At 50.8% G+C, this 72,089-nt stretch overlaps 2 protein-coding genes across 2 annotated transcripts; both read right to left on the reverse strand.

The window, feature by feature from the left end:
- Window positions 1-36,906: 36,906 nt before the first annotated feature.
- On the reverse strand, window positions 36,907-38,252 carry MIND_00806000 (Pumilio like protein; the record flags this gene model as incomplete). Its single annotated transcript, XM_037364737.1, has 7 exons — window positions 36,907-37,064; window positions 37,118-37,385; window positions 37,424-37,630; window positions 37,682-37,777; window positions 37,834-37,944; window positions 37,997-38,127; window positions 38,183-38,252. The coding sequence occupies 7 exons, from the start codon at window positions 38,250-38,252 to the stop codon at window positions 36,907-36,909; spliced, it is 1,041 nt and encodes a 346-aa protein (XP_037217979.1).
- A 15,102-nt stretch (window positions 38,253-53,354) lies between these two features.
- MIND_00806200 (Transcription elongation factor Spt6) lies at window positions 53,355-54,174 on the reverse strand (the record flags this gene model as incomplete). Its single annotated transcript, XM_037364738.1, has 2 exons — window positions 53,355-53,867; window positions 53,908-54,174. The coding sequence occupies 2 exons, from the start codon at window positions 54,172-54,174 to the stop codon at window positions 53,355-53,357; spliced, it is 780 nt and encodes a 259-aa protein (XP_037217980.1).
- Between the last annotated feature and the right edge of the window lie 17,915 nt (window positions 54,175-72,089).

Consider the following 72,089-nt stretch of genomic DNA (forward strand, 5'->3'; position numbering starts at 1 on the left):
CATCAAGACACGTCTCAGGCGGGACTAGAAAAGACTTGGGCATGGGAGCGTACTCTCACCATTCCAAACAAAACTGAATCAGAGTTGGTGGAATCAGGTAAGCTTTTGCTTTCTGCCATCGGCTACCTGTTCTTCATCTGTTCTAGGATGGCTCAGACTCAAAAGTGGCGACCTTATTGCGTCTCGCAGTTCTGCTGGAACTCAGCTCCCTCACAATGACGTTCCCATGGCTTGGGTCGTCGGCAAGTAAGTTTCAATCGCGCTTTGCTGTTTTACCCATTTAATTGACCTTGTCTACAGAGAGCTCATTCCTCTCGATATCAGCGACGCTACACTTATCCAACGTAACCATTTTCTGGGACCTAGCACCGAACGCACCTTGCAGCGCCCAGCGGTTCAAATTATCGATGGCCAACAGACACTTGTTGGCGGCATAGCTTTCGAACGAAGCCCGATTGCCAAGTCAGTCAATGACGCGTGCTTACACCCTCGGCACCTCGTATGAAGTCCAAACTAATGTGGTTGCGCCGACTGCCTCTGTCAAAGTCAGCAATCCGGATCAAGTTGTTGCGGCTCTCGAAAAACAAGATTATGTTAGGGTTCGTTTTCCTGTTATTGTGTTGGTCCAATGTACTCAGTCCATCAAGGCATTCACCTCAGCTGCCATGTACTCTCTGGAGCTTGGCCCCGATGTCGTAACCCAACCTTTGCGTCAAGCTGCCTTGCTGCTCAACGTCCCGTCATACGCAACAGAGGGCAACTACGCATTTGGTACAACCCAACTAAACGTGGCTGCTGCCCAACGCCCTGACGCAGAAAACAGTGCGATCATTTTCATACCTCGTTTTTGGTTGACCAAACATTGTATTAGATTCTTTAGCCGCAGACCTCAGTTTCTTTGGTGGAGCTCACATAGACGATAAGGACAGTGCTGGCCATTATACTCATATGATGGTGTTATCCGACATCCCTCCCAACTATACTCCCGGGTTCTTTTTTATTCTTGGCTTGGGCGTATTCGTTGTTGCGGAGCCCCAAATATCGATCGTTTTCTGTGGCCTTCGTCAACACGGAGGCACACCTCCTCTTTCACCTGTTGGGGAGGAGGTCGAGAACTCGGCAGTCCGGCTCACAACCATCACCTACCCACCGTGGGCGCAGATGAACGGCACGGGAAGACTGCGCGTCGGCAGTTGGCCTGATGGTTCGCCTCTGTATATCGCTCCTGAAGTCACGTATGCAGGGTACGAGAATGACATCGATACTTGATTTGTGTCTTACATCAGTGATGAATTATCTAGTATTTCGTTCTTCAATGCCCTCGGTCTCCCTGCGACCAGCCAAAGCAATCGGGCTACATTCTCAGCCGAAGGCAAATTACTATTCCCAAGGCTCGCGCTAATCACTTTCGTTATCCCGCTCTCTCATGCTGCTCGTCTATTGGTTTATTCGACAACTCGACGACGACATTGACTTTCATCCTGACCAATTTGAATGCGCCTTTTCCTTCAAAGTCGACGGTGTTCGACGCACTGTCGAACATTGGGACTTTGCCCCTGGGCGCCGCCAGACCTCTTCTCCAAGTAATGCCACACCATTCTCTATCGTCTCAGACGAGGAATGGGACAGTATGGAGGATATGGATCCGCAACGTTCGAAGGCTGCTAAGAACTGGTTCGACTATGTCGGTCACGTACGGAGCCACATCCCGTCTGTTGGCTCTTTGGGAGAGATGTCCTCGATGTTCGAGCGTCCAAAACCCAAGAAAGGCAAGATTTACTTCTTGACGCGCGCGTTTGTTCGATAACACAACCATAGCACCCAAGATCACCACAACTACCGCCAGCATTAAAAAAGCGCGGACAAGGAAAGGAACGGACGGTCGTCAGAAGGGCAAGTCTGCGAAAAGCGAACAAGGAAAGAGAAACCAGGCAAGGCAGGAGGGAACAAGGCCGCTATCGAACGCGCCCGAAGTAAACAAATGAAGAGCAAAAAGGCTCGTGGCAAGCAGCGCGATGACGATGACGACTACATGGATTCCGAGGATGATCAGTCAAATGGGGATGCAGGGCAATTGATCAATGACGATGAAGATTTGGAAATGACAGACGTTGAAGAAGAGGACCAGACACATCTGGGTACGTGTTAAATCCACCTTCATACCGAAATCTAAAACCGGACATGTACAGGCTGGAGGACGCAAACTCGAGGGGAAAAGCGTACAATGGCTACAGTCATCGCTCCTGTCCGCAGGGTTAAACGAATCCGTCGACTATTGCAAGGCATGTTAGCTGGCCAGCGTGTATTCACATAATCTGAATCAATGCCAAGATGATTGTCTCACGCAGGGCACTCCACCTCGTCACGCAGAAGCATCGAGACTGGATGTATGAGCTCCTTGAGGCGAATTCCGCCTCCAAAGACGAACCCACTATATCTACGACCGAAGGTATCTTATTTTGTGAAGAAATCGTTGCAAAATCAACTGAATAACTCGCAGATGCTATTCCCTTCATCAACTCTCTGAATCAAGAAAGCATCGCGGCCGATGTAGACGAAATGGAACAAGTCTCTGCTGCTATAGGCGCAGGGATGCCAATAACTTCAGATGTCCATCAACGCATTGCCCGAGTGCACGTGACTCTTGATCAGGATCCCAGCTCGCGGGGCGCAGCCGTCGCTCTTGCTACGGTCTGGAGCGATATCCAATTACTCGATGCCGCTCAGGCGGTCGATGCATTCGCAATTCGACTGATAAGAGAGAGTATAATGCTCTCGAACTACAGGGCTTGGAACTGGCTCTACAGCCATTGTCGGAGCTGTATTGTCGACTGGATGAGGGCGGAGAATGGGAGTGAGGGTGGTACCTGGATTGAAGAACTTGCCGCCGACGTTAAACGAGTCCTCGAAAATGGGACAACGGCTTACGATTTTCATTCTGACAAATACCACCTCGGTATCCCGGCGCGGTCATTTGTGTACAGCAACGGCGGTCATCAAAAGTATCCTCCAGGACCCGTTCTTGATAACGGAATCCTATACTGGTGCCTGCGAATCCTTGCAGACTGGTTCCACTATCCAAAGAATCGCGCATCACGTTGGCAAGCTTTCTTCGTATCCTCCGTTCTTGCCTCGATTGGCAATGGCGGTTTGCTTCTTAGCACTGTTTGGAACGCCTACCGACAGGTATTTTCTGCTGTTATTCGCAAGTCAAGGAGCACGAATCACGTCTTGCACCGATTCCAGTTGCTTGACCGGCAGCTCAGCGTCCACGCGCTTGCCAATCAGTCTTCTGTCGAATTCAAGACTCTTAACCGGCTTATTGATCTCGTTGAATCAATCCACAAGCCTGGCCCTGGCCCGTTTGTGTTGTCAATTAGTCCTACTTCTGTGGAGATCCACGAGAACCATCCTTTACCTTCGGTTGTTCAAACTTTCGATGTTCCGAATCCCCATCCTCTTCTTGATATCTGTGCCCCGACAATAATATCTTCTGCGCTTCAGCTCCATCTCGACAATTTTGTCTGCTTTATCAAAGAAGCTGCGGCGGAAGTCCTGTTCCAGAACAAGCAGGACTCCAAGTGGGCGACTGCCCTACGCAAATTCCCAGATTCGCTGTACCCATTCCGCCATCTTGCCCCGTCTTTAAAACGCGCATATCAGGCTGATGGACCGTACGCTCCAGCTCACGCGGTAGGAAGGGCAGGTTTCTACAGCGCACTTGTCTTTCGCGGCGTTGTGTTCAACTCAGAGTATTCGCGAAATGGCCGCCTACTATACACTGATTACGATGATTTCAAACGCGCGCAAGACGAGCTTCGAACAGAGTATGTGGCAGCTACTGGTCAGCAGCCCCCAAAGCGTTTTTTCTGCAACTCAGCTGCATATGGACCTGCCAACCGTCATCGTTCGCTCGATCTCGCACCAGTGTACGACTCTCGTCTAACAACACACAATCTGTCCTGCTTGCTTGATAATCGACAAGAAGGACAGTCGTCGATCAGCTTTACAAAATTCTGGGATTGGATGCAACAAACGACAATTGCCACGCGAAAAAAGAGCGGCAAGGTTTTTCCTGGCATTGGGCCATTGGCAAGCTATCTGTTGGCTGCCGACTACTCGTATACCAGTCCCCGTATAGTAGCCCCACCAACTGCCGAGGAACTTGGGGCCGCTATTGCCAAGATGAACAAAGGCGCTGTTCGCGGACTGGAACTCTTACGCATCTTGCCTGCGCGCGCAAGTCTAGGCCTGCTAAACACTCAGCGGAAGAGTGCACGCGCGCGGTCAAGATAGTCTACGCATATCTTCGGGGGAAGCTGTCCCCAAACATGCAGACGGCCATTGGACTAGACCTGGTTATGGTGGAACACGCGTTGTGCAAATATTCTCGAGCAGTGGTGCGAGGGTACTGGGTCATTCCCCAAACGTCTTAAATTAGACAAGTAGAGTTCAGATTATATCTAGTTGTCGCGCATCGGTTGATACGGGGCTACGATTCTCTTGATCAATGGAAATCATGTACACTCAGCTTGCCAGTTGTAAACATAAGGTACCAAGGTAGATAATTTACAAGCGTCAACCGAGCCAATGTGCGGCGAGCTGCGATTATAGGACAAGTAAGAGATGATGGTATTGAGCTATTGATATCCGTATGACGTGCAGTGAGAGGGAGAGAAACGACGACAGAAGTGCGGATTCTTTGGGAGGTGGGAGGTGGAGGTCGGAGCAAAGCAGTGCGGGTGAATATGCTCGGTGGGGAGAGGAGGATTGCGTTCCAAAGGACGATATTCTTCGGCGAGGAGTTATGAGATCGTCGCAAATGCGAACGGTGGTTGTAAAGAGGAGGTAGACAAAAGAAAATAATATCCCGAGAGAAAGCACATAGAATCGCGGCATAGGTAGATGAAAGTCTCGTCGATTTTCAGAACCTGGAAAAGATTGACATGGGTATTTCCCAAGCCCATTCTCATGACTTTCGTCGAGCTCCTTAGCCTTAGCCTTAGCTCTTGTAAAGCGTGTAGAACGTTTTGCTGATCAATAGCTTTGCGTGAGCTCCTGTGACAACTTGGGCGAAAGACGACCGCTCACCAAAACCTATCATATCTTCCCTACGTCGCGTAGTTTGTTGACGCAGAGCGCGGTCGACAAAACGCAAGACTTGCCGCGCCACCGATAGCGCAGAGCGCGCCCAACAGTGGCGGTGGTCTTGGGAAGAAAAGTGCGAATGTGGCTGACCTCGTGACCGCGGATCATATCATGCGCCGCCGCAAAGTCATTAGTCAACGTGACCGTCGGAATCAGGACCTTGGCTTGCTTACATCATTCACTACAATAGCCCGGAGTTGTGTCATGAATCATCGATCCTTTGATATATCGCTGCTGTTCGTCTGTGGTTAGTATTAGAAAGCGCGGGGCAGAAAGTAGCAAAACGCTGCTCGCACTCGTTCACCTCTATATATTCCAAGCCGCCACGCGAAGACGATGATCCAACGACCTATCATCAGTCACATCACATTTTTCTTCTTCACAAGGCCACCACCACTGCTGGGGCGCTCTGCGCCATCGGTAGTGGATGCCATTGTTGAGCGCTCTGCGTCAACAAACTTTGCTAGGTATCGAAGATATGATAGGCGGAGGTTTTGGTGAGTGGTCGTCTTCGCTTAAGTTGGAGCAGGAGCTCACACTCCTTTCGCACGCAGGAAACTCTACGTCTCATCCTCTCTCACCCTAATTTGGGCTCAATGCGCTGAAAAAGAATAGCCAGCTCACTCCAATCGTCGACAATGCAAACGGGCCACAATCATTGAAATACTAGCCAATCAACTGAAGGGGCATAACGCTTCCTGACAATAAATTCTGACCTACGCCATCGCACATCTGTTCATTTCGATGTTCTAGGCCAGCTTGATGGCATATTGACGACCTCCTCCTTTTCGCGATGTGATGGGACCAAACGGCAGATCGAGCTATATTCCTTATCTGCATCGCATGACGTGAACATGTTCTTTGTCGTTCATCTGGTTGCCCTCTCTTTGAGGTTTCTTTGAAGACAGGCGTCACTTGACCTGTCAGGACCAGAGCTGAACTTGCCTCCAGTGTCCACCCATATCTTTGGCGATGTATCCCTTTCCTCACTTGGACATCAATGCGACCGGAGTACGTTTCGGAGAAATTTACCGTCCTCTGTCTAACAACGCTTGTAGGTCATTTACCGACGGGTCAATGCTCTACAGTGGGGTACGCGACTGAATGGCGTAACAGCCAGTAAGGTGCTGACCCTCCGCGAATCCGATGCGCCCTACGCCCGGTGTGATCCTCAACTAGGCTCCAACTTTGCGGATCACTTGAGGCAACCGTACACGCCACGCTCTCCGCGTCGTTTTGAAGCACGGGAACAAAGAGGACAGCTTCATTATCTTTGTCAAACGCGGGCACGATTCTCTTCGCCGACCCAGCCTGACGCGCAACAAAAACCTCGATCTGTGGGGCGATCTTGTGGTAATGCGGCTCAGTGCGCGGCATAAGAACACTGTGGTCAACGTGCGAGGGAAGAAGGATGTTCCTCTGGCCAAATTTGTGGTTCAACAGTGCGTAGGCTATCTGTCTAACTCTGATCCGCTTTTGAACAACCTCATTTGCAGAAATCTTGCAACTCTCCAGTCATTTCAGCTACTTGGTGCTCGACCCCTCCGACGTCAAACGGTCTATCTTCATCGTCAGCAGGCTTTTCGTTAGATTCAATATGGCGTGGCAATGTATCTTACCTCTACTATGAACTTTCTTCAAAGAAAAGGGTCCTTGCGAATTAATCTTGACCTCGTGCCTTTGACAGGTCGTGATGGACTATGGACAAAGAGAAAGAGGGCTCCCTGCTCTTGCCTTTGCTCGTCCCACCCATGTTTACTTTTGCTGGACACCGCCGGCGACGCCCCAGTGCTGACAACAATAACGGCAAGGATAGTGAAGAGTCCAGGGCTGCTGGCCGCAATATCAAGGTTGTCCCTTCCAACGATGAGACCAATGTCCCTGTGAGCCATATATGTGGGCTGGTGTGCTGTTGATAACATTGCAGCAGGCGGCAACGGAGTTAGATAAACGTATAGCCGAAGCCGAAGGTCGCGCTCAAATTTACCAATCGCAATTGGACGCGGCAATAACTCAACTGGAAGACCTTGTCGGGACGAATAAACGCCTTACTTCAGTGCGCGGGTTCCTCCGTTCCTCTCGGTAGACGCGCCCTGACCTATTGCTAGGCCCTTGACACGCAGAAACAACAATACGAGGGGCTTCTAGACGCGATGCGAACAACTGCAACTCAGAACGAAGGCGAGAAACGCCAGTTGGAAACCATGGTCAGCCACCTCCAGAATGAGCTGGTACGCATTTAAATTTGGGTTGTTCGGTCGTTGAGCTGACAACGAGAAGAACGAGGCCCGCATCAGGACAGCGGAACTGACAAGGGACCTTGAAAAAGAAAAGAAACGCCACAGGGACGAGATGGCGAAAGAGAAGGCAAGCACAGACAACAAGTTGGCCGCGCTCGCCAGCAGAATTCCGCCGCAACGCAACGTTGTTTCGTTGGCAACCGCACGCCGCTATTACAACTATGCATCAAGCGGGCGTCGGTCAGAACGCAAATAACAGAGGCAGTTAGAGCATGGTGGACAATCGTCCGTCCTCATAGATTGTAGACCCTTATTCATATTCACACATCTTGGCTGTAAGATCAATCTTCGTAAAGCGCTGGGGCAACCGCGGACCTGAAAGGAGGGACAGAAGTTGTAAGCGCGGCAAGCCCGGCAATTCAAGTTCGAGATTCAAGGGAGGAGAGTTGCGCAGAGGAGAATCCTAGGGAGGTTCCTTGTTCGCATTCATATCAAGTACTTTGCAAGCCCTGCTCGACGAGTCGCCTATTCTGAAACTTGCCGTCGATCGAGAAATTGGATTAAGTCCTCTCGCAGGTGCTTCTACAGGAACTGGCGAATGTCGAACTATGCTTGCGTTTACGCCTCAAGATTTCTAGATTTTATCAATATATGATCTCATATCTGAGTCCTGACCGAAATCGCGGATCTGACGGCGCGCGAAATCTGCAAAGGGACAAAGATTTCCTTTCTTTCTAACCACCACATTCTCCTCCACCATTCTTGCTATGGCTTCACAAGTACACGCCGACGTGGAAATGACGCAGGTTCAGCTTCTTTCGGCGCAAGCAGAGGCAGTTCTAAACGTATGTTGACAACGCATTTTGGGGGTTGCTACTGACTCTTAACAAAGGGACCAAAGCAGGACGCAGCAGCTGCAGCTTGTCACGACCTGAAACGGAAACTTGACGGCCTGAGGAAAAAACTACGAGAGCGCCGGTCCCAGAAATTCAAGGAGCGTCTTGAATGCGCATTCTGCTTGTATCTCGAAAAGGAAAACGCGGGAAATATGGCTGGTTTAGTACCAGCCGAATTTTCCAAGGGGCTCTTAGGTGTCGGCGGCATGTCAGACGACGAGGAGGACGTGGCGGCGGTCGATGGCGCGGCGGCGAAAGACGTTCATATGGCGTTACAACTCATCTGGCGTCATCCCGAGATGGCGAAGCATCTCCATTGGCTTGACGAGCAAAGTTCAGAGCGGTTGACGGCGCAGTCCCAACTCAACGCCATGTTTGACGCAACTTGAGCTGTCCCAAAAATCCTTTGAGCTGCGCCAGTTTTTGGGTTCAAAATAGAAGTAGTAGAGATGTATGTAGGTATAGGACTCGGGAAACAACTGACGCGTATCTTACGCCCAATAATCGCTACGATAACTCGCTGTCAGGAATGTCAGATGTTATCGTTGTCTGGAATGTCATTCTCAGCACGTCAGTCGCGCTTCGACGTCTCGACCACCATCAGGTGTGTCGGCGGCCAAGTTACTCGCCGATCAGCCGCATCAGATCATTTTCTTGAGCTTGCTCAAGACTGCCGTTGGGCGCGCTCTGCGCCTTCGGTGTCCGGCCATTGTTCGGCAGCAACATCTTCACTGAGGCTTGTCCTAATCCCCGTGCTCTGACCATCGTGCTGCATTAATTCTGGAGCTTAACTCGCATCGGTACCAGCAGAAAGGCTTGGCGCTTTCAGTGCGGTTGCCTTTACACCGTAAAACTTTACATTCAATCTAGAGTTTATTGTGACCATCGCCCTTTCGATCTTCGTTTCTGGAAGGATACCCGTACTTAGAAAAATTAGCGCTGACTGCGCAGCGCAGACCGTTCTCTCTCTGCAACCATGTTGTCGCCTCACTTCGCGGACAAACGGCAGGCTCTTCCACTCCTTGAAGAGCAGTCAAGGATTGAAAGACGTAAGTGCATGATTCCTCCTCAACCACTTAGATTTCACTCCTGGCAAGGCGCTACTTTCGCCCATGAAATGCGAGCAAAGCGAGCTCTTGTTCGGAAGCTTTATGCAGCTGGGTGGACCTCTGGAGAGATTGTGCGTCGCGCCGACATATCCTCGGGGACGGTCAATCGTGCTTTAAAAAATGCCCGGGAGAAACAAGAGGGAAATAGGCGTTTCTTGCAACCCGGTCGAGACGACGTTCGGCGTGACGACGAATTCGTGGATCATGCGCTGCTAGCCCGTCTGACTGACACAAATCCCGCCTTTGAAGCAAGCGCTCAGGTTTGCATTCGCTATCGCCGCCCGGCTGGCTGCAAAACTAAACAGAAACCAGGCGACGCGTAAGAACTGCGACCAGGCGTCTTTTAGAGTTTCTTGCCAACGTACGGCCCGAAATCGACCTTTCAGATCGTCAAGACCTGTTTGTTCTACGAGGCGTGGACACTTTTTGCGAAATTACGGGCAATGAAGGACTGGGAAGACGTAGATCTTCGGGAGGGGGTGAAGGAACTGTTTCAGAATGATGAAAACCTGGTGGGAGTTGCCTTGCTCAACGATTACGAGGCCGTAGCGCTCAGACAAGCCATTAAAAAACTGTAAAGTCGACGACAGGCAGTCCGAATGCATCATGAACGCAACACCTACTCAAATCTACATACATACATGCTAATCGAAGCCTTTTTCTGAACCAACTGCCAGCGCCCGGGTGATGGTATATGGGACTGCGCGCCGCTGACTGGAACGCTGGGATATCGTATGCCAGCGTCTTATGAGCGCTGAACGATTGCGGACGCGTCCAAAATTCCTGAAGATGCCGCACTATTCTCCTCTGAAAACAGAATCCGATATGGTCGCTGATGGAGGAGGTCCTTCATACAGAAAATCCTGTGAAATACGTTATTCAATTTCGCGGAACGATCAGCCCGCAAACCGCTACGCTTGAAGCATTTGGAATCGATCAGCCCGAGCATTCCGCGAAATTGTCAGCCTCTCGGATAAGTGTGAATATGGGGGAGAGGGTTTCTGTGCCGAATAGTATAGTTGCCTGCGGTCGATGCGGCGGTCAGACAGGGTGCGGAATGAGACCCAGTTAGTTTATCCAGCCTGTTTTCACTCACAACACTAACCCAGTGTCAAAGTTTGAGAGCTGAGAATAGTATTTAACCCAACGGCCATTGGTAGCGATTATTGAGCGTAAGATATGCGTCATTTGTGTCCCGGGTCCTATTTCTACGATGTGCGCACACGTTTACTTCTATCCCAGACATGCAGTAACGAAGCGCAAAGCGCGCTCTCGTTCATCCCTGGCAGAGCGCACTGACGATCAGTGACGGCACTGACGATCAGTCACGTCACACCGATCCCGACTTCCTTCCTAAAAGACCTTTGCCACCGTTGGGCGCGCTCTGCGCCTTCGGTGGTAGGCCTTATTTCCGGTCACTGTTGGGCGCGCTCTGCGCCAACAAACCGCCGGCACACATCGTAATGTTGGCTCCTGGTGAGTCGTTCTTAATATTTTGCCGTTTTTGTTTTTCGCTGACGGGGCTTTGCGGGCCCAGCTCGATGAGTCGCCTATTCGCTTTACATAGTGCACAATTCTCCTCCTGGACCGATTCTTCCAACATCCACGAAATCTTGTTGGCAAGCCTTCTTCGTGTCCTCCATTCTTGCATCATTTGGGATGGCGTTTTTTGCTTCTCAGGCGGTTCGATCCGCTTAAAATCGTCCATCCTTGTGAAGGTCGAGGAGGAATAAATTAGGTATGTGCTTCAGTTTGAGCATGTCAAGGTCTGATAATCGATACTAGCGGTCTCACTCAGTCCCATTGACAGAAATCCAACCCATTGGCGTCGTGTCTTCCCCCCAAGTCTTCATTGACGGTCATCATCACTGGGTCAGCCAGACACCAGCAAACACAGCAGACGCAATGAATGACCAAGAACGCGACGAGCGTAGAAAAAAGCAACAACAAGCTGGTAGAAAGATGGCCCGTGCTCGTCCAGAACTCACACAGGCATAGATAGATGCAAGGTTTTTTCTATTCCACCTAGAGGTTCCTGTACATTTTCTCATGTCGACATAGTTCCTAGTCATGGCAAGAGATATATGATGTCTTCGGCGATGTGCATGACTACGATTATGCTTTGGAGGATGACGACGGTAACGAAGGCAAATACGGCAAAGCTGAAGCCGGTGTGCGCAAACTTGCATTTCCCAAAATTATCCATTATTAACTCTCGTTCAGGTCTTGAACCCTCGGCAATATCTTCCTAACAGAAGATGACGATCTTATTAAAGATGCTCCTGAGCGTTTACAACTCGCGTGTTCTACCAACCACACTCCACTTCCGACGAACTTCTCCAAGAAGAAAGCCTTGGACTATTTCACTCCCAATGGCGAACTCAAGTCTTTCAGCCCGTAAATGGTTGGAGCTGTGACGTATACTTTGCGACAATGTTCGAGTCTGTTGAAGTACCCTTCATTTGGCATCACAGGCGCGACCACCTCCTTCTATTTGATTCTGGTTCTTCTCCCAGGGATCTTTGGACTTGAAGGAGCTCTAAAAGTATTGCTCTCTGCGTGACCGTCGTCGACGCCCGGCTCAAGGTGACAGATACCTCCTCTGAACAAGACATGCCGAAGTGGCGGCAGAAGTGGCCTCTGATCAAGCGCAAGGACAAAAGAGACGACGAGATGCAATTCCGCTTCCACGACGACAACGAAGAGGAACAGGCAGATATTGATGTCCCGAAACACAAAATGCCCAGTCGCCTTTCCACTTATGAAGTTACCAAGAAGAGCGTCATGTCAGCCTCATATTTACTCGGATTTGGATGAACTGATAGTCAACCACATGCCAGCAATGACTCGCAAAGTCGAGTAACTTATGGCGCATGATCGCTACAAGGCCGGTTCGAAGATGACCTTCGTGAGTGAATTGCTGGAGAAGAGATGTCGGCACTGGACGTACTCTATCTTCCTCAAGGTCTCGCTCGCTGCTAATCGCGGCAAGATTATGTATGGCTTTACACTGAACCGCAAGAGGCCCGAGCCCTTTCAGCCTGTGCTTCCTCGCCACTGGCAACGAGAATTCACATGTTGTTTGTTTGAAGTCTTCGGTTTCGTTCTCATGCTCATGATCCTTGTAGCCCGTCCAAGTAACCCCTGAATCATACATTCTCTTCGATGCTGCAGCTGTCGGCGTCTTCGAGCTGTGCGACGCGTTCAAAGTCCGGTACGGCTTATTCCACCACGTGAGATGATCAATGAGGATGATGCTATCTTATCTAGACGTCTCCATGAATCGCAAAGCCAGCAGACCACAACAGGCAGCAAGACTCCGTTTGGGGCCGGAGGGAGGACGCCCGACGCGGCCTGGAAATACAGTCTGAGCATCGACCAGGGTCCCCCCTGCCTGGCCAACAGCGGAAATGAACCCTCGGGCGGCGATGATTCAGCAAGGATGGCAATGATTGGGGTTATGATTTGCTTACATTTGCATCATAGAAAAGGCATCGTTGATAATTATACGTATCTTACACTGCAGTACCACTAAATAACGAGTGCCAAGTGCCAGTTGAGGGATGTTCTTCCCAGCTAGGTTTTTCGCGATAATGATTTCCAGCAGGTCGCCGCATCCAAGCGTGCGGCAGAGAGTCTTATTGAGGTCGACCTCAAACGAGGGAAGAAAGTTGAAAGCGCGGCAATGGAATCTGGCTAGTTTGAGGGAGGAGTCGAATGCGTTCCCAGTGGTTCACGGACGCAGAGCGCGGTCAACATGAGTTGCAAGGAAGCGCGCTTCTGTTTGCTCGAAGGATGGCCGCGGTTTATGATCCGCGGTGACGACATCAGTCACGTCACGCTTTTCTTCCCAAGACCGCCACCACCACCGCTGTTGGGCGCGCTCTGCGCTATCCGTGGTGTGGCAAGTCTTGCGTTTTGTCGACCGCGCTCTGCGTCGACAAAATACGCGAGGTATGGAAGGCGGAAGTCTTCCGAGCTGTAACAGGAGCTCATACAACGCTCTTTTCGCCGTCTCAGACAGTCCGCTGACCCTAATTTGGGCTCAACGCGCTAGAAAAGAAAAGCTAGCTCCCTTCAATGCCGATGGACCGCAAACATATCGAAATGCCTGTATATCTCTCCTGAAGTCACGTATGCAGGGTACGAGAACGATATCGATACTTTTTTTGTGTCTTACATCAGTGATGAATTATCTAGCAATCGGGCTACATTCTCAGCCCAAGGCAAATTACTATTCCCAAGGCTCACGCTAATCACTTTCGTTATCCGCTCTCTCATGCTGCTCGTCTCTTGGTTTCTTTTCGCTCGATCGTCTAACAACACAAAATTTGTACTCCTTTCTTGATAATCGACAAGAAGGACGGTCGTCGAGCACCTTTACAAAATTTTGGGATTAGATAAACGACAATTGCGGCGAAAAGAGAGCGGCAAGGTTTTTCCTGGCATTGGGCCATTGGCGAGCTCTCTGTTGGCTGCCGACTACTCGTATACCAGTCCCGTCTAGTAGCCCCCGCCGACTGCCGAGGAACCCCTCGACGCAGACGACAGGTTGCGACTGGTTTTCAGTATCAGTTATGATGGCTGCTCTAGCGAGTCGATCGGGATCCTCGCAGCTTATTGCCTTAATCTTCCTCAAAATTTTTTGTTTTCTACCAGAGAACGAGTATCTCTGCATAATTCCAGGCAATGTCAGCGATTTGAATCCGTATCTCCGACCAATTGTAGATTTTGGGGTTGAGTTAGGGAAGACTCGGTCCATTGGTTGGCCGGAGATAATTGGAGTAGAAAAAAGAGTTACTTAGGCTTCTCATGAATTGGGTTCGTGTATACTCTAAATTTCGCTTCTGCGTCTAACTTGGTTATAAGCGAGCCGCATTTCCTCTTGCGAAAATCTATGAGGACGAGAGCAACCTGCCGCTGAGACGAAATATTGATAAGTCCGACATCGAATTCGTCCAAAAAGTCATTCGCGAAACCTCCACTCCGTCCTGGGTGAACCATGTACCGAATAATTATGGGGAAGCAGGGGCGGGGTCAATGAAAGCCGATGAGTGGCGCCTTCTTGCGACAATCTTCATGCCCAATCCGCTGGTAATTCGATGGGGAGAGCAGACGGGAGCGCACAAGGATCATTTTGCCAAGCTGCTCGATCATAGTATGCATCTTTTCCAGGCCACCACAATCGTTTGTCGCTACGAGACATCTGAGCGCCGCGCTCAAGCATATCGCGAACATATACGGCAGTGGCTTAGTGGCCTTTACGATTGCCATCCACACGCTGAAACGCATACAAAACGCCAAAACCCCCATGCAGCATTCCACATCTACGACTTCCTGTTAGCATTTGGCCCTGCAATCAACTGGTGGTGCTTTCCCACTGAGAGAATCATAGGAAAGCTCCAACAACTCAATACAAATGGCCGCCTGGGTGGTGAATATGTCTCGAATTTCTTTCTGCTATGTATTCACTCGAAACAGGCGAGCATGAAAAAATCATTACCACAACATGGACGCGTATGGCAAACCTGCGGCGATGGCTTTTTGCGTAGGGATTGCCCACCTGTTCTACGCGAGTTCTATAGCATTATGCGTCGCTACCTCAACATTGTTGATGAAGCGTCGGAAGAACCTGTCGATTATAACGATGGCCGCGAACATAGTATTGCCCACTATGACATACACGGACTGCATTTCTCTCGCGCAAGTACTCATCTGGGCAACAGTATGATTGAGTACATCGGCTGGAGCGGCGTCACTCATGTTGGCAGTATCCAGGAAATCGAGCAAGGGCCAACGGGGACCCGCTTTATTGTTCATCAGAACCTACCCCTCGACGACGACAAGAACGACCCCTTTCTGCCCTTCCCAGACTTCCCCGCCTACACATATTCTACTCAAACGATTTTAAAAAGCGTCCTGCCTAGCGATGTTATAGGCCATGTTGCGAGCTTCGAGTTGGGTGAAGGGCGAGTTGTCATGTTGAGTCTCTCCCGCGTAAGCCTCGTTGACGTGGACTTTCTGCGCACTGACATTGCAATATATAGTTCTAGGTTCTAGTATTGAAATGATTCCAGCTTCACTCGACAGTCACTAGTACTTCCTCTTTGCGGCGCGATTGCGTTTGATAGCGGTTGCGGGACCCAAGTAAATGTTGAAATGGATGTACGTAGTACAAATAGCCCAGAATATCTCCGCTTCACACTCCCGCGAGCCGTCCATTGGACAGCTGCTGAAAATGCATAGAAGGAGCATAGAGCGAACGTCCAAGGGAGGACTGGTCAGTTAGATGACGCAGCAGTCTGATGTCACGTGCATTCTCGGCCTCGTACAAGATTAGATATACGACGTACATAGAGTCTACAATCTATGAGGAGCTGCGTTTGCCAAAGAAGTTCATCCAACCACCGCTGGTATGCGCCTTCTGACCGCCGCCAGCTTGATGAGCAGTTGTAACAGCGTGTTGCGCGGTTGCCCACGAAGCAACGGTCTGGTGAAACTTGTTGTCTGCGGGAACCGCCTCCTTGGGAATTTGGAGATTGACCACACCGAATAAAAGTTGCCCCCAAGGCACTATGCTTTCCGCACTTTGTTGGTGAGCAGAAAGGTTAACGACAATGCTCGTCTGGTATGTTTTGAGGATGAGATGGAGCATTGCGGGGATTTCCTGGGCAGCGGAAGGCGGTGTCTGCATCATCTGTGTCGCAATTCCGACGAGAGTTGGAAACAGCTGGGCCACCAACGGGGGCAGGACGTCTGCCTTTTGTCTGAATCTACACCAATGCCTTGTTTCAGACCGAATATAAGAAGACCTGACATATAGTGACACACCGGAAAGCACGAACGACCTCGAGTGAGGCAACACATCCAGCCTGTACATGGCGAATGTCGCCACTGACCAAAAGTTGCTTGATGGCGTCGATAAGACCAGGCCAGCGGGCGTTGGGTAGATCATGGGCCACAATGTCCTTGAGACTGTTGGCGAGTTGAACGGTGATGCTACGTGATGGAGACGCGGCTAATAAGGGAAGGATATTGGCTCGGAGAGCCTCTCTATCGGGTTCGGTGATGGAGGGCTGGTTGGGGCGGCGAGTGGCGGGGTCAATGGAGTACGTGCCGTGGACGCGATTTTTGAGCCAGACCGAGCAAGATTGACGAGTGGAGCTATAGAAGGTAAGAAAGCGATAGCGAAAACACGCGTTAGAGCTACACACATGTCAATGCTGTCCGCCCCGATTATCTGCAGTAGTCCACCAATCATTCCCGGCTCATTGCCGACCTAACCAGAGTGAGGCACATCGAGCAGAAGACATAGAGTAAGCTTACTTTCAGAATATCGAGTTCAGCAGCGACGGGCATTGGGGTCGGGGTTGAGGGTGGACGCAAAGAGGTTTGACAGGGTCTGGAGATCCATCCGCTGGAAGAGAGATGGACATCGTCAGCATCGCTGACCGTCACAAGCTCGATGGGAGTGGCATTGCCTACCTGGGGCGGGGCGGCGTCGTGAGTGTAAGGAGACAAGTGCCTTCGCTTTCGCCATCTCGTCCTTGTGGCGTTTCTTTTCTTTCTCAAGGTCCGCGGTCAGCTCTGCTATGTGCCCAGAGTCGAGCTGAGTCCTGATGCGGGCCTCGCTCTCCTTGTTGTCAGCTCAAATGCATACCAGCTCATTCTAGATCTGTTGGATCAACATGGCTTGCTTACATCATTCGCTACGATGGCCCGGAGTTGCGTCATGTATCATTGATCCTGTGATACAGCGCTGATGTTCGGATGGTTAGAATTTGCTTCAAAGCACAGGGCAGAAATTAGTGAGACGCTCAGGCTACTCGTTCGCTTCTATTTACTATTCCATTCCAAAGCGCACGCGCACGCGATAATCCCGCCGAGTCGTCACCGTATCAGTCACGTCACACTTTTCTTCCTAAGACCGCCACCACTGTTGGGCGCGCTCTGCGCTATCGGTGGTGTGGCAAGTCTTGCGTTTTGTTGACCGCGCTCTGCGTCAACAAACTGCGCGACGAAAAGTCGACGAAAGTCGTCCAAGCTGGCTGTAACAACCATGCAACGCTCCGTCTAGAGCTAATATCAAAACGCTTCTCAAGCTGGGCTCGAAAAAACCCTCTCACCATGCAAAACAAACCGGAGGCAGCCGTCTCTAATTTCTTATCAATCTCATATCCGATCCAAATCACGAATCGAGTTTGACCGCTCAAAGAACAAAGATGGGACAAAGAAGCTATATATCCACCGGTACGGACCCCATCAACGCGACTTGCTTTCTTTCTAACTTCGCCCTCGCTATGGCTTCACAGTTACCAGACAGCGACGGCGATGTAACCATGTCGCAGGATCAGCTCTTCGCAGCGGCGGACCTATCCCTGGCGGAAGCTGAGGCAGCCCTACAAGGACTTTCCCAGGAGCGGGCGCGGATAGACATTGAACGAGCTGTAGGTTCCATGTCTTTCAACTCTGCCTTCAGGGCCTCATACACTATGCAGCAGCTGGATGAACAGCAGCAGCAGTCCAGTCAACGTATGCGCGAGGTCGAAGAACAAGTTCGAAGGACCGAGGAGCAACAGGCGGCCTTCCAAGCAAGAGAGGCGCATGCCGCTCTCCTTGCAGTAAGTAGCCTTACGCCCTTCGGAAGGAAACTCGCTGATTGGTGAGGTAGATGCAGACTGCTGACAGAAACACCATGATGGCCTATAAGCACGGGCCGCGGGGCCAACACGACTCAACCTCGTATGCAATTGATCTTAGTCTACCGGGTTTTGTCTCCGCTGCTACACGAAAACAACGCGAACTAGATGAAATGCTTCGTGACGACACCGCAAGGAATTTCCATTCCAGTTGGTCCAGCACTACCTACCAATTCGGCGCCGGTCGATCAGCAGCCCCGGCCATAACGCACGCCGATCTTAATGCCCTCGCCAACATTCTCATCAAAGAGGGCTTTGTAGCCCGTGTCGGCGATGGAGACATAAACAGCGCCACAAGAAGAGTTACAGCCCACCGTTTGAATATCAAAAGAACCCAGGAGACGATATCTCAACGGGAAGACAAAGCTTGGAAGGTTCGCAACCAACCATACGTACTGTCCATTCGATTGATTAGTGTGCAGGCGTTCGTTCGATTGCGTTGGAAGGACAATATGGGTCCTGTTCGTGCCGTTGAAACGCGCAGAATCGATGATTTGCACATACACCACCCTTCATGGTTTACGGCCGAGACGCCCATCGGCGTTCCGCCTCCTGGGCAGTATACGTGGTACATCGGCACCCGTTTCGAAAAATCCACCTGGAACAACATACTTCTTAACAACGCCGCCGCTCAATTACAAACCGAGCGTTCCCGGGAAAGCATGCTCCAAGTTTTTCTCCCCGAAGTCGACGCCTCGTACATCCGCGCTCTTTTTCTCAGCCACATCAAAAATACTGTTACCGCCTTTAACAGCCGCGCGGCCCAAAATGGCGAACCCGACGCAGCAGCAGCTCGCCACGGGAAGAAAAGGAAAAGTCAGGATCATCAGAAAAAATTGCGATCGCGCAGGGACTCGAAATTTAAGAAGCGGTTGAGGATTGCAACGCGCTTATATCATGAGAGAATAAATGCGGGAGATACCGCAGGTCAGGCGCTAGCTCAATTTTACCGTGATCTGGTGCAACTTTTGGATGTCGGCGGTATGTCGGACGACGAGGATAACAGCGGCGAGGATAACAGCGGCGACCTGGGGCAAGACATTCTTATGACGGAAAAACTCATATGGCGTCATCCTGAGATAGCGCTGCATCTCCATTGGCTTGACAAGCAAGAGAAAAAATTATTTCCGCTGGCGCGGCGGTCATTCTATAAGCGCATGGAGTCTTCCAATATTTCCACCCGACATCCCCCGACGGGTCTTCCGCGTAGTTTGTTCGACGACGAGTGGTTCAAACAACAATGCGAAATTAATTCAGTGTTTGAACCGCAACTCGAGCTGTCAAAACAACCCTTCGAGCTTCGTGGATTTGTATCCTGGTAACTAGTTAGTGTCAGTACAGTACATACAGATACGCTGTAGAGCCTACAGTATTGCGCGCATTTGTTAACTAGTAACTTGGCTACCAATAAGTGTTGGTTGTGCTGTCGAAGGGACTCGCCAGGTTGTACCATGCGTGCAAAGCTAAACAGCTAATCAGGGAAGCGGAAATGGCGGGCATCCTGGACGAGTGCCGGTTGAGGGCCGTTCTTCCCAGCTAGGTTTTCGCGATAATGATTTCCAGCAGGTCGCCACATTCAAGCGTGCAGCGGAGAGTCTGAGATTGAGGTCGATCTCGCCAGATGTGGGGCAGCCGCGGACACTCATTGACAAACGAGGGAGGAAAGTTGAAAGCGCGGCAATGGAATTTGGCTAGGGTAAGGGAGGAGTAGACTCAGTGGTTCGCGGACGCAGAGCGGTCAACAACGACTGGACGCGATACCTAAATGAGTTGCAAGGAAGCGCAAAAACGCTCGAAGGATGGCCGCGGTTTATGATCCGCGGTGACGACATCAGTCACGTCACGCTTTTCTTCCCAAGACCGCCACCACCACCACTGTTGGGCGCGCTCTGCGCTATCCGTGGTGCGGCAAGTCTTGCGTTTTGTCGACCGCGCTCTGCGTCGACAAAATACGCGAGGTATGGAAGGCGGAAGTCGTCCGAGCTGTAACAGGAGCTCATACAACGCTCTTTTCGCCGTCTCAGACAGTCCGCTGACCCTAATTTGGCCATGGGCTCAACGCGCTAGAAAGGAAAAGCTAGCTCCCTTCAATGCCGATGGACCGCAAACACATCGAAAGGCATCTGAACTGGCAGAACGCTTCCTGCCTGACCCTTCCTGACGATCGCAAACATGGAACAATTAGGAGCAACGCGAGAGTTGCGATTAAATTCTGACCTACGTCATCGCCAGAACGACTTAAATTCGCCCCCTCGTTCGATTCACCCGCCATCCAACCATGCCCATCTTCTCCGCCAACTCTCTGCCGCATTCTCCCCTGATTCCCTTGGCCCTCCCTGGTCGCGGCAAGGAATACCCCGATCTGTCGTTGGCCCCGGGCCATCCTTTTGCTATCAAGCTCAAGGATGGTACCTTCGCTGACGTCTACATCTATCATCAAGACACGCCTCAGGCGGGACTAGAAAAGACTTGGGCATGGGAGCGTACTCTCACCATTCCAAACAAAACTGAATCAGAGTTGGTGGAATCAGGTAAGCTTTTGCTTTCTGCCATCGGCTACCTGTTCTTCATCTGTTCTAGGATGGCTCAGACTCAAAAGTGGCGACCTTATTGCGTCTCGCAGTTCTGCTGGAACTCAGCTCCCTCACAATGACGTTCCCATGGCTTGGGTCGTCGGCAAGTAAGTTTCAATCGCGCTTTGCTGTTTTACCCATTTAATTGACCTCGTCTACAGAGAGCTCATTCCTCTCGCTACACTTATCCAACGTAACCATTTTCTGGGACCTAGCACCGAACGCACCTTGCAGCGCCCAGCGGTTCAAATTATCGATGGCCAACAGACACTTGTTGGCGGCATAGCTTTCGAACGAAGCCCGATTGCCAAGTCAGTCAATGACGCGTGCTTACACCCTCGGCACCTCGTATGAAGTCCAAACTAATGTGGTTGCGCCGACTGCCTCTGTCAAAGTCAGCAATCCGGATCAAGTTGTTGCGGCTCTCGAAAAACAAGATTATGTTAGGGTTCGTTTTCCTGTTATTGTGTTGGTCCAATGTACTCAGTCCATCAAGGCATTCACCTCAGCTGCCATGTACTCTCTGGAGCTTGGCCCCGATGTCGTAACCCAACCTTTGCGTCAAGCTGCCTTGCTGCTCAACGTCCCGTCATACGCAACAGAGGGCAACTACGCATTTGGTACAACCCAACTAAACGTGGCTGCTGCCCAACGCCCTGACGCAGAAAACAGTGCGATCATTTTCATACCTCGTTTTTGGTTGACCAAACATTGTATTAGATTCTTTAGCCGCAGACCTCAGTTTCTTTGGTGGAGCTCACATAGACGATAAGGACAGTGCTGGCCATTATACTCATATGATGGTGTTATCCGACATCCCTCCCAACTATACTCCCGGGTTCTTTTTTATTCTTGGCTTGGGCGTATTCGTTGTTGCGGAGCCCCAAATATCGATCGTTTTCTGTGGCCTTCGTCAACACGGAGGCACACCTCCTCTTTCACCTGTTGGGGAGGAGGTCGAGAACTCGGCAGTCCGGCTCACAACCATCACCTACCCACCGTGGGCGCAGATGAACGGCACGGGAAGACTGCGCGTCGGCAGTTGGCCTGATGGTTCGCCTCTGTATATCGCTCCTGAAGTCACGTATGCAGGGTACGAGAATGACATCGATACTTGATTTGTGTCTTACATCAGTGATGAATTATCTAGTATTTCGTTCTTCAATGCCCTCGGTCTCCCTGCGACCAGCCAAAGCAATCGGGCTACATTCTCAAGGTGACAGATACCTCCTCTGAACAAAACATGCCGAAGTGGCGGCAGAAGTGGCCTCTGATCAAGCGCAAGGACAAAAGAGACGACGAGATGCAATTCCGCTTCCACGACGACAACGAAGAGGAACAGGCAGATATTGCTGTCCCGAAACACAAAATGCCCAGTCGCCTTTCCACTTATGAAGTTACCAAGAACAGCCTCATATTTACTTGGATTTGGATGAAGTGATAGTCAACCACATGTCAGCAATGACTCGCAAGTCGAGGAACTTATGGCGCATGATCGCTACAAGGCCGGTTCGAAGATGACCTTCGTGAGTGAATTGCTGGAGAAGAGATGTCGGCACTGGACGTACTCTATCTTCCTCAAGGTCTCGCTCGCTGCTAATCGCGGCAAGATTACGTATGGCTTTACACTGAACCGCAAGAGGCCCGAGCCCTTTCAGCCTGTGCTTCCTCGCCACTGGCAACGAGAATTCACATGTTGAAAATGGGGGTTTGTTTGAAGTCTTCGGTTTCGTTCTCATGCTCATGATCCTTGTAGCCCGAGCGGAAATGAACCCTCGGCGGGCGGTGATGATTCAGCAAGGATGGCAAGGATGGCAATGATTGGGGTTATAATTTGCTTACATTTGCATCATAGAAAAGGCATCGTTGATAATTATACGTATCTTACACTGCAGTACCACTAAATAACGAGTGCCGGTTGTGCTCAGCTGTCGACGGGACTCGCCAGGTTGTACCGTGCGTGCAAAGCCAAACAGCTAACCAGGCTGGACCTGTGTTGAGAGGGATCCCAGCTATGCTTTCGCGATCGTCCTTTAACAGGCGTAGTCGCTTGATGGAGAATTTCGCCAGGACTATTTCTTCTCATGCTAACCAGGAACGACGCCCCGTGAACCAGACGACAGCGCAATCTTTTCGTACCCGCCAGTGCACTCTCGTCATAGTTGCAAGGTACTGTGTTGACCGAGGTTTGGTGCGACGCTGTGAGCTCATTAGCATGCTGCTAAGATAATGCGAATGAGTACTTACCCAGGCCATGAGTAGTTTGGAGTGTTGTTGTCCTCTGACGTTGAGACCGCATGATGAAAAAAGCACCATAAATGCGAACGGCAGTTTGGGAAGTCTGGGCAAGAGATATGATCTGGAGGAAAATCAACAATAGCACAGACCATGTTGTACGACGCTTACAATCCGTTAGTTCGGCGCGAGAGTCTGAGCCAGAAAGAACGATCGTGTTGGGGACTGAGCCACAAGTATTGCAGCGGTGGCAAACATGATATGCTAACAATCGGTTAGAATGGGTACAGGAAAGAAAAGGTTCAGAAACTTAGAAGAACCAGAAGCACTAACGCGCAAAGCATGGGTATTGGGAGTAGTCTGAGTGCGACTGTGGCTCATCGAAGGAAAGATGGGTGGAAGCGAAGAGAGAGAGATACTGTTTTTGAATCCTCGAGACAAAAAGAGTAACCGACGTCTTCAGGGTGATTCGCCCTTATGGAAGCGACGCGGTGCCATGAGGCTGTGGTTTGTTGGCGCAGAGCGCGCGCCCAACAATGTCCAGACGCGAGACCAAGCGATGGCGCAGAGCGCGCCCAACGGTGTGGTGGACTTGGGAAGAAAATCTTTTGATGTACACATGTGCTGACCAACGGCACGTGACTGAGAACCGCGACTGCGATCATCGTGACTCACATGAGTCTACGACTCTGACTTGTTCCATCGCCGCCCGTCGAACGATCCAAGAGCGCGCTCTGCGCTTCGGCTCATCGCTGGGGATTTGGGACAGAAGCAAACGTGTGCGCGCACTGCGCAGCGTCTTGAATCTTCCCCCGTGGTTGGTAAACGGCCATGTCTGCTATCCACTCATCGACCATCCCAACGTTCCCCAAGGTATGTTTCTTGACCAATTATCTATTGCATTTACACCGACACCTCTCTAGCTGGACGAATTTGATGGCTTCTTCCGCAACGCCCAAGGTATCTTCGGCGTTCATTGCGGGGACCCATATTTTATGTTGGACATACCATCAAAAGACCGCGCGCCACCACCGGATCCCTCGAGAATTCAAAGAGGAGACTTCGAACGCCCAAGGTGGATTCATCCCAATTACCCATTCCTCCTCTTTTTGCCGCGCGTCGACAACCCTTTCAAAGGGCTTATTTTCGAATGTCTCAATATTACGGCTCGAACTGTAGTCATCGAACGCGCGGAGGACGACCTCGAGATTCCTTCTTATAGAGGTGACCGTCCCCGGAGGATAGAGCGTTGGGGTCTGACGCAAAAGACGATCGACGAGTGGACACACCTCGAAGGCGCACTTCGAAAAATGTATCTGAAAATGTGGTACTTGATAGAGACCCACATCAAAGACTCTATGGTGTGGACATTCCCACTGCCCCTTCAATATGGCTACACTCTCCGAATGGCCCGCACGCGCGAGGATGCAATACGAATTGCTCTCCGTTCACGCGATGCATTTCGTCCTCTCATGGCAGCGATAACCATGGCAATCGTTATTCTCGACAAGATCGATACGGGTGACTGGAGAAGTGCCGTTCAGCGGGCAGCAAGCACGTCATTTCAATGGCTCGATGATTTACAAGATTCAGTCGTCGGCGACATGCGCATTAGACGTCTCGGCGGCATGATTGACCTTACCAAGAGCAAATCCCACCAAGAGCATCATCTTCCTCGTCATATTCGTTGGCTTTTGCCATTCATTCTCGGCCGCTTGCCGGTGCCTCTGTATTTCTATTATGGACATCAATTTCCCGTCACAGAGCCTATCCCTCCAGCACTGAGCGAGAAAGGGCTCGTGCCAGACTTCCTAGAGGTTGAGCACTTGCAAATGCAGTCTGAAGAAGTAGTCTTTAGTCTATGGGATATCAATACACCCGTCTGGGCTAGCTTTGCGGAATGCCCCCGAAGGCTTCGAACCAACTCCCCCTCCACGTCCGCCGCCAAAAGCTCCTCGCCCCAATCTTTTCCAACGCCCTCCGGAGCCTTCTCGTGTTCGCTCGACTCCAGCGGAAAGACAAGCTCCGCCTGATGATTCTCCGCCTGATCATCCATCCGTCGTGGATGGACTGGGAAGATAGAGAAGCGCCTCCCGGCTGGGAAGATACAGGGCCACTTCCAAAAGCGCCTGTGAAGGTTTTCCCGGCTGTTGATCCAACTAGCGGGCAGAAACCAGGGGAGACTTTCCATGAATTTATGGCTCGACGAGCACCATCCACGGAACAGCGACTGGCAAAAGAAACAGAGAGGCAAGCACAAGAACGACATCAACGGGAACAAATTGCAGCCACTGGGCGTCCCCCTTCTCTGAACGGGAAACATCGCACTCGCGTCTGGGTCTGGGAATTTGTCAATCCCAGAGATGAAATAACCACTCGTGTACCATACAATGTCAGAAGAGCAGCAGAAGTTTGGAATGATTATGCGCCCACTCAACGCAAATATGACGGGCTGCGCAATGAATGGGATCTTGCCAAGGAACTGGACCCCGAAGCAACAACTCCACCATCTTCTGACGTCGATGACGACGAAGATTATGATTACGGGGACATGCCACCAATCGAAACCTCAACGACCAAGGCGCTCGAAGTCCCTAAAGATGTGCCTGGCCATAAAGTCGTTGAGAACGTTGATATCAATAGCTTGATACCATTGGTCGCCAAAACATACAATCAAGTCGATGAAAATTCAGAAAAAGGCTATTTTCCTGTTGTGGACAACGAGCAGCTGTTCCGGCATTATGGATTCCTACTTGCGAATAATGCCCCCAATGACGCGAAGCGTTTCGCGGACAATGACGTTAAATGGGCAGCGGGAAATCGCAGGTCTACGGAGACGAACAACATTGGGGTTCTTTTCCGATGCATCATCGACGAGAAGACCCCGGACACCATTCCTTTCGGCCTGTCCGACTTGTCCGACCGCAGAAGTGTCCTGCAACAAGAAGGCTGGTCGGTTTCTGTGTTGCAAATTCGGCGGCAATCCTATGTTTTTTACGTCCTCGCTCCGGTCTTTGACGAGTTGAAGGAGCCATACATCGTGATTCACGATGCTGCTTTGGTAGTAGAATGCCTTCGACTGGGTAAACAAAGCACGATCGAGATTGTCAGGCATCTTGCCCGCATTGGTGCAGAGTTTTACCCCGCTTGGCGCAGACCTGCGAGTTTCAAATGTGCTCCTATCTCAACGTATAAAGATGGCTCGCACCTGCCCAAACGACTCGGTATGCGACCGGAGCAGCACCAAGGCGACATGCTCGATTATTACGCCTATGTTCAGCGCCGGGAAGAGTTTCTGTGTACACCGCGTGGGCATTGGCATTGCTAGAGGGGGATTCGTCGGTAGGCTCGCTCGCATGGTGATTGAGAACCCGGAGGACTTGGTTTCGTCGTACCCCTCAGACGAAGAACTTTTTTTTAGTCGCAAGATTCTGAATCTGGGCGAGGATGGACTATATCAATCTGCTCTGGAACAAGACGAGGTAGACCTCATCTGCGGAGTATATTCGGTTTCAACAGGTAATCTTGGCTCGCTGGCTAGGCCATTTTAATTCAAAGCTTTACAGAGCAGAACTCATCGCAACTCAAGCATATCTCATGGTGGCCACCTCCCAGCAGTTTTCGACCGTCCGGGCTCAACACGGGTTGGTGGAATGCTAATTGCGAACACTGGTTCCAGGCACGCTTGCGAGAGATGCGCGCAGGTGGGGCCAAATTGATGAAATCCCACGAATGGAAATCAGCGATTCGAATGAATGGGCGAACCAAGAGTCTCGCTGATAAGCATACCGATCATTCTGCCTATTTCTTGGACCGTTGCCCCTTAGTAGTCAAGCGTGATTAGTGTAGTTGTATCATATGCTGTATTTTTTGTCATTCAATAAGTGCTGCCGATTTCTTCTTGTCTGAATCGAGTCGAATTTCAGACAAAAAATGTGCAGGAGTTGGCTTCAAGTTACATAGATCTGGATTCTGGCGGATCGTCAGCCCTCCGAGTCGGGCGCGAACCTAACGCCTTTTCTGGAACGAAGCAGTTTAATTACCGGTTCTTATGCGCAAGTCCTTCTCTGATGCAGGTGGTGAAAAGTGTACAGATAACGCTCTGGCTGTCCATAATTATACAGCTGAGCTTGGGATAGATGTACGCAAGAGATCAGCAAAGGCTGCAAAGCGCGTGACAAGGAAAGGGTGTGACTCGGACGCAAAATGCAAATGTGTGACACCTGCGCTCTCACTTTTGACCTCGGCTAATACTAGTAATAGATAGCTATGCCTCCCAAACGAAAACGAACGGAGATCGAGGGACAGGGCGAAGAGGGTCACGAGAAATTGAATGACAAGAAAAGGCGCGCTTCAGGTTCCAACGATGAGAAAAAGCACGCTTCAGGCTCGAGGACGGTGCTTGCCCCTGCACAAGTCGATGGGGAGCTGAGTAACGAGAAAAAGCGCCCCGCAGGTCCGAAGGCGCTGCTTGCCCCTGCGCGAATTCAAAGAAAAAGAGTCGGCGATAACGAATACAAATGGTATGAACCGAGGGACAACGCATGGTGCGTGGTTTTGGTGGATTATATGCTGCTAATCATCCTTCTACAGGAAGTTAACTCGCAATATCAAACGAAAGGAACCTAAAGTAATCATCGACTATGAGAGCGAAAGTGACATCGACTCTCCGCTACCCCCGAGGCCCACCCGCAAAAGCCGCGTAAAGGAAGAGACCGAAAGAAGCGTTATTGGTCCCACACCATCCAAACTCACCCGCCAAAGCCTCAAAGAACAAGAGACTCAAGGCAGGACTATTATCCCCGCACCATCCAATTCCAAACCCGCCCGCCAAATCCGCCGCAAACAAATCGAGGAAGGCAGAATCATCAGCTCCGCGCCGATAAGGCCCGTCCAATTCTCCGATTAGAGATATTCTAACTTCCTCTAGAATGGGGTGCGACTGATTCTGGCGATGATGATGAGGGAACCGTTGGGGATGATGAAAGGAAGGACGACCGTCCCAGGTAAGCGAAGATAATTTTCAGATCTAGCTTTCTTCTAACTTGCTCCAGAAAGACAGGTGAAATTGATACCGACGAAGACGATGAGGAGGAAAACCTTTCAAGGTAAGCGAAAGAGCATATGGTTCATACGTCTATTAACCCTCTGGCGACCCCGAAGGAGGTTCACGCTCTCTTCTCTCGTCTGCCCACGTGGAGGGCGCTGTCGCCGCGGCTGGGGAGGCCGACTCCCAGATATAGAACCGAAGCTCAAAAGATTGTCGCTCACGCACTTCAACATGCACACGCAAGCACGAAACATCGATGGCAGCGAAGTGGACCGCGATTGGTGCACTGAGCCCGTGTGTATGCTATGCTTTGAATACTACTTTCACAAGCTTGCTACTCTCGACTTGTCCATTAATGGCATCTTGGACACATTGTTGACTGACGATGAGTCAGTACATAACTTCAACCCATAGACACCCCTTCCATTAACTTCATCTGTTGCTTTAGAGATCCAATTTCTTCCAAAACGCAGCGAGATCGGAGCGTTATCCAATCTGACGCCCTTTCCGCCATCGCACCTGGTATGGGCGACCTGTCTACAGAGTTGTCGCAAGGTTCTACATCAAAGTTTGTTCGTCCTGGGGAAATTGAACCAGAACCGTTTGCTGGTCCGGCCCCGAGCCCACCGTTTCCAGAATGGTTGGAAGCCAACCGTCCGCGTCGCAGGACGCAGCCGCGTCGAAAGCCGGACCCAAACTTTAAGCCGAGCACTTATCCTCGCATGGTTGCAACACCTTGGGAGGTTATCAAAAAATTTCGATTCTTACCAAGGGCGACGACAGCGACAATAGCGCCCGAACAAAGGTCAAACAACGACGACAATGACAGCGACAATAGCGCCGAACAAAGGTCAAACAACGACGACAACCAACAACAGGAAGCGTCTGACGGCGACAATAGCGCCACAGCAGTCAGACCGCAGTCGCAAGAATTCGAACAGCAACGACGATGATTCACACAGTGACGAGGGCGACGATGAGGGTAGAGTCTAAATTTCAAGGGTTGTTACTTCGTTTGTAATACTGTACGGTACACGAGGTTGCCGAGTAACAACTTGTATAGACGTTGAAACTTAGCGTGCGAACGCCTTGGGAATGTGCCAAATTATGTTGTCTATTTCCGCCAGAAAGGGTAGTATAAGATCTTATACATATAGGTCAAATTTAGTCAAATTGAAAACCCGAAATTCTGAATTAATCAGACGCACTGGTGTCGTGAGAACTCTAGAACCGAAACCGCACAAATCGAAACAAACTGGGTCTGCAGAAAACAGGTGAGTAAATTGGAGGAACGCAATAACAAGAAAACGAACGCTAACATGGTTTTCGAGAGCCGCGGCAACTTTGACAGAGGCAGTCGGCGCAACCGCGCGAGTTTGGCGAGGAGGTGCCCAGGGTACTTGGCAATCGTCTTCGTTCGGGGCGCCGCAAGGCGCGTTCGGCGCTAGGTCCCAGAAAATGGTTACGTTGGATAAGTGTAGCGTCGCTGATATCGAGAGGAATGAGCTCGAGGTCAATTAAATGGGTAAAACAGCAGCGCGCATTGAAACTTACTTGCCGACGACCCAAGCCATGGGAACGTCATTGTGAGGGAGCTGAGTTCCAGCAGAACTGCGAGACGCAATAAGGTCGCCACTTTTGAGTCTGAGCCATCCTAGAACAGATGAAGAACAGGTAGCCGATGGCAGAAAGTAAAAGCTTACCTGATTCCACCAACTCTGATTCAGTTTTGTTTGGAATGGTGAGAGTACGCTCCCATGCCCAAGTCTTTTCTAGTCCCGCCTGAGGCGTGTCTTGATGATAGATGTAGACGTCAGCGAAGGTACCATCCTTGAGCTTGATAGCAAAAGGACGGCCCGGGGCCAACGACAGATCGGGGTATTCCTTGCCGCGACCAGGGAGGGCCAAGGGAATCAAGGGAGAATGCGGCAGAGAGTTGGCGGAGAAGACGAGCGCGGTTGGATGGCGGGCAAATCGAACGAGGGGGCAAGTCGTTCTGGCGATGACGTAGGTCAGAATTTAATCGCAACTCTCGGCCCTAGCGTTGCTCCTAATCGTTCCACGTTTGCGATCGTCAGGAAGGGTCAGGCAGGAAGGGTCAGGCAGGAAGCGTTCTGCCAGTTCAGATGCCTTTCGATATGTTTGTGGTCCATCGGCATTGAAGGGAGTTAGCTTTTCTTTTCTAGCGCGTTGAGCCCAAATTAGGGTCAGCGGACTGGTCTGAGACGGCGAAAAGAGCGTTGTATGAGCTCCTGTTACAGCTCGACTTCCGCCTTCCATACCTCGCGCATTCTGTCGACGCAGAGCGCGGTCGACAAAACGCAAGACTTGCCGCACCACGGATAGCGCAGAGCGCGCCCAACAGCGGTGATGGTCTTAGGAAGAAAAGTGTGATGTGGCTGACCTCGTGACCGCGGATCAGCCATCAGCTTTGCGCTTCGTTGCAAGTTGCAACTCATTTGGAGCGGACGCGAACGGTTGGTCCTGCCTCCGGTAATTGTCGACCGCGCTCTGCGTCCACAAACCACTGGCGAAGGCTCATCCATGCCGCACTCAAAACGTGGGCTTGGAGGAGCTTTTTTACTACGAACTGCAAGGCGACTCTAAACTGGAATCTAAGTCAGTACACTGGCCCCAGATCTTGCCTTCTTGGAACTTGAGAATAAAATGTCGCCGGGAAGAACATCCATTTCAACACATGTCTACGTTAGTTGGATTCCCACCGAGCTTCCTAACTATGGCACCCCCGGCGCGTCTCTCTAGAGACGCGCGCATGTACGTTCCCCTTAATCTCCTTTTCGATCGAGCTACGCCTAATACGATACTCAGGAGCTACCTCAGTCGTTCTCTATCGCGCCCGACTCAGGTATGCTTTCTTATATCCTACTTTCTCTTGTCTTTACTCATAGTATTACTTGTGCTTTATGTCATACAGGTCCAACATAATAAAGTCGTTCTCTTTTGGCGCCCGACTGAGTTTCAAGCACGACAGAACTCCCGATTTGACTTGCACGCCGAATACTTCGCTGCAGTCTCAAATTCTCCTCGTCAGTAGATTAAATATTTGGCAAAATCGTGCGTTGATAATCTCCATTCTCAGCGGTAGAAAAACTTGAAAGATCAAGTTCAGAAAAGTCTCGTCATCCTTCCCCATTTCTCATTAAGTTTCTCCTGCGTAAGGCTATTTTCCCATCGACTCTAAACAAATGTACTTCTAGGTTTGACAATTTGTCGCATTGCGTTTGGCCACTATCCAACGACTGTCTTCAACTGATTGAGTGCGGCTTTGGTCGCTCCGTCTTTGTGGCGCGCAGTTGTGTTGTGATACTTCTGTTGTAGCAATGTTTTCGCCGGCCAGCGCTCAGGCGTACGAACCAGCCACGGATACTCTTTCTCAAGTTGACCCCAGAGTTTATCGAGCGAATCGGTAGTCTGATGGCTGAGGGCTTTCGCGGGGTCCAAGTATTGTAGCGATGTGGTCAGTACACGATTCTCAATCCAAGTCAGTCACTTAAACCTAACAGCGATGGGAGCACACCTTAAACTCCTGAAGCTTCGTCTTTCGTTCTTCTTCAGGGACGTTACGATGCATCTTGGCCCAAAATGTATCGACTCCAAGGATGCTAAGTGCTCCCGGGGGCTTTTGATACATCTCTTTGTTATAGGAATCATTGGGCCGAGATGGCGGATCAGGAAAAGGAGTAGACTCGTTGTGGGCTGGTTGAGGAGGCGGCGAACGCTCCCGCGGCGCCGGCCCGTTCGAGCGGCGAGTGGGCGAACGAGAGCGAGAAGATTGGCGGGACATACGGTAGCCCGTCTCGATGAATGAAGCTCGAGTAGACTCCAGAGGAATGTTGGTCAGTACTCTGGGTAAGAGCACAGGGGATGGCGCGCGTCGCGGTCGGGCGGAGGACCTTATTGGGCTGCATGGAAAGTTGCAGGCTGAAAGAGACACGATGTACATTATATATGCGCCAAGTACAATGGGATCAAGTCGCCGTTCTTTGAGTCATCGTCCAAAGGGAACCATCGATCGCGTCCGTTGTCACCACCACGTGCTCACACGTGGTGGTGACGCAGACAACGTTTCTTTCAAGTTGCCTTTCAGCACAACAAAAGGTAGAAGGCATCCTTGCGTTGGTGCACTCGTAAAGCATCGTCCCTAGATCCTCATGTTTCCGCCTTTCCTCGCCCGCACGCCTTACACCAAACACGGCAGTATCAAACACAGCGGAGGGATTCTAGGCCTCGAGACCTCGTCTGACGGCAAATACTTAGCAACTGCAGGTGCCGATAGCAGCGCTCCTTTCAAACGGTAAATTGACGTGCCTTAGGGTGGGAAGGAACTCGTGTGTGGAATACTTCCTCCAGGACCGAATATTCTCGGCCTGCGCCGCCTGGAGAACGCGGTATTACGTCCTCTCTTCTATGGGTTCGTCAAAAAGACCAAGTTGAGGAAATTCTGTGGTTTGGGACCCAGAAAGGTTTTGTTTGTGCTTGGCGTTGCTACCAAGGGGTGCGTTCGCAGTGATTCCATTAACTTGACTGACTCAAGAGTCCTTGACAGAAATTTGAAGAAGTATTCACAATGGCACTGGAGGGGTCCGCCGAAATCACTTGCCTCGCTTACGATTCCGTCAACAATCGTTTAGCCTTGGGAACTCGACGCAACCGCGTTCAATCTTGGTCTATCAGCGCCGAAAGAGAAAGTGCGCTGGACAGCCGAGTTGATTTTCGACGTCGAACTTGATAGCCCAGGGGCTATCGATTTCCACAGGAACATGCAAGAGCCGGACCGGCTCATATACGTCTATATCTCTGAAAGCCCTGGCCGCGTGTACGCCAATTTCAGAAGATGGTCTATTCCAACTGACTTTCTGAATAGTTGGACGTTGAACGGGGGAAGATGGTACCGTTCGAAGCAGTTGGGATGCGGGGGCCGGAATGTAAGTTATTACTTGCTAATTGATCAGAACTGGAGCGCCGCGTTTAGTGGATTCCTCGCTCCAAACGTGGACCAGGGCGTGTTTGGGCTTGGAGACATGCAATCCGGACCAGCCATCTACCGATATCGTGATAACGTTCGCACTCAAACCCTTGATGTTCCTCACCGACGCGAGTGGCTGCGACCCTTGCAGTTCCGTTGGGCCGATCGTGGCACCACGATCGTATCTGGAAGCGACCACGGTGATATATATATATTTGACTATCAAACAGGTGAAAGGCAGCAGAAGGTTCAAGTCAGCACAGATGGCGAATGGGTCCAGGCCGTTGCAGTGAGTATTTATCTCAATGAACTCCCACAATTGTCTGACGTCCTCCCAAGGTTGCCGAGATTGAAGAGATTTCCACCATTTTTGCTGCCCAAAGTCGTATGACAGAAGGCAAAGAAGACATTGTCGTCTACAAACGGTTACGGGCAGTAGGGTGGAATCTGTTCATGGAACGGATATTTTGGCCTCTGATGGTGTTGGGATTCATGATATTCTTTATGCAGAACTTCGTCATGCCTTTGATGCCAGCCGGAGGCCAGGCGACAGCACACCGCGGACAATACAAGGAAACTCAGGCCAAGGAGACGGCGGCCGAACAAACGGTGTGGAGAAGGGCGCACGCCACACACCACAGACAATACAGGAAGGAAAGCCAACCTAAGCAGACAGCAGCTAAGGAGCCGGTGCGGGGAAAGTCGTACGCGACCGTTATCCGCATGTAGGGCTATAAGCGAGCCTCGATGTATTCAACTAGATCTGATTTGAAGTGTTCATCCATTTTACGTTGGGCAGCCTCGGCGAGACTAAGTTCTAATGGTAGATTATCACTTATTCGTCAGTCATTGAGCGCGATGGTAGAACTGGGAATGGTCCGGGGCCGAGAACAGGAGAATCGTGAGCGAGCCTGGTTTAAAGGTGTACCGACTTAGATTCCAGTTAAGAGTTGCCTTGCAGTTCGTAGTAAAAAAAGCTCCTCCAGTCTACATTTTGAGTGCGGCATGGATGAGAGGATTGCTGCCTTCGCCAGCGGTTTGTGGACGCAGAGCGCGGTCGACAGTTACGGGGAGGCAATACCAACCGTTCGCGTCCACTCCAAATGAGTTGCAACGAAGCGCAAAGGGCGCTCCCGTTTGCTCCGACGGCGGTGGTTTTGGAGATATATGATCCGCGGTCACGAGGTCAGCCACATCGCACTTTTCTTCCTAAGACCACCACCGCTGTTGGGCGCGCTCTGCGCTATCGGTGGTGTGGCAAGTCTTGCGTTTTGTTGACTGCGCTCTGCGTCAACAAAATACGCGAGGCATGGAAGGCGGAAGTCGTCCAAGCTGTAACAGGAGCTCATACGACGCTCTTTTCGCCGTCTCAGACAGTCCGCTGACCCTAATTTGGGCTCAACGCGCTAGAAAAGAAAAGCTAGCTCCCTTCAATGCGGATGGACCGCAAACACATCGAAATGCTTGCAAGGCATCTGAATTGGCAGAACGCTTCCTGCCTGACCCTTCCTGACGATCGCAAACATGGAACAATTAGGAGCAACGCTAGGGCCGAGAGTTGCGATTAAATTCTGACCTACGTCATCGCCAGAACGACTTGCCCCCTCGTTCGATTTGCCCGCCATCCAACCGCGCTCGTCTTCTCCGCCAACTCTCTGCCGCATTCTCCCTTGATTCCCTTGGCCCTCCCTGGTCGCGGCAAGGAATACCCCGATCTGTCGTTGGCCTCGGGCCATCCTTTTGCTATCAAGCTCAAGGATGGTACCTTCGCTGACGTCTATATCTATCATCAAGACTACGCCCTACACTGCTGAAAACATTGAAAACATCGAGTTACATCGACCCTTCCATCTTTCCTCGGCCCCAGCTTCTCTCTCGGACCCCACGGATTGCACTTCCCACTCTTACCATCCTATCCTTAGTAACTCCATGCCCTTCATCTCGCCGCGGTACCCGTCGCTCCACTCCAATGGACTTTGCAAGTGCACCGCCAGCCAAACGAGCAAAGATCGCTCGTGAGTATGTGGAGTCTCTCGAGCGACAAGCGCGCTTTCTGGGTGCTCATGTCACCCTTGCTGGCTCCCAAATCAATCAAATGCAACAACGTGTCAATGCGAAGGAGGGTAGGCAATCAGCTCGACCGAAACTCAATGTTGAGGCTCGTCCCTCGACTTCCGAGGAGGGTCTACGACTTGTCGAGGAACGCGGTTGAGCAGCGCGGGAAAAAGAGGCAGAGAAATCTCGAAAAGAAGATGAACGGAGGCCTAGGAACGTGAAGAGGAAAGGGACCGTGTGATGAACGCGTCGAGCATGGTTTTCCAGGGGCATTGACAGGGCGGAAGAAGAACAACCTCAAGACCATTGCCTATGCCCTCGGAATTTCGATGGACGGCACGAACAAGCAGCTCCTAGAGCGCATTACGAACCATCTTGACCAGAACCCTGATGTACGTGCAGACCCGCGATTCGCTGAGCTGGGCAGCGGCCGTATCCGAGAATGCTGAAAACATCAAGGATAATACCCCAGCACCTTCTCATTCCGCTCCTTCACCAACGACACGACTCCCCCCCGCCGATATCACACCATGAACTCATCTTCCTCGTCCACCTCTTGTAGATATAACAAACATGGCCTATACTGGCCGACACCCTCCGTCTTCCAGTTCATCCATGACCAACACCATACCTTTTACACCTAATCCCCCTTATACCTTTTCTCCATTGTATAATTCCTCGTTCTCTTCATCATACATACCTTCTACTCCCTTTCAAGACTAAATCTACGTGTACCACAATGGAAAGACAAGTTGGCCATGGGCAAGCGGAGCTGCACCTTTTGCTGCCGCTTCCCACTTTTCCAATGCTGCATTGGCCTCCTTGAGCTCGCGCCGCAGCCGTTCACGTTCCAAGAATAACATGTCCCTCTTCTCTCAGCTCGTCCATTTCCCCTTTGACCTCTATTAGCCGCGCCTGGTAACGCTCCAACTCTCCACGCAGATCGAGAGGAGCGCGTTCATCTTGACGCTGTTTTCTACAAACTGTAAGTAAAGGAATATATCACAGAAGCCAGTTACGCACCTTGGAGTTGCTCAATCTCCAGCTGAGACAGTTCTTGCCCCGCCTCTTCGCCATAAAGTCGATCCGTAAATGTCTGGTCTCCCGTCTGCGAATCCAGCGCACCGCCTCGCTCGAAATATGGCCTGCGGTTAATTGGCCACAGCGAAAACGGCCACGCACATTGAGCTTGTATCTGGGCTTGAGCAGCCTCTTCTGCTTCCCGAATAGCTGCCAAATCCGCGTCATGGGCAACGACAGCCCGCACATTCTCTTGCTGGCCTTGGGCTTTCGAAGAGCAGTTGGAAAGATGTCGATTAAGAGCCGAAGTGCTCTTGTAGTCCTTCTCGTAGAAAGGACGCTTGATGACAGCGAGCACGAGCAGAAAAAGAGCCAGGGCCCAGATGACGCGTAAAAGCATCTGCCTGGAAATTCAGATGAGATGACATATGACAAGTCCAATCGCACCTAAGCACATTAGTGTATGTCCCAGCTTTACATTCTACATGGAAATGGGGACTGGATTGACCGTTGGACGCGTTTTTGAGGGGTTGGCCGGTTTGTGAGCGTGTTGTCACCGTCGGACGACGTTGTTTGGCTGTTGTGAGCGTCTTCAGAGCTTCCTAGTGGTGATGCGCAAGTCGCTGACGATATTGACGGTCGCCTGAGGGACGGCGGCGGGAAAAATGCGGACACGTGATCGCCATTATGACGCAGCTATTTGCACGTATTTGCTTGACTATGCTAGGAGCGTTGAGGCCATAAAAACAAGATATACATAGAAAGGACGGATTCGCAGTGTGTGATGCAATTATATATCTCCAATTATTTCTTCAGACAAGAACTTATACATACACAATCGGGCTTGGGCGCGTGTTTCCGCAATTCCCGTTCGACTGAATCAAAAAGTTAGCTTCAGAAGGATGAGAAGTGGAAGAAAATCGCACTAGAGGCAAGATGTTTGCTGTAAGCAGCATGTTTGCGCATAGTGGCCAGTTGGGGACGAATAGCATTGGTGAGAGCCTCTTTCTGCTCGCCTTCCGCTACTGCAAGCGCTCGCTGGAGAACATAATCTGAATCGCGAGTGAGAAGGGCTTATCACAGTCTTCTTAGTTGGAAAACTCACTGCCGTATTGATCCTTCATGAGCAACCCGATTGGTGTCAGGCCATCAGGTCGCAAAGCCGGTCCCATCAGTTCTTCGATTATCGCCTTGCGACCATCTGAGTCACCAAAGATCATCGCCTTCTCACAGACGTTGGAGGCAAACTTGTGGCAAGCCATTGCTAGCACGCGCCCGCCGAAGCTGAGTAAGAATGGACGATCGGTCGCAAGGCAATCCGTTTTCCAGAATGAACTGGACGATATAGTTCTACAACCAACGCAATAAGCCAACTTGAAGAGGAAAAAGAAAGGCAAGTACTAGCACTGACCCCAAATTGATCTTGCATAAGATTAGCGGTATGACTTGTAAGTTCATCGAGAAGTGGCCGGGTGTATGGTTCAGGAAGGTGACGGAGACATTGTTGCAAGACATGACAGCCAAATGGATGAGAAGCAAGCCCATGGGCGTGGCCGATGAATGTTGAAATGAAACCAAGTCTGTCAGGGGAAACTCGTTCGATAACCTTCTGAATAACCTTGATGCGAATGAGTCATGTTCATTCCCCAGCCTCAGGTAGATCACCTACGTGATTCCCGTTCGAGTCTTTGGCACATCTGAGAATATGGGGCTCGAGTTCTTGAACAAACTTGACTTGCTGCTCCGGAGTTACACATTCAAAAGCCTTTCATTGTTGTTAGCTATTCGTAAGTTGGTTAGACGTCGACTTGACTTTTGCACCACGCGGCAGCCATAGACATTGGATGATAGATAGATGATATGGCCTTCCATGGCACCAACAAGAGTGTCCTTGTGGGCCTGGGTACCATGTTCCAGTAGCTTCTGTATTACCTGCAGTGAGCAGAGTCGTAAGCTGGGGACGGCAAAAGTTGAAGCAACTCACATAATTACCGAAAACATCTTGAATTAGATGTAATGTATTGTCGGGGTCGATTTCATCGAATACGCATTGGATTTCTTCACTTGTGGCACTATTGAGCTTGTGTGCCCAAACGAAACTGGTCCAGCATCTTACTAGTAAATGAGGGTGTTTGGGTTTCGAATCGGCGACTTCCGCGCGCCATCATACCAAACCCAGTCCCACCACCGTACATATTGAGGATTTGGTTCCTATAATCAGGCTGAGGAGGATAGCTCATGGGAGAGAGCGGTGGAAACATCACATTGCGTGATGCTAGATAGCTGCTGTTGTAAGTTGTACTAAATTTGCCATTGTCAATAACGTAAGACAATAAGAGTGGCGTCAAGTTCATACCTGCATTTCAATCTTCTTCTCAGTTATTGTAACCGGCATTGGAGGCAGTTTCGAAGGAAGCATGGGTGACGGCGGTTGACAAAGTATCGGAGAGGTTGGATAGTAAACTTGAAACGGCGGGGGCAAGTTGTAGTCGAAAAAGGTCGGTTGCCTTGGGTCAGGCAAAAGGTCTGGTTGAACGATGGCATCGGTGGTCGAACAATGGTATATGGGGGACATCGGCGGTCGGTAAGCATTCAGATCTAGACTTGCATAGTGCCAGTGCGCGCATTCAGGAAAGGCTTCAGGTCCAAACGCATGCCATGATTGTTGAGGCAGAGGTGATGTCGAAGAGGTGGAAGCTTGTACTCGGAGGATTTCCCTGCGTGAAAGTTGGATGATAGAGCAGCGGAGGTAAGTTGTGGTCGAAAAAGACTGGTTGCCTTGGATCAGACGAAAGGCTGGTTGAACAGTGGTATATGGAGACATTGGCGGTCAGTAAGCATTCGGATCTAGACTAACCAGCTGCGTTGCCCAAATGGACAGAGTCTGCCGTGCACAATGAATATCATCCAAGGCTCGCAAAGCCGTCAAAACTTGTCTCTTGGTCTCGGTTAACAGAACGGTACTATGGGTGGGCATCAGAATTGAAATGCGTACCTGTAATTGAAAATCCACGATTTCTCCCTCAATTCTCAATGGATTAGGATGGAAAGTAGTGCATTTTGAAGGGCCTGTTCGCCCGTATAGGCCGATACAAAAATCTCATGTACTTGCCCAATTCATGGCATGAATGTCGTCCATCTCATCCGTCACCACACCTGTCCACCGTGGAAACCCCGCAATCGTGACCCTGGACTTGGGAGGGACTTCGGACAGCTGATTGAAGGAAAACTCTCGGGTCAAACCTGGTCGGGACGGAGAGATGTTGAAATTGAAGTTGACGAGCAGATTAGCCACGAGTTAACACGCTGCGCTATGCGCGCGCACACGTTACTTCTATCCCATCCCAGACACACAGTAACGAAGCGCAAAGCGCGCTCTCGTTCATCCCAGGTTGGCGGCTGTTATCGGAGGAGAGTGCTTGCATGACCATCAGTCACGTCACACCGATCCCCGTTTTCTTCCCAAGCCTCCACCACCGTTGGGCGCGCTCTGCGCCTTCGGTGGTAGGCCTTATTTCCGGTCACTGTTGGGCGCTCTGCGCCAACAAACCACTGGCACACATCGTAATGTTGGCTTCTGGTGAGTCGTTCTTATTTTGCCCCGTTTTGTTTTTCGCTGATGGGGCTTTGCGGGCCCAGCTCGATGAGTCGCCTATTCGAAAACTTGCTGTCGATCGAGAAATTGGGTGACTCCTCATCTCTCTTCTTGGCAAGCCTTCTTCGTGTCCTCCATTCTTGCATCATTTGGGATGGCGTTTTTGCTTCTCAGCGCGGTTCGATCCGCTTAAAATCGTCCATCCTTGTGAAGGTCGAGGAGGAATAAATTAGGTATGTGCTTCAGTTTGAGCATGTCAAGGTCTGATAATCGATACTAGCGGTCTCACTCAGTCCCATTGACAGAAATCCAACCCATTGGCGTCGTGTCTTCCCCCCAAGTCTTCATTGACGGTCATCATCACTGGGTCAGCCAGACACCAGCAAACACAGCAGACGCAATGAATGACCAAGAACGCGACGAGCGTAGAAAAAAGCAACAACAAGCTGGTAGAAAGATGGCCCGTGCTCGTCCAGAACTCACACAGGCATAGATAGATGCAAGGTTTTTTCTATTCCACCTAGAGGTTCCTGTACATTTTCTCATGTCGACATAGTTCCTAGTCATGGCAAGAGATATATGATGTCTTCGGCGATGTGCATGACTACGATTATGCTTTGGAGGATGACGACGGTAACGAAGGCAAATACGGCAAAGCTGAAGCCGGTGTGCGCAAACTTGCATTTCCCAAAATTATCCATTATTAACTCTCGTTCAGGTCTTGAACCCTCGGCAATATCTTCCTAACAGAAGATGACGATCTTATTAAAGATGCTCCTGAGCGTTTACAACTCGCGTGTTCTACCAACCACACTCCACTTCCGACGAACTTCTCCAAGAAGAAAGCCTTGGACTATTTCACTCCCAATGGCGAACTCAAGTCTTTCAGCCCGTAAATGGTTGGAGCTGTGACGTATACTTTGCGACAATGTTCGAGTCTGTTGAAGTACCCTTCATTTGGCATCACAGGCGCGACCACCTCCTTCTATTTGATTCTGGTTCTTCTCCCAGGGATCTTTGGACTTGAAGGAGCTCTAAAAGTATTGCTCTCTGCGTGACCGTCGTCGACGCCCGGCTCAAGGTGACAGATACCTCCTCTGAACAAGACATGCCAAGTGGCGGCAGAAGTGGCCTCTGATCAAGCGCAAGGACAAAAGAGACGACGAGATGCAATTCCGCTTCCACGACGACAACGAAGAGGAACAGGCAGATATTGATGTCCCGAAACACAAAATGCCCAGTCGCCTTTCCACTTATGAAGTTACCAAGAAGAGCGTCATGTCAGCCTCATATTTACTCGGATTTGGATGAACTGATAGTCAACCACATGCCAGCAATGACTCGCAAAGTCGAGTAACTTATGGCGCATGATCGCTACAAGGCCGGTCCGAAGATGACCTTCGTGAGTGAATTGCTGGAGAAGAGATGTCGGCACTGGACGTACTCTATCTTCCTCAAGGTCTCGCTCGCTGCTAATCGCGGCAAGATTATGTATGGCTTTACACTGAACCGCAAGAGGCCCGAGCCCTTTCAGCCTGTGCTTCCTCGCCACTGGCAACGAGAATTCACATGTTGTTTGTTTGAAGTCTTCGGTTTCGTTCTCATGCTCATGATCCTTGTAGCCCGTCCAAGTAACCCCTGAATCATACATTCTCTTCGATGCTGCAGCTGTCGGCGTCTTCGAGCTGTGCGACGCGTTCAAAGTCCGGTACGGCTTATTCCACCACGTGAGATGATCAATGAGGATGATGCTATCTTATCTAGACGTCTCCATGAATCGCAAAGCCAGCAGACCACAACAGGCAGCAAGACTCCGTTTGGGGCCGGAGGGAGGACGCCGACGCGGCCTGGAAATACAGTCTGAGCATCGACCAGGGTCCCCCTGCCTGGCCAACAGCGGAAATGAACCCTCGCGGGCGGCGATGATTCAGCAAGGATGGCAATGATTGGGGTTATGATTTGCTTACATTTGCATCATAGAAAAGGCATCGTTGATAATTATACGTATCTTACACTGCAGTACCACTAAATAACGAGTGCCAAGTGCCAGTTGAGGGATGTTCTTCCCAGCTAGGTTTTGCGATAATGATTTCCAGCAGGTCGCCGCATCCAAGCGTGCGGCAGAGAGTCTTATTGAGGTCGACCTCAAACGAGGGAAGAAAGTTGAAAGCGCGGCAATGGAATCTGGCTAGTTTGAGGGAGGAGTCGAATGCGTTCCCAGTGGTTCACGGACGCAGAGCGCGGTCAACATGAGTTGCAAGGAAGCGCGCTTCTGTTTGCTCGAAGGATGGCCGCGGTTTATGATCCGCGGTGACGACATCAGTCACGTCACGCTTTTCTTCCCAAGACCGCCACCACCACCGCTGTTGGGCGCGCTCTGCGCTATCCGTGGTGTGGCAAGTCTTGCGTTTTGTCGACCCGCTCTGCGTCGACAAAATACGCGAGGTATGGAAGGCGGAAGTCTTCCGAGCTGTAACAGGAGCTCATACAACGCTCTTTTCGCCGTCTCAGACAGTCCGCTGACCCTAATTTGGGCTCAACGCTAGAAAAGAAAAGCTAGCTCCCTTCAATGCCGATGGACCGCAAACATATCGAAATGCCTGTATATCTCTCCTGAAGTCACGTATGCAGGGTACGAGAACGATATCGATACTTTTTTTGTGTCTTACATCAGTGATGAATTATCTAGCAATCGGGCTACATTCTCAGCCCAAGGCAAATTACTATTCCCAAGGCTCACGCTAATCACTTTCGTTATCCGCTCTCTCATGCTGCTCGTCTCTTGGTTTCTTTTCGCTCGATCGTCTAACAACACAAAATTTGTACTCCTTTCTTGATAATCGACAAGAAGGACGGTCGTCGAGCACCTTTACAAAATTTTGGGATTAGATAAACGACAATTGCGACGCGAAAAGAGAGCGGCAAGGTTTTTCCTGGCATTGGGCCATTGGCGAGCTCTCTGTTGGCTGCCGACTACTCGTATACCAGTCCCGTCTAGTAGCCCCGCCGACTGCCGAGGAACCCCTCGACGCAGACGACAGGTTGCGACTGGTTTTCAGTATCAGTTATGATGGCTGCTCTAGCGAGTCGATCGGGATCCTCGCAGCTTATTGCCTTAATCTTCCTCAAAATTTTTTGTTTTCTACCAGAGAACGAGTATCTCTGCATAATTCCAGGCAATGTCAGCGATTTGAATCCGTATCTCCGACCAATTGTAGATTTTGGGGTTGAGTTAGGGAAGACTCGGTCCATTGGTTGGCGGAGATAATTGGAGTAGAAAAAAGAGTTACTTAGGCTTCTCATGAATTGGGTTCGTGTATACTCTAAATTTCGCTTCTGCGTCTAACTTGGTTATAAGCGAGCCGCATTTCCTCTTGCGAAAATCTATGAGGACGAGAGCAACCTGCCGCTGAGACGAAATATTGATAAGTCCGACATCGAATTCGTCCAAAAAGTCATTCGCGAAACCTCCACTCCGTCCTGGGTGAACCATGTACCGAATAATTATGGGGAAGCAGGGGCGGGGTCAATGAAAGCCGATGAGTGGCGCCTTCTTGCGACAATCTTCATGCCAATCGCGCTGGTAATTCGATGGGGAGAGCAGACGGGAGCGCACAAGGATCATTTTGCCAAGCTGCTCGATCATAGTATGCATCTTTTCCAGGCCACCACAATCGTTTGTCGCTACGAGACATCTGAGCGCCGCGCTCAAGCATATCGCGAACATATACGGCAGTGGCTTAGTGGCCTTTACGATTGCCATCCACACGCTGAAACGCATACAAAACGCCAAAACCCCCATGCAGCATTCCACATCTACGACTTCCTGTTAGCATTTGGCCCTGCAATCAACTGGTGGTGCTTTCCCACTGAGAGAATCATAGGAAAGCTCCAACAACTCAATACAAATGGCCGCCTGGGTGGTGAATATGTCTCGAATTTCTTTCTGCTATGTATTCACTCGAAACAGGCGAGCATGAAAAAATCATTACCACAACATGGACGCGTATGGCAAACCTGCGGCGATGGCTTTTTGCGTAGGGATTGCCCACCTGTTCTACGCGAGTTCTATAGCATTATGCGTCGCTACCTCAACATTGTTGATGAAGCGTCGGAAGAACCTGTCGATTATAACGATGGCCGCGAACATAGTATTGCCCACTATGACATACACGGACTGCATTTCTCTCGCGCAAGTACTCATCTGGGCAACAGTATGATTGAGTACATCGGCTGGAGCGGCGTCACTCATGTTGGCAGTATCCAGGAAATCGAGCAAGGGCCAACGGGGACCCGCTTTATTGTTCATCAGAACCTACCCCTCGACGACGACAAGAACGACCCCTTTCTGCCCTTCCCAGACTTCCCCGCCTACACATATTCTACTCAAACGATTTTAAAAAGCGTCCTGCCTAGCGATGTTATAGGCCATGTTGCGAGCTTCGAGTTGGGTGAAGGGCGAGTTGTCATGTTGAGTCTCTCCCGCGTAAGCCTCGTTGACGTGGACTTTCTGCGCACTGACATTGCAATATATAGTTCTAGGTTCTAGTATTGAAATGATTCCAGCTTCACTCGACAGTCACTAGTACTTCCTCTTTGCGGCGCGATTGCGTTTGATAGCGGTTGCGGGACCCAAGTAAATGTTGAAATGGATGTACGTAGTACAAATAGCCCAGAATATCTCCGCTTCACACTCCCGCGAGCCGTCCATTGGACAGCTGCTGAAAATGCATAGAAGGAGCATAGAGCGAACGTCCAAGGGAGGACTGGTCAGTTAGATGACGCAGCAGTCTGATGTCACGTGCATTCTCGGCCTCGTACAAGATTAGATATACGACGTACATAGAGTCTACAATCTATGAGGAGCTGCGTTTGCCAAAGAAGTTCATCCAACCACCGCTGGTATGCGCCTTCTGACCGCCGCCAGCTTGATGAGCAGTTGTAACAGCGTGTTGCGCGGTTGCCCACGAAGCAACGGTCTGGTGAAACTTGTTGTCTGCGGGAACCGCCTCCTTGGGAATTTGGAGATTGACCACACCGAATAAAAGTTGCCCCCAAGGCACTATGCTTTCCGCACTTTGTTGGTGAGCAGAAAGGTTAACGACAATGCTCGTCTGGTATGTTTTGAGGATGAGATGGAGCATTGCGGGGATTTCCTGGGCAGCGGAAGGCGGTGTCTGCATCATCTGTGTCGCAATTCCGACGAGAGTTGGAAACAGCTGGGCCACCAACGGGGGCAGGACGTCTGCCTTTTGTCTGAATCTACACCAATGCCTTGTTTCAGACCGAATATAAGAAGACCTGACATATAGTGACACACCGGAAAGCACGAACGACCTCGAGTGAGGCAACACATCCAGCCTGTACATGGCGAATGTCGCCACTGACCAAAAGTTGCTTGATGGCGTCGATAAGACCAGGCCAGCGGGCGTTGGGTAGATCATGGGCCACAATGTCCTTGAGACTGTTGGCGAGTTGAACGGTGATGCTACGTGATGGAGACGCGGCTAATAAGGGAAGGATATTGGCTCGGAGAGCCTCTCTATCGGGTTCGGTGATGGAGGGCTGGTTGGGGCGGCGAGTGGCGGGGTCAATGGAGTACGTGCCGTGGACGCGATTTTTGAGCCAGACCGAGCAAGATTGACGAGTGGAGCTATAGAAGGTAAGAAACGATAGCGAAAACACGCGTTAGAGCTACACACATGTCAATGCTGTCCGCCCCGATTATCTGCAGTAGTCCACCAATCATTCCCGGCTCATTGCCGACCTAACCAGAGTGAGGCACATCGAGCAGAAGACATAGAGTAAGCTTACTTTCAGAATATCGAGTTCAGCAGCGCGACGGGCATTGGGGTCGGGGTTGAGGGTGGACGCAAAGAGGTTTGACAGGGTCTGGAGATCCATCGCGCTGGAAGAGAGATGGACATCGTCAGCATCGCTGACCGTCACAAGCTCGATGGGAGTGGCATTGCCTACCTGGGGCGGGGCGGCGTCGTGAGTGTAAGGAGACAAGTGCCTTCGCTTTCGCCATCTCGTCCTTGTGGCGTTTCTTTTCTTTCTCAAGGTCCGCGGTCAGCTCTGCTATGTGCCCAGAGTCGAGCTGAGTCCTGATGCGGGCCTCGCTCTCCTTGTTGTCAGCTCAAATGCATACCAGCTCATTCTAGATCTGTTGGATCAACATGGCTTGCTTACATCATTCGCTACGATGGCCCGGAGTTGCGTCATGTATCGTTGATCCTGTGATACAGCGCTGATGTTCGGATGGTTAGAATTTGCTTCAAAGCACAGGGCAGAAATTAGTGAGACGCTCAGGCTACTCGTTCGCTTCTATTTACTATTCCATTCCAAAGCGCACGCGCACGCGATAATCCCGCCGAGTCGTCACCGTATCAGTCACGTCACACTTTTCTTCCTAAGACCGCCACCACTGTTGGGCGCGCTCTGCGCTATCGGTGGTGTGGCAAGTCTTGCGTTTTGTTGACCGCGCTCTGCGTCAACAAACTGCGCGACGAAAGTCGGCGCGACGAAAGTCGTCCAAGCTGGCTGTAACAACCATGCAACGCTCCGTCTAGAGCTAATATCAAAACGCTTCTCAAGCTGGGCTCGAAAAAAACCCTCTCACCATGCAAAACAAACCGGAGGCAGCCGTCTCTAATTTCTTATCAATCTCATATCCGATCCAAATCACGAATCGAGTTTGACCGCCGCTCAAAGAACAAAGATGGGACAAAGAAGCTATATATCCACCTGGTACGGACCCCATCAACGCGACTTGCTTTCTTTCTAACCCCTGCTATGGCTTCACAGTTACCAGACAGCGACGGCGATGTAACCATGTCGCAGGATCAGCTCTTCGCAGCGGCGGACCTATCCGCGGCGGAAGCTGAGGCAGCCCTACAAGGACTTTCCCAGGAGCGGGCGCGGATAGACATTGAACGAGCTGTAGGTTCCATGTCTTTCAACTCTGCCTTCAGGGCCTCATACACTATGCAGCAGCTGGATGAACAGCAGCAGCAGTCCAGTCAACGTATGCGCGAGGTCGAAGAACAAGTTCGAAGGACCGAGGAGCAACAGGCGGCCTTCCAAGCAAGAGAGGCGCATGCCGCTCTCCTTGCAGTAAGTAGCCTTACGCCCTTCGGAAGGAAACTCGCTGATTGGTGAGGTAGATGCAGACTGCTGACAGAAACACCATGATGGCCTATAAGTACGGGCCGCGGGGCCAACACGACTCAACCTCGTATGCAATTGATCTTAGTCTACCGGGTTTTGTCTCCGCTGCTACGCGAAAACAACGCGAACTAGATGAAATGCTTCGTACGACACCGCAAGGAATTTCCATTCCAGTTGGTCCAGCACTACCTACCAATTCGGCGCCGGTCGATCAGCAGCCCCCGGCCATAACGCACGCCGATCTTAATGCCCTCGCCAACATTCTCATCAAAGAGGGCTTTGTAGCCCGTGTCGGCGATGGAGACATAAACAGCGCCACAAGAAGAGTTACAGCCCACCGTTTGAATATCAAAAGAACCCAGGAGACGATATCTCAACGGGAAGACAAAGCTTGGAAGGTTCGCAACCAACCATACGTACTGTCCATTCGATTGATTAGTGTGCAGGCGTTCGTTCGATTGCGTTGGAAGGACAATATGGGTCCTGTTCGTGCCGTTGAAACGCCGCAGAATCGATGATTTGCACATACACCACCCTTCATGGTTTACGGCCGAGACGCCCATCGGCGTTCCGCCTCCTGGGCAGTATACGTGGTACATCGGCACCCGTTTGAAAAATCCACCTGGAACAACATACTCTTAACAACGCCGCCGCTCAATTACAAACCGAGCGTTCCCGGGAAAGCATGCTCCAAGTTTTTCTCCCGAAGTCGACGCCTCGTACATCCGCGCTCTTTTTCTCAGCCACATCAAAAATACTGTTACCGCCTTTAACAGCCCCGCTGGCCCAAAATGGCGAACCCGACGGCAGCAGCAGCAGCTCGCCACGGGAAGAAAAGGAAAAGTCAGGATCATCAGAAAAAATTGCGATCGCGCAGGGACTCGAAATTTAAGAAGCGGTTGAGGATTGCAACGCGCTTATATCATGAGAGAATAAATGCGGGAGATACCGCAGGTCAGGCGCTAGCTCAATTTTACCGTGATCTGGTGCAACTTTTGGATGTCGGCGGTATGTCGGACGACGAGGATAACAGCGGCGACCTGGGGCAAGACATTCTTATGACGGAAAAACTCATATGGCGTCATCCTGAGATAGCGCTGCATCTCCATTGGCTTGACAAGCAAGAGAAAAAATTATTTCCGCTGGCGGCGGTCATTCTATAAGCGCATGGAGTCTTCCAATATTTCCACCCGACATCCCCCGACGGGTCTTCCGCGTAGTTTGTTCGACGACGAGTGGTTCAAACAACAATGCGAAATTAATTCAGTGTTTGAACCGCAACTCGAGCTGTCAAAACAACCCTTCGAGCTTCGTGGATTTGTATCCTGGTAACTAGTTAGTGTCAGTACAGTACATATAGATACGCTGTAGAGCCTACAGTATTGCGCGCATTTGTTAACTAGTAACTTGGCTACCAATAAGTGTTGGTTGTGCTGTCGAAGGGACTCGCCAGGTTGTACCATGCGTGCAAAGCTAAACAGCTAATCAGGGAAGCGGAAATGGCGGGCATCCTGGACGAGTGCCGGTTGAGGGCCGTTCTTCCCAGCTAGGTTTTCGCGATAATGATTTCCAGCAGGTCGCCACATTCAAGCGTGCAGCGGAGAGTCTGAGATTGAGGTCGATCTCGCCAGATGTGGGGCAGCCGCCGGACACTCATTGACAAACGAGGGAGGAAAGTTGAAAGCGCGGCAATGGAATTTGGCTAGGGTAAGGGAGGAGTAGACTCAGTGGTTCGCGGACGCAGAGCGCGGTCAACAACGACTGGACGCGATACCTAAATGAGTTGCAAGGAAGCGCAAAACGCGCTCGAAGGATGGCCGCGGTTTATGATCCGCGGTGACGACATCAGTCACGTCACGCTTTTCTTCCCAAGACCGCCACCACCACCACTGTTGGGCGCGCTCTGCGCTATCCGTGGTGCGGCAAGTCTTGCGTTTTGTCGACCGCGCTCTGCGTCGACAAAATACGCGAGGTATGGAAGGCGGAAGTCGTCCGAGCTGTAACAGGAGCTCATACAACGCTCTTTTCGCCGTCTCAGACAGTCCGCTGACCCTAATTTGGCCATGGGCTCAACCGCTAGAAAGGAAAAGCTAGCTCCCTTCAATGCCGATGGACCGCAAACACATCGAAAGGCATCTGAACTGGCAGAACGCTTCCTGCCTGACCCTTCCTGACGATCGCAAACATGGAACAATTAGGAGCAACGCGAGAGTTGCGATTAAATTCTGACCTACGTCATCGCCAGAACGACTTAAATTCGCCCCCTCGTTCGATTCACCCGCCATCCAACCATGCCCATCTTCTCCGCCAACTCTCTGCCGCATTCTCCCCTGATTCCCTTGGCCCTCCCTGGTCGCGGCAAGGAATACCCCGATCTGTCGTTGGCCCCGGGCCATCCTTTTGCTATCAAGCTCAAGGATGGTACCTTCGCTGACGTCTACATCTATCATCAAGACACGCCTCAGGCGGGACTAGAAAAGACTTGGGCATGGGAGCGTACTCTCACCATTCCAAACAAAACTGAATCAGAGTTGGTGGAATCAGGTAAGCTTTTGCTTTCTGCCATCGGCTACCTGTTCTTCATCTGTTCTAGGATGGCTCAGACTCAAAAGTGGCGACCTTATTGCGTCTCGCAGTTCTGCTGGAACTCAGCTCCCTCACAATGACGTTCCCATGGCTTGGGTCGTCGGCAAGTAAGTTTCAATGCGCGCTTTGCTGTTTTACCCATTTAATTGACCTCGTCTACAGAGAGCTCATTCCTCTCGCTACACTTATCCAACGTAACCATTTTCTGGGACCTAGCACCGAACGCACCTTGCAGCGCCCAGCGGTTCAAATTATCGATGGCCAACAGACACTTGTTGGCGGCATAGCTTTCGAACGAAGCCCGATTGCCAAGTCAGTCAATGACGCGCGTGCTTACACCCTCGGCACCTCGTATGAAGTCCAAACTAATGTGGTTGCGCCGACTGCCTCTGTCAAAGTCAATGTACTCAGTCCATCAAGGCATTCACCTCAGCTGCCATGTACTCTTTGGAGCTTGGCCCCGATGTCGTAACCCAACCTTTGCGTCAAGCTGCCTTGCTGCTCAACGTCCCGTCATACGCAACAGAGGGCAACTACGCATTTGGTACAACCCAACTAAACGTGGCTGCTGCCCAACGCCCTGACGCAGAAAACAGTGCGATCATTTTCATACCTCGTTTTTGGTTGACCAAACATTGTATCAGATTCTTTAGCCGTAGACCTCAGTTTCTTTGGTGGAGCTCACATAGACGATAAGGACAGTGTTGGCCGTTATACTCATATGATGGTGTTATCCGACATCCCTCCCAACTATACTCCCGGGTTCTTTTTTATTCTCGCAATTGGACGCGGCAATAACTCAACTAGAAGACCTCGTCGGGACGAATAAACGCCTTACTTCAGTGCGCGGGTTCCTCCGTTACTCTCGGTAGACGCGCCCTGACCTCATTGCTAGGCCCTTGACACGCAGAAACAACAATACGAGGGGCTTCTAGACGCGATGCGAACAACTGCAACTCAGAACGAAGGCGAGAAACGCCAGTTGGAAACCATGGTCAGCCACCTCCAGAATGAGCTGGTACGCATTTAAATTTGGGTTGTTCGGTCGTTAAGCTGACAACGAGAAGAACGAGGCCCGCATCAGGACAGCGGAGCTGACAAGGGCCCTTGAAAAAGAAAAGAAACGCCACAGGGACGACATGGCGAAAGAGAAGGCAAGCACAGACAACAAGTTGGCCCGCTCACCAGCAGAATTCCGCCGCAACGCAACGTTGTTTCGTTGGCAAACCTGCGCTATTACAACTATGCATCAAGCGGGCGTCGGTCAGAACGCAAATAACAGAGGCAGTTAGAGCATGGTGGACAATCGTTCATCCTCATAGATTGTAGACCCTCATTCATAATCAGTATCGCTAATTGGCACACATCTTGGCTGTAAGATCAAACCTCCGTAAAGCGCTGGGGCAACCGGGGACCTGAAATGAGGGACAGAAGTTGTAAGCCCGGTAAGCCCGGCAATTCAAGTTCGAGATTCAAGGGAGGAGAGTTGCGCGGAGGAGAATCCCAGAGGGGTTTGTGGACGCAGAGCGCGGTCGACATTTACTGGGGGCGATACCTACCCGTCGTTAATCCGCCCCTGAGTCACACGTCGCACTTTTCTTCCCAAGACCACCACCACTAGTACTGTTGGGCGCGCTCTGCGCCATCGGTGGCGTGGCAAGTCTTGCGTTTTGTCGACCGCGCTCTGCGTCAACAAACTACGCGACGTATGGAAGATATGATATGCAGAGCTTTTGGTGAGCGGTCGTCTTTCGCCCAAGTTGTAACATCACGCAAACCTATTGATCAGCAAAACGGTTTACACGCTTTACAAGAGCTAAGGCGATGGTCACTGCTTTCTCCCTGATATATAGAACGTTCTGCAACTGCAGTTCGGACATCATAGCAAGCGATGCGGGACTCGGACTTCGTTGTCTGAGATAGTAAGATGGCTTGGCTGTCACCCTTGCAAGCTACTTGACCGCAGTGAACCGGCAGTGAACACACCCACCACCCACCCCATTTTTGTGAGATGGCTCTACACCGTGACAAATGAAAGTCGAACTTTCCTCGACAAATATCATCCTGGCTAACTTAGTCCCACAGTCGCGTTCGACCTTGAACTTGATTCTCGTATCGAGGAGTTTCGTCTTGAGCGAGCGCTCATGCAAGAGGATATAATTTGCCTGCGGATAGCGAATGAAACCCTGAGTATGACGAATATTCACCTTGCGTATACCAAAGACCAGGCCTTAAACCATCTCAAACGGTCCGCCCAATGCAACAACAACATGCAATCGCAGCTGACACATACACGGCATATCTTGGATAATTTCCAAAGAGACATCAAGCATAAAAACTCGCAAATTGACGCAGGTGTTGTCTTTCCACTCAAGCACAAGCTGACAACGTTAACAGGCGCTAGCGTCGACTAATATCCACCTACACTGCTCCCGAAATGAGGCTTTGGCCCAAATCACATTGTTGAAAGCTGAGCTTCAGGAGCTTCGCGCCGAGCTGTCAAAGTTGGAGACGCTGAACGAGTCCCCGATCTGAGCAACTTGGAGAATACTACCATATGTGGTACAGTTGTAAATGTATATGTCATGTATGTTATTATGTCGGAAAAAACTCAGAATGACTGCGACGGCTCCGGATAGGTTGCAAGCCGTCCCAAGCCCCCGATAAGATGGCGGCTTGGGACAGACAGGTTTAGGCTCGGACAGGCTTGGGAGACCCGACTGGGCTCCCAAGCCGTCTCGATCCGGCTCGATATCGAAGGGATTTAGCTGGCTTACAATGTCTCCCAACTGAAGCACTCAAAAGCAACAAAAAAGCGGCAGAGGACTGTCGAATGCATCGGTGAAGCCACACTCGCCTCTGTCTTGCTCCGTGTCAAACAGCATCTAAATAGTTTTAAACAACTATTTAGATACTCTGAAATGCACCATAATCTGCTCATTCTGCGAGGCTCATCGTAAAGCAGACAAAGGCAAATCCGCAGCTTTACCAACCCAGCCCGCGATACCTGTGCTTTCCACCAATCGGCCTCCCAGCTCAACAACCTGAGAACGCGCCACATTTCCTCTTCGACGAGCATCATTTTTTTTCAATCCATCGGCGTTTCCGTGCCAAAGCTCGCGACCATTCGACACGCATAGCTAGAAAGAGATATGATGTAAAGATCCTGAATGTCGTCGTGAAGAGAGCTCTCATCGTCATCGAAAGCGCCAGCCGCAGTCTCACGCCATAGACAACTTCCGCGCCAAGTTCGTGGTCCTCTGCGTGGATTCGCGTGTTGTCTAGCCGGTCAGGAGGGCGTTTGTCCTCCGCATGGAGTGTTTCTTGGGTTGTGGGTCTTCCTGTGTTGCAGCTTGGCGGACAGACAAATGACCCGGCATCGCATTCATGGAGTACCAAACTGTGAATGCATGCTGCAAGGGTCATAAGCATGAGAGCACAACGAAAGGCGTCAAACAAAACCAATTTTGAACAAATGAATTCTTGTTGGCGAAGAAGCAAAGACTGAAATGCCCGGGCTTCTTGCGGTTCAGTGTAAAGCCATACATAGTCTTGCCGGGATTGGGAGCGAGCGAGTTGGTGAGAAAGATGTCTATAGAGTACATTCAATGGCAAAATCTCGTCTCGAGTAATTCACTCACGAAGATCGTTCTCGAAGCCGGCCTTGTAGCGATCATGCTCCATAAGTTCCTCGACTTTGCGAGCCATCGCTTGCACGTGGTTGACTATCGGTTCATCCAAATCCAAGTAAGTATGAGCGGAGTCGATGATGTATTGGGGACCATAGCCACGCGGATCATTGACTTCGGTCGCGTTTTGGAAGAAAAACAATCAATGATTAGGATCAATCTGCACAAACAAACGACCCATACCGATATAGTGATAGAGTTGGTCCTCCACCTTCCATGTAACCACAAGGTGATCAGCTCCGACGACGGACGAAACCACATCGCCTCGCTGTTGTTTCTCCAAGAACGCCTCTGCTTGAGAACTATTGAAATTGTGGAAGTTGGCCCCTTAGTTGGGGTGCTTGATTATCTTGCGAGTCCGGTCGACCTCCGCTCGTTTTTTCCTCGCCAACAAGTTTGTCGAGTTGGTACCTCCCGGCATCCCAAAACAAGTCGGGCAGAGTGCTCCGTTCGTATTGATCATCCGTTTGCCCATCGGAATTAACAAGGGTAAGGTGGACGAAGAATTCGTCGGTGTTGAGCGTTGAGCTCCGAATCACGGTCGTGATGGTTTGTCCTTTCTGAGGAAGGGTCTTCGGTGCATTGACCGAGTCATCTTCAACCGGTCCTTCGAATCCAGAGTTTAATCGGTCGCGCAAGCCGCGAGAGTTTGCCTGCAGAACCACAGCAGAGACAATGAGATGAGTGCGTAAGCTTTTCGTAGTCTCTCCGCTCAACATGGTGAGAACCTCGGGTCCTGAGAGGTAAGCGAAGGGTGATAGATTCTCTGCGAACAGTCGCATAAACTCGTTTGTGATGAGATCGAGAGTAAAGCGCTTGAGGTCGTAATTAGCTTCCTTAAGCTTTTCAGCGAACTTCGTCCAAATCAAGCTCCGAAAGTTTCCGTTCATTTTCTGGATTGTCCATGGTCAAGCCGACAACCCAAGACGGGTGCTTGTCTTGGATGTCGTCTTCATCGTAGCCAATATCATCCATAGCCATCTTGCGCGCAAGTTCGTAGTCCTCTGGGTGGATTCGTGTGTTGTCTAGCGGGTCATAAGTGTGCTCGTCCTCTGCGCGGAATTTTCCCTGGGTTTTGAGGTCTTCCTGCCGCGTAATTCGAATGAATCCGGCAGCATTCATGAACAACGACTTGGTCAAGAGTTCCGACTGATGAATTGTTCCCGATTGATGATGTTCTCGCCCTTGTAAAAGAATTAGACAATATCCACAACTAAGAGTTACAGTGTTTACCAAGCGCTCAATCATTTTCACAAGTTGCTCAGTTGCTGGGCCTGCGAGGACCAAGACCACAGATGGTAACAGCGTTTGGTAGTACGCGTCACCCACGGCACGATTGATGTCCACTCCAAATTTGTTGACTACATCGATGAGCACCCGTTAACAGAGCTCCTTCAAGTTCAAGAGCTCCGGAGAAGAACCAGAACCAGAGAGGAGGTGGTGGTCGCGTCTGTGATGCCAAATGAAGGGTACTTCAACAGACTCGATGAACAGTTGTCGCAAAGTATATGTCACAGCTTCAACGAGTTGCGGGCTGAAAGGGTTAAGCTCGCCGTTGGGGGTAAAATAGTCCAAGGCTTTCTTCTTGGAGACGCGCGGAGTCACCCAGATAGCGGCATCGTCAAGTTCGTCGGAAGAGAGATGGAGTGACTGGAGCTTTGGAAAGCGTACAAGACGCGAGTTACATGCGCTCAGGAGAATCCTTCACGCAAATAAGATCGTCATCTTCTGTTGGGAAGAGATTCTGTATTGTCGAGGGTTCGAGGACCTGAACGAGAGTTAATGGATAATTGTGGGGAAGGCAAGTTTCGCACACCCCATCCTCCATACCATAGTCGTAGTCATGCCCATCGTCAGAAACATCGTATATCTCAGGCTCTTGCCATGAATATGTCCATGAGAAAATGAACATGAGGCTTTAGGTGGAATCAAAAAACCTTGCATTTATGCCTGTGAGTTCTAGACGAGTACGAACCATCTTTCTCATAAGCTCGTCTAGGGCCTCTGCAACACAGTCTCCAATCGCGGTGGCCTTTCCTTTCCCGCAGAACGGGTCCGACGAGCGAGTTCCGTTGCAGGGCTTGCTGTTTTTTTTCTGGCAAATCTTTCTGGCTGCTGGGTGGTGTACGGTGCTGGGTTTGGGATCGAGGCGGCGTACAGTGCGCAGAATGGCGAAGCAGGCACTTGTTGGGCTGCAAGCGTAGTTCTGCTGCAGCAGGCAATTAGCCACGAGTCAACACGCGGCCATAGATCTTGTCGGAACTTGGGAGGGACTTCGGACAGCTGATTGAAGGAAAACTCAGAGAAAGTTCGGGTCAAACACGGAGAGATATCAAAATTAAAGTTGACGAGCAGATTAGCCACGAGTCAACACGCTGCGCTATGCGCGCACATGTTTCCTTCTATCCCAGACACAGAGTCGAAGCGCAAAGCGCGCTCTCGTTCATCCCCGGTTGGCGGCGCGTTGACCATCAGTCATGTCACAGTCATGTCACACCCATCCCCGTTTTCTTCCCAAGACCTCCACCACCGTTGGGCGCGCTCTGCGCCTTCGGTGGTAGGCCTTATTTCTGGTCACTGTTGGGCGCTCTGCGCCAACAAACCACTGGCACACATCGTAATGTTGGCTTCTGGTGAGTCGTTCTTAATATTTCGGCGTTTTGTTTTTCGCTGATGGTACTTTGCGGGTCTAGCTCGATGAGTCGCCTTGCCGTCGATTGAGAAATTGGGTAAGTCCTCATGTCTCTCGCAAGATTCAAGACAGGAACTCAATCTTCATATCCCAGCTCCCTAATCCGACGTGTAAACAGCTGGCGACGCTGCGGCCGAGACTTGGGAGTAAACTCTGACCTGCGTCATTATACAACTTGGCTTTACAAAGTGCACAATTCTCCTCCTCGACCGCTTCTTCCAACATCCACGAAATCTTCTTGGCAAGCCTTCTTCGTGTCCTCCATTCTTGCATCATTTGGGATGGCGTTTTTTGCTTCTCAGCGCCGCTTAAAATCGTCCATCCTTGTGAAGGTCGAGGAGGAATGAGTTAGGTATGTGCTTCAGTTTGAGCATGTCAAGGTCTGATAATCGATACTAGCGCTAGCGGTCTCACTCAGTCCCATCGACAAAAATCCAACCCATTGGCGTCGTGTCTTCCCCCCACGTCTTCATTGACGGTCATCATCACTGGGTCAGCCAGACACCAGCAAACTGCACCCTACTCCCACGATTTTTGAACTTCTGGCAATGTATGCGTCTACAAGCTCGATGCTGTTCCCATAGCGTCGCCCACAATTGTCGAGACGATTTCCTTCCCAAGACGGCCGCACTGTTCGGCGCGCTGTGCACTGTTAATAAAATATTGCCAACTTTCACGTTTTGCGTCGACGGGCGGCCAGCGCGTGTCGTGCCATCTATGTAAGCCACGTGCACTGATCGATGCCGTCAACACAATTGTCGTCGCTCGAGCCAAACCACCATGAGGCATCTATGTCCCCCTTCCCTCTCAAAGGTCTTGAACGCGATTCAGCGAGCCCTCGGTCCGTAGTTCTTCACTGGATCTTCCAATGAGCTACTGATTTGCATACTAGTCTTTGTCTGGCAATGGATCTTCTTTCAGGCTACAGAAACGTCCAGCATATTGTGTGGGATCTTGCTCCAAGTTGAAGACGCCCACGAAACCTCCGAAACCAGGACAGTCTATCCCGGCCTCGATGTTGCTCACGGCCTGGCTTGCGATATTCTCGTAGGCTGCTTGACATCCTTCAATCTCCAAGTGGCCATTGTATCGGGCTCTCTTCTTGACCTCGTCGCCGGTTATAGACAAATGGGAATCATCACAAAGGACCACTATGAAATTATTCGCCTAATCGACAAGCGCATTCGTTTCCTCGCGTTAGCTGCCGCACCTCTTTACCGACCCTCCCGAGTGGGAGCCATATGATCCTCGTTTTATCGGTGTCCTTCGACTGGCTTTTTGTTATCGATACGCTGTTCTCAAGAAAGCCAGGCAAAATATCGACTTCGGTACTCGAAAGCTTTCTCCGGCTTCCACATTACCGGATCAAATCTGGCTCCAAATATTCCAAGCGGTATACACAAGGGAAATGGGTGGTAGAAAAAGCCTCGACGTCTGGAATCTTGAACGGGTTTCGTCTCATTTTAGGTCCCTCGCGCGCGCGCCTAGTCTTCGTCGCTCCTTATGCGTAACTGCAGTGCCACACAACTGGGCCCAAGCCTTCCTACTTGATAGCATATCCTGCTTGACGATTCAGCCCCAGACGCCTGTCTCGCTCGAGACGTTTGACGCCCGGCATACGCCCAACAGCCTCTGGGGTCCTAACCAAAGAATTCTTCCGCCCGTTATTGTATGTTCTTCTTAGGGATTGCGTACCAATTTTGGCGCAATGCATTTCCATCGATGGATTCAGTGATGCCGAGTTCGTCGATCTGCACAACGGTCTTGCCACAATCCGCCTACCGCGCTTGGAACGTCTTGGAATCAGAGCCACCCCTGCGTCGCCTGACGTTACAATCGAGGCGCCGTTCCTACGAGCCGTCTCATTGTACAGTTGGTGGCCCGAGCGCTCTATCTGCAAGCTCTCCCTCCCTTTTGCTCAGCTAACAGACCTCTCCTTGTACGGGGTATCTTCGAAAGAAACATATCAAGTCCTACAACTCGTCGACGTTGGGAGGCTCACGTCCCTCAAACTTCATATTTACAATCTCGGCAAAGAACACCCCCTGGGATTCCCTCGTCTCCCTCCCTTATCGTCAGTTACGACATTCGAATGCGAGGTTGGCGTTCCGCCGGCATGGAACATTCCTCTTCTGGAAGCGCTTCGTCTGCCGCAGGTGGAAGAAGTCAGTTTGACTTTCCACCATGGTATTGCAGCCTCCAATACGGAACAGACGTGTGTGCGAGTCCTTGATTTGGTTCATCTGGCTCCATGGGACGCGGTGCAAATCCTTACTCTAACTCTGAACGACGACGATCTTCAAGCATGGGGCCTCATAGCAGCTTCCCAGCGTATGCGTAATGTCCACAGTCTGACAATCGACGGTTATAGGACCTGGCAAGAGATTTTCACGCTGCTCTCTGACCCAGCTTGTTTTCCAAAACTAAGAAAACTGGTCGTCAACGCAGATGCCCTTATCTATTTTACTGGCCCGAAGAAAATCAACCTTGGAACTTCGGATAACCCGCGGTTTATGATGGATTATACACATTCGGATGAAGAAGAGCAATTACAACCTGTGATCGATTTTTTTGCAATCTCGGGCAAAACAAGACGACGTCACGGGTCCCTCGATGAATTCATCATTCGCTATGGTCATCCTGTCGGAAATCCCAGGGGAGATGTCGAAGAATACCTGCATTGGATGCTCAATGATGTCCGAGGTTGCTGCCGGGTCTTGGTAGAGTCATATAATGTTGGCCTTATACCCTGGCTTTGGGAACGCCAATGGTTGACGGATGGTTCACGATATAGGGCTCAAGGACACGAGTTTCATGGCGATAATTTTATCGTTGTCTAGAGACTGTTACGAATTGGGTAGACTACTTCCATATGCCAAAGCGATCACTGCTTTCAAGTTGTTCTACAGACTACCGCTGAGAATGGAGATTATCAACGCGCGATTTTGCCAAATATTCAATCTACTGACAAGGAGAATTCGAGACTGCAGGTGAAGTATTCGGCGTGCAAGTCAAATCGGGAGTTCTGTCGTGCTTGAAACTCAGTCGGGCGCAAAAGAGAACGACTTTATTATGTTGGACCTGTATGACATAAAGCACAAGTAATACTATGAGTAAAGACAAGAGAAAGTAGGATATAAGAAAGCATACCTGAGTCGGGCGCGATAGAGAACGACTGAGGTAGCTCCTGAGTATCGTATTAGGCGTAGCTCGATCGAAAAGGAGATTAAGGGGAACGTACATGCGCGCGTCTCTAGAGAGACGCGCCGGGGTGCCATAGTTAGGAAGCTCGGTGGGAATCCAACTAACGTAGACATGTGTTGAAATGGATGTTCTTCCCGGCGACATTTTATTCTCAAGTTCCAAGAAGGCAAGATCTGGGGCCAGTGTACTGACTTAGATTCCAGTTTAGAGTCGCCTTGCAGTTCGTAGTAAAAAAGCTCCTCCAAGCCCACGTTTTGAGTGCGGCATGGATGAGCCTTCGCCAGTGGTTTGTGGACGCAGAGCGCGGTCGACAATTACCGGAGGCAGGACCAACCGTTCGCGTCCACTCCAAATGAGTTGCGACGAAGCGCAAAGCTGATGGCTGATCCGCGGTCACGAGGTCAGCCACATCACACTTTTCTTCCTAAGACCATCACCGCTGTTGGGCGCGCTCTGCGCTATCCGTGGTGCGGCAAGTCTTGCGTTTTGTCGACCGCGCTCTGCGTCGACAGAATGCGCGAGGTATGGAAGGCGGAAGTCGTCCGAGCTGTAACAGGAGCTCATACAACGCTCTTTTCGCCGTCTCAGACAAGTCCGCTGACCCTAATTTGGCCATGGGCTCAACCGCTAGAAAAGAAAAGCTAGCTCCCTTCAATGCCGATGGACCACAAACATATCGAAATGCTTGCCAAGCATCTGAATTGGCAGAACGCTTCAGAACGCTTCCTGCCTGACCCTTCCTGACGATCGCAAACATGGAACAATTAGGAGCAACGCTAGGGCCGAGAGTTGCGATTAAATTCTGACCTACGTCATCGCCAGAACGACTTAAATTCGCCCTCTCGTTCGATTCACCCGCCATCCAACCATGCCCGTCTTCTCCGCCAACTCTCTGCCGCATTCTCCCCTGATTCCCTTGGCCCTCCCTGGTCGCGGCAAGGAATACCCCGATCTGTCGTTGGCCCGGGCCATCCTTTTGCTATCAAGCTCAAGGATGGTACCTTCGCTGACGTCTACATCTATCATCAAGACACGTCTCAGGCGGGACTAGAAAAGACTTGGGCATGGGAGCGTACTCTCACCATTCCAAGCAAAACTGAATCAGAGTTGGTGGAATCAGGTAAGCTTTTGCTTTCTGCCATCGGCTACCTGTTCTTCATCTGTTCTAGGATGGCTCAGACTCAAAAGTGGCGACCTTATTGCGTCTCGCAGTTCTGCTGGAACTCAGCTCCCTCACAATGACGTTCCCATGGCTTGGGTCGTCGGCAAGTAAGTTTCAATCGCGCTTTGCTGTTTTACCCATTTAATTGACCTTGTCTACAGAGAGCTCATTCCTCTCGATATCAGCGACGCTACACTTATCCAACGTAACCATTTTCTGGGACCTAGCACCGAACGCACCTTGCAGCGCCCAGCGGTTCAAATTATCGATGGCCAACAGACACTTGTTGGCGGCATAGCTTTCGAACGAAGCCCGATTGCCAAGTATTGGTGATGTTTGGAAACGCTTCCTGGAAAGCAGCGATTATATGATAAGACTATTGATACGCTAGAGAAAGGCTTGATGTACAGTATGGATATACAAATTCAGAGTTGGCGGAATGGTAAATGCTTTCGTTTACAGTGAAGAGGAACAGTTTGCGAACGCAACAAGGAGGAGGAGTCTAATTTTTTGCCCAGTTGGCTCCTCGTTATAGCATTCTTTACCGAGCTCAGAGGCCGCATAGTTAGAGGATCGTTGGAGCGTTGGATAGGCGCTGGAGAGGGTTGGTTGTTGTACCTAGTATAAATTCGCTCGGTTTGTTTCTAGATCTGTTGGATCAACATGGCTTGCTTACATCATTCGCTACGATGGCCCGGAGTTGCGTCATGTATCATTGATCCTGTGATACAGCGCTGATGTTCGGATGGTTAGAATTTGCTTCAAAGCACAGGGCAGAAATTAGTGAGACGCTCAGGCTACTCGTTCGCTTCTATTTACTATTCCATTCCAAAGCGCACGCGCACGCGATAATCCCGCCGAGTCGTCACCGTATCAGTCACGTCACACTTTTCTTCCTAAGACCGCCACCACTGTTGGGCGCGCTCTGCGCTATCGGTGGTGTGGCAAGTCTTGCGTTTTGTTGACCGCGCTCTGCGTCAACAAACTGCGCGACGAAAGTCGTCCAAGCTGGCTGTAACAACCATGCAACGCTCCGTCTAGAGCTAATATCAAAACGCTTCTCAAGCTGGGCTCGAAAAAACCCTCTCACCATGCAAAACAAACCGGAGGCAGCCGTCTCTAATTTCTTATCAATCTCATATCCGATCCAAATCACGAATCGAGTTTGACCGCCGCTCAAAGAACAAAGATGGGACAAAGAAGCTATATATCCACCGGTACGGACCCCATCAACGCGACTTGCTTTCTTTCTAACTTCGCCCTCGCTATGGCTTCACAGTTACCAGACAGCGACGGCGATGTAACCATGTCGCAGGATCAGCTCTTCGCAGCGGCGGACCTATCCCTGGCGGAAGCTGAGGCAGCCCTACAAGGACTTTCCCAGGAGCGGGCGCGGATAGACATTGAACGAGCTGTAGGTTCCATGTCTTTCAACTCTGCCTTCAGGGCCTCATACACTATGCAGCAGCTGGATGAACAGCAGCAGCAGTCCAGTCAACGTATGCGCGAGGTCGAAGAACAAGTTCGAAGGACCGAGGAGCAACAGGCGGCCTTCCAAGCAAGAGAGGCGCATGCCGCTCTCCTTGCAGTAAGTAGCCTTACGCCCTTCGGAAGGAAACTCGCTGATTGGTGAGGTAGATGCAGACTGCTGACAGAAACACCATGATGGCCTATAAGTACGGGCCGCGGGGCCAACACGACTCAACCTCGTATGCAATTGATCTTAGTCTACCGGGTTTTGTCTCCGCTGCTACGCGAAAACAACGCGAACTAGATGAAATGCTTCGTACGACACCGCAAGGAATTTCCATTCCAGTTGGTCCAGCACTACCTACCAATTCGGCGCCGGTCGATCAGCAGCCCCCGGCCATAACGCACGCCGATCTTAATGCCCTCGCCAACATTCTCATCAAAGAGGGCTTTGTAGCCCGTGTCGGCGATGGAGACATAAACAGCGCCACAAGAAGAGTTACAGCCCACCGTTTGAATATCAAAAGAACCCAGGAGACGATATCTCAACGGGAAGACAAAGCTTGGAAGGTTCGCAACCAACCATACGTACTGTCCATTCGATTGATTAGTGTGCAGGCGTTCGTTCGATTGCGTTGGAAGGACAATATGGGTCCTGTTCGTGCCGTTGAAACGCCGCAGAATCGATGATTTGCACATACACCACCCTTCATGGTTTACGGCCGAGACGCCCATCGGCGTTCCGCCTCCTGGGCAGTATACGTGGTACATCGGCACCCGTTTGAAAAATCCACCTGGAACAACATACTTCTTAACAACGCCGCCGCTCAATTACAAACCGAGCGTTCCCGGAAAGCATGCTCCAAGTTTTTCTCCCGAAGTCGACGCCTCGTACATCCCGCTCTTTTTCTCAGCCACATCAAAAATACTGTTACCGCCTTTAACAGCCGCGCGGCCCAAAATGGCGAACCCGACGCAGCAGCAGCAGCTCGCCACGGGAAGAAAAGGAAAAGTCAGGATCATCAGAAAAAATTGCGATCGCGCAGGGACTCGAAATTTAAGAAGCGGTTGAGGATTGCAACGCGCTTATATCATGAGAGAATAAATGCGGGAGATACCGCAGGTCAGGCGCTAGCTCAATTTTACCGTGATCTGGTGCAACTTTTGGATGTCGGCGGTATGTCGGACGACGAGGATAACAGCGGCGACCTGGGGCAAGACATTCTTATGACGGAAAAACTCATATGGCGTCATCCTGAGATAGCGCTGCATCTCCATTGGCTTGACAAGCAAGAGAAAAATTATTTCATTCGCTGGCGGCGGTCATTCTATAAGCGCATGGAGTCTTCCAATATTTCCACCCGAGATCCCCCGACGGGTCTTCCGCGTAGTTTGTTCGACGACGAGTGGTTCAAACAACAATGCGAAATTAATTCAGTGTTTGAACCGCAACTCGAGCTGTCAAAACAACCCTTCGAGCTTCGTGGATTTGTATCCTGGTAACTAGTTAGTGTCAGTACAGTACATACAGATACGCTGTAGAGCCTACAGTATTGCGCGCATTTGTTAACTAGTAACTTGGCTACCAATAAGTGTTGGTTGTGCTGTCGAAGGGACTCGCCAGGTTGTACCATGCGTGCAAAGCTAAACAGCTAATCAGGGAAGCGGAAATGGCGGGCATCCTGGACGAGTGCCGGTTGAGGGCCGTTCTTCCCAGCTAGGTTTTCGCGATAATGATTTCCAGCAGGTCGCCACATTCAAGCGTGCAGCGGAGAGTCTGAGATTGAGGTCGATCTCGCCAGATGTGGGGCAGCCGCGGACACTCATTGACAAACGAGGGAGGAAAGTTGAAAGCGCGGCAATGGAATTTGGCTAGGGTAAGGGAGCAGTAGACTCAGTGGTTCGCGGACGCAGAGCGCGGTCAACAACGACTGGACGCGATACCTAAATGAGTTGCAAGGAAGCGCAAAACGCGCTCGAAGGATGGCCGCGGTTTATGATCCGCGGTGACGACATCAGTCACGTCACGCTTTTCTTCCCAAGACCGCCACCACCACCACTGTTGGGCGCGCTCTGCGCTATCCGTGGTGTGGCAAGTCTTGCGTTTTGTCGACCGCGCTCTGCGTCGACAAAATACGCGAGGTATGGAAGGCGGAAGTCGTCCGAGCTGTAACAGGAGCTCATACAACGCTCTTTTCGCCGTCTCAGACAGTCCGCTGACCCTAATTTGGCCATGGGCTCAACGCGCTAGAAAGGAAAAGCTAGCTCCCTTCAATGCCGATGGACCGCAAACACATCGAAAGGCATCTGAACTGGCAGAACGCTTCCTGCCTGACCCTTCCTGACGATCGCAAACATGGAACAATTAGGAGCAACGCTAGGGCCGAGAGTTGCGATTAAATTCTGACCTACGTCATCGCCAGAACGACTTAAATTCGCCCCCTCGTTCGATTCACCCGCCATCCAACCATGCCCATCTTCTCCGCCAACTCTCTGCCGCATTCTCCCCTGATTCCCTTGGCCCTCCCTGGTCGCGGCAAGGAATACCCCGATCTGTCGTTGGCCCCGGGCCATCCTTTTGCTATCAAGCTCAAGGATGGTACCTTCGCTGACGTCTACATCTATCATCAAGACACGCCTCAGGCGGGACTAGAAAAGACTTGGGCATGGGAGCGTACTCTCACCATTCCAAACAAAACTGAATCAGAGTTGGTGGAATCAGGTAAGCTTTTGCTTTCTGCCATCGGCTACCTGTTCTTCATCTGTTCTAGGATGGCTCAGACTCAAAAGTGGCGACCTTATTGCGTCTCGCAGTTCTGCTGGAACTCAGCTCCCTCACAATGACGTTCCCATGGCTTGGGTCGTCGGCAAGTAAGTTTCAATGCGCGCTTTGCTGTTTTACCCATTTAATTGACCTCGTCTACAGAGAGCTCATTCCTCTCGCTACACTTATCCAACGTAACCATTTTCTGGGACCTAGCACCGAACGCACCTTGCAGCGCCCAGCGGTTCAAATTATCGATGGCCAACAGACACTTGTTGGCGGCATAGCTTTCGAACGAAGCCCGATTGCCAAGTCAGTCAATGACGCGCGTGCTTACACCCTCGGCACCTCGTATGAAGTCCAAACTAATGTGGTTGCGCCGACTGCCTCTGTCAAAGTCAATGTACTCAGTCCATCAAGGCATTCACCTCAGCTGCCATGTACTCTTTGGAGCTTGGCCCCGATGTCGTAACCCAACCTTTGCGTCAAGCTGCCTTGCTGCTCAACGTCCCGTCATACGCAACAGAGGGCAACTACGCATTTGGTACAACCCAACTAAACGTGGCTGCTGCCCAACGCCCTGACGCAGAAAACAGTGCGATCATTTTCATACCTCGTTTTTGGTTGACCAAACATTGTATCAGATTCTTTAGCCGTAGACCTCAGTTTCTTTGGTGGAGCTCACATAGACGATAAGGACAGTGTTGGCCGTTATACTCATATGATGGTGTTATCCGACATCCCTCCCAACTATACTCCCGGGTCTCTTTTTATTCTCGCAATTGGACGCGGCAATAACTCAACTAGAAGACCTCGTCGGGACGAATAAACGCCTTACTTCAGTGCGCGGGTTCCTCCGTTACTCTCGGTAGACGCGCCCTGACCTCATTGCTAGGCCCTTGACACGCAGAAACAACAATACGAGGGGCTTCTAGACGCGATGCGAACAACTGCAACTCAGAACGAAGGCGAGAAACGCCAGTTGGAAACCATGGTCAGCCACCTCCAGAATGAGCTGGTACGCATTTAAATTTGGGTTGTTCGGTCGTTAAGCTGACAACGAGAAGAACGAGGCCCGCATCAGGACAGCGGAGCTGACAAGGGCCCTTGAAAAAGAAAAGAAACGCCACAGGGACGACATGGCGAAAGAGAAGGCAAGCACAGACAACAAGTTGGCCGCGCTCACCAGCAGAATTCCGCCGCAACGCAACGTTGTTTCGTTGGCAACCGCGCGCGCTATTACAACTATGCATCAAGCGGGCGTCGGTCAGAACGCAAATAACAGAGGCAGTTAGAGCATGGTGGACAATCGTTCATCCTCATAGATTGTAGACCCTCATTCATAATCAGTATCGCTAATTGGCACACATCTTGGCTGTAAGATCAAACCTCCGTAAAGCGCTGGGGCAACCGGGGACCTGAAATGAGGGACAGAAGTTGTAAGCCCGGTAAGCCCGGCAATTCAAGTTCGAGATTCAAGGGAGGAGAGTTGCGCGGAGGAGAATCCCAGAGGGGTTTGTGGACGCAGAGCGCGGTCGACATTTACTGGGGGCGATACCTACCCATCGTTAATCCGCCCCTGAGTCACACGTCGCACTTTTCTTCCCAAGACCACCACCACTAGTACTGTTGGGCGCGCTCTGCGCCATCGGTGGCGTGGCAAGTCTTGCGTTTTGTCGACCGCGCTCTGCGTCAACAAACTACGCGACGTATGGAAGATATGATATGCAGAGCTTTTGGTGAGCGGTCGTCTTTTCGCCCAAGTTGTAACATCACGCAAACCTATTGATCAGCAAAACGGTTTACACGCTTTACAAGAGCTAAGGCGATGGTCACTGCTTTCTCCCTGATATATAGAACGTTCTGCAACTGCAGTTCGGACATCATAGCAAGCGATGCGGGACTCGGACTTCGTTGTCTGAGATAGTAAGATGGCTTGGCTGTCACCCTTGCAAGCTACTTGACCGCAGTGAACCGGCAGTGAACACACCCACCACCCACCCCATTTTTGTGAGATGGCTCTACACCGTGACAAATGAAAGTCGAACTTTCCTCGACAAATATCATCCTGGCTAACTTAGTCCCACAGTCGCGTTCGACCTTGAACTTGATTCTCGTATCGAGGAGTTTCGTCTTGAGCGAGCGCTCATGCAAGAGGATATAATTTGCCTGCGGATAGCGAATGAAACCCTGAGTATGACGAATATTCACCTTGCGTATACCAAAGACCAGGCCTTAAACCATCTCAAACGGTCCGCCCAATGCAACAACAACATGCAATCGCAGCTGACACATACACGGCATATCTTGGATAATTTCCAAAGAGACATCAAGCATAAAAACTCGCAAATTGACGCAGGTGTTGTCTTTCCACTCAAGCACAAGCTGACAACGTTAACAGGCGCTAGCGTCGACTAATATCCACCTACACTGCTCCCGAAATGAGGCTTTGGCCCAAATCACATTGTTGAAAGCTGAGCTTCAGGAGCTTCGCGCCGAGCTGTCAAAGTTGGAGACGCTGAACGAGTCCCCGATCTGAGCAACTTGGAGAATACTACCATATGTGGTACAGTTGTAAATGTATATGTCATGTATTTTATTATGTTATCGACGCGACGGCCCTGAGCGAGAAGCGTAGTCAGCCAAGTGTCAGCATATACGCATTGACTTGGAGCTAAGCGGCAGTCCCAGCCTGGCTTGAGCGAGACAATTCAGAGTGCGCCGGGCCGGTTCACCGCTGCATCACGCCATGCTGATGACTTCTTGAAGTTCTTTAAGACGATCACTGCCAGCGCACAAACTAAGTAACTTTTTACTTTCCTTCCCTGTCAGTGGGCGCAGCTCTCCGCGGCGCCATTACCCATCGTATTTGCTCGTTGAGGGAACTCGGGGGCCGGGCTCAGGGCAGTGCAGAAGCTTAAATCGCTTTTTTGTATGCAGGTCTCCGCAAACGATTCCCTCCATCATTGGCATTTACCCAAACTCAAACGTGGAATTCACTAAACGACCCTTACTGCGAATGTGCACTGCCTTCAAAGCCCGCGCAGCGTTGCGATAATTAAAAGCATCGCGAATTCCAACTTGGACCTCGTATCGTGGTCATTCCTTTCCTCCGCCCACCACGACTGCGACCTCTGGTTCTCCTTCAGCAAACGTGGATTGCACTAATGGAGCGCGACTACTGGAGGGGGAATGAATTGGGATCCCATAATGGCTCGTCGCATCGTCTATCGCTGGCTGGTTCTAATGATCTTGCAGAGTTTGTCGTGTCGCTCAGCCAAACGAGTAGGGACCGCGACGGAGATGGCGCTGATGCTTCGTCGAACCAAACAAGTGCGCGCGCGGCTGGCACCTCTTGTATGACACGTCCGCTAACCAGCATTGAAGGCGGATTTCAAGCGGATGTCACTCTCATGATGAGCGAGATACCAGGTGGGTGGACGATACAATTCGCTTGTCCCATGCGCTAATGAATTGCAAAGATAGAAGTGGGGTTTTTACGACGGACCAGGTGTTGGGTATGCGGTCGAAGCTCGTCTGGCGCGCCGCCCGCTAACCAATATCGGCAGCATCAACGACTGATACAAACGAATCCGAATTGCCGCCAGGACTATGGTCTCCCACTGAATTCACAAACCAAATAGCGGAAGCTCGACATATCGTTGAAACGACGACTCGATTTGTGGATGACTTGGGTGGCGTCCCACTCTTGAATATGGGCGGCATGCCCCCTCAGGTTCCTTCAGAAATCCATCATGACTACCGGCTCGGCCATCCTGCTCATGTTATTCAACATCCGTCTTTGACAGCGCTCCAAACTCAGGTAATGTGAATACGCGTGTTCCAAGCGACGCTAACCCACAATAGTCTGGTTTTTGTACCATTGCGTCGTCCATCTCAGGACTTTCTCGTTCGGCGTCACAACTCGGTCAATCAACAACCGGTTCATCCCTTTCCCAAGCGCCCTCGTCGGCTTCTGCGGGCACCAGCCCTTCACGTGCTGCCAGTGGTCCCTTGCGCGGATCTTCTTCTCGTTCTCGTGCTCATACCAGCACAGGACCTTATCCCGCTCAATCTGAAGAGCGCTCGAGTCAGCGGCGCCAAAAATCTTTAATTTCGTCTGGGTCTCGGATATCGACAAAGCAGGCGACCGACAACGCTTCAGTCGCGCGGGCGTCGGCTCTTGCTAAAGTGATCGTTGCATCTCCGTCTACTGCTCCACCAGGCTTCGCCATGACGGGCGTTGTCAGACCCGTCTTGCGAGAAGAGACGGTACAAATGTTCCCGCCTATGACGCACTACAGCCATGTCGTTTCCAACGCTGAACGAGTATCGATTTACGACTACAAGATCGACAGTGAGCCCCAGCAAATCTTTTCCGATGCAGATGCAGCAGCAGCGAACTTGCGACTCAAAGCAGAGCAACCTGTTGTCTTCTACCTCCTCAACACTTGCCAGGCCGCCGCTGCACATCACCTTGTGCATGTGGATCTGCATCCTCCCTCCGGGACCATCGAGCAGCGGGTATTTTGGCTTTTTTTCGATGCCTGCTTGCATCACAAGCAGCACATCCCATTGGGTTCGCTCATTCGCTATTTTATATTCTGACTGAGCATCCGTTACTAGTTGTTTGGGAGCGAGAAAAACTAACGCTCAGGGGTCTGGTTTGTACTGTTCCTTGTGCTTATATTCCAACGCTAACTTATTTACTCATCAGATCTTGTACTTCGAAGCAAAGCTTGTATCGTGGTTCGGGAATGTGGCTATGTCTATCGTCACCAAACGCTATGTTCCCGCCCTGCCTTTCCCTGCGATCAATCCACAGACGTCGACTACTTACACGGACGAAGAAAAGGAAAAATTCAATCTGGATGTCGACCCAATGCCTCTTCATGTTCAGACGAAAGAACCATACACGCAAGCGTACATACTTGAATACCGAAGAGGTTTGGGCCAGGCGTGGCTGGAGGATGAAAGATTTTTGCATCGAGTTCCACCGGCAAGCATATTTCGTATTGTCGTTATCGTCGACTAACATCATATTTCTAGGGAACACCTGTCGATAGGACGACACGTTTCCGTCATGTGGCCATCCAAGAAATGCTTTATGTCATGTGGAAACGGGTCAATTTGGCCTACAACCCTTATGGTACATCGCCTGGTTCAATGTCGGCAGCCATCACTTTGGTGATTTAATACTTGCTGTTCCTTTACGATACTTATTTCCCTTTAGATTCGTCAAGCTCTTTTCACCGTTGTATTTGGAAAAGCAGACACTTGGGCTGGCCGAGTTGTAAGCGCTCTTCCCCAATTTCTGTTCACAATCATGATGACTATTGCATAGCTGTTCTATCATCGGGCTCTTGCGTCGGTTCTATTCATGTTGAACCACAACTCTCACGATGGCTATTTCTTCATTCGCTATATGTTTCACATGGCGGCCAAGACGGGGTAAATGTCTTCACTATGAATTGACAGCCATCTTATGCATCTTTCTAGACAACTACGCACCTCCCAAATATTGCAACAGAACCTCAAGCTCTTCAACTTACATCTTGCAGATGATGCTTGATCTGTCCAACTTACGGTTGTCGTAGCCACAATTTCGCGTGTTTCGTTCTTCAATCGCGCCAATATCATTTTCATTTTTTCAGACCGCTGTATGTGATCAACGGAACACTCATTTGAGGAAAATTGAGAGTGCTTGTTCATCCTAGTGGCCATCAGTCACGTCACACCAATCCCTGTTTTCTTCTCAAGACCTCCACCACCGTTGGGCGCGCTCTGCGCCTTCGGTGGTAGGCCTTATTTCGGGTCACTGTTGGGCGCGCTCTGCGCCAACAAACCTTTGGCACACATCGTAATGCTGGCTTCTGGCTTCCGGTGAGTCGTTCTTACAGATTTCGCCGTTTTGTTTTTCGCGGATGTTACTTTGCAAGCCCTGCTCGACGAGTCGCCTATTCTGAAACTTGCCGTCGATCGAGAAATTGGATTAAGTCCTCTCGCAGGTGCTTCTACAGGAACTGGCGAATGTCGAACTATGCTTGCGTTTACGCCTCAAGATTTCTAGATTTTATCAATATATGATCTCATATCTGAGTCCTGACCGAAATCGCGGATCTGACGGCGCGCGAAATCTGCAAAGGGACAAAGATTTCCTTTCTTTCTAACCACCACATTCTCCTCCACCATTCTTGCTATGGCTTCACAAGTACACGCCGACGTGGAAATGACGCAGGTTCAGCTTCTTTCGGCGCAAGCAGAGGCAGTTCTAAACGTATGTTGACAACGCATTTTGGGGGTTGCTACTGACTCTTAACAAAGGGACCAAAGCAGGACGCAGCAGCTGCAGCTCAACCACTTAGATTTCACTCCTGGCAAGGCGCTACTTTCGCCCATGAAATGCGAGCAAAGCGAGCTCTTGTTCGGAAGCTTTATGCAGCTGGGTGGACCTCTGGAGAGATTGTGCGTCGCGCCGACATATCCTCGGGGACGGTCAATCGTGCTTTAAAAAATGCCCGGGAGAAACAAGAGGGAAATAGGCGTTTCTTGCAACCCGGTCGAGACGACGTTCGGCGTGACGACGAATTCGTGGATCATGCGCTGCTAGCCCGTCTGACTGACACAAATCCCGCCTTTGAAGCAAGCGCTCAGGTTTGCATTCGCTATCGCCGCCGGCTGGCTGCAAAACTAAACAGAAACCAGGCGACGCGTAAGAACTGCGACCGGCGTCTTTTAGAGTTTCTTGCCAACGTACGGCCCGAAATCGACCTTTCAGATCGTCAAGACCTGTTTGTTCTACGAGGCGTGGACACTTTTGCGAAATTACGGGCAATGAAGGACTGGGAAGACGTAGATCTTCGGGAGGGGGTGAAGGAACTGTTTCAGAATGATGAAAACCTGGTGGGAGTTGCCTTGCTCAACGATTACGAGGCCGTAGCGCTCAGACAAGCCATTAAAAAACTGTAAAGTCGACGACAGGCAGTCCGAATGCATCATGAACGCAACACCTACTCAAATCTACATACATACATGCTAATCGAAGCCTTTTTCTGAACCAACTGCCAGCGCCCGGGTGATGGTATATGGGACTGCGCGCCGCTGACTGGAACGCTGGGATATCGTATGCCAGCGTCTTATGAGCGCTGAACGATTGCGACGCGTCCAAAATTCCTGAAGATGCCGCACTATTCTCCTCTGAAAACAGAATCCGATATGGTCGCTGATGGAGGAGGTCCTTCATACAGAAAATCCTGTGAAATACGTTATTCAATTTCGGAACGATCAGCCCGCAAACCGCTACGCTTGAAGCATTTGGAATCGATCAGCCCGAGCATTCCGCGAAATTGTCAGCCTCTCGGATAAGTGTGAATATGGGGGAGAGGGTTTCTGTGCCGAATAGTATAGTTGCCTGCGGTCGATGCGGCGGTCAGACAGGGTGCGGAATGAGACCCAGTTAGTTTATCCAGCCTGTTTTCACTCACAACACTAACCCAGTGTCAAAGTTTGAGAGCTGAGAATAGTATTTAACCCAACGGCCATTGGTAGCGATTATTGAGCGTAAGATATGCGTCATTTGTGTCCCGGGTCCTATTTCTACGATGTGCGCACACGTTTACTTCTATCCCAGACATGCAGTAACGAAGCGCAAAGCACACGCTCTCGTTCATCCCTGGCAGAGCGCACTGACGATCAGTGACGGCACTGACGATCAGTCACGTCACACCGATCCCGACTTCCTTCCT

Source organism: Mycena indigotica (genome assembly GCF_014461135.1).
Source record: "Mycena indigotica strain 171206Taipei chromosome Unknown Mind.scaff0007, whole genome shotgun sequence".
In the NCBI taxonomy this organism is placed as follows: Eukaryota; Fungi; Basidiomycota; class Agaricomycetes; order Agaricales; family Mycenaceae; genus Mycena; species Mycena indigotica.